Source organism: Vicia villosa, linkage group LG3 (genome assembly GCF_029867415.1).
Source record: "Vicia villosa cultivar HV-30 ecotype Madison, WI linkage group LG3, Vvil1.0, whole genome shotgun sequence".
Classification (NCBI taxonomy): domain Eukaryota; kingdom Viridiplantae; phylum Streptophyta; class Magnoliopsida; order Fabales; family Fabaceae; genus Vicia; species Vicia villosa.
The window spans coordinates 83,022,964-83,095,052 of record NC_081182.1 but is presented as its reverse complement, the minus strand read 5'-3'; the positions used below and the strand labels follow the sequence as shown (position 1 = coordinate 83,095,052).

Genomic DNA, 72,089 nt, shown 5'->3' with positions numbered 1-72,089 from the left:
AGAAAATTCAATGAAACTGCAACATTTGTGCCAATCATAATTTCACCGACTCCGGGGGTTTCTCCTCGAAGCTCTGAATGGAATGGATATCAGGTAAATCATTAGACTTGAGGCTAATAATAACTATGTAGACAATCACCTATTCTTTTATATCATCGGTACATGATGACAAATCACTATGCCAATTTTCTATCATACAACGGGCCTGCTTGGATGGGCTTATCTACTGCTACACGTTTTGTGACACTGTTTGGGAGATTATGACATTTTTCACAAATTTTTTTGAACTTATTTTTTGTAAATTCTTCAAGATAGCTAATGAAAACAACTTATAACATATATAAAAACAATTTAAGTTTATTTTATCTTTTGTTATAAAAATAGATTATGCGAGCTTATTCATAAGCGCTTATTTTGATAAGCATTTGTGCTATAAGCTGCAAATAAGCTGTTTATCCAAACAGGCCTAATGTCTATGTTTTTTGTTCCTCTGTCATATGATGAAACACTTGCACCGAGTACTTTTACAGTTTTACTGCATGCTCAGAAGTAAAATTGAGAAGTAACAATGCTTTGTTAGTAATTTAAATGATAACATTTTATATACGTTGTTAAATGCTCCGAAACTAATATAAACTAAAGGTATTCACTAGCAATATCCAAGTGATGGTTTGATGTGTAAGATTCAATGTTATAAATTTCATGCTCATTTCCTAAGCCTCTTATTATTTGTTGTTTTGTTGCATTTCTTGATTGCAGTATAAATCAAGAAAGCTAGTGTATTTTTTTTCCTATTCCTTTTTGTCAATTAGTTATTATGCCTATCAAATTTTTAGCCTTTTCCCAGCAGTTTGACCAATTTGTGGTTTGTAAAGGCACCTATATATTTATCAGAGAGGAGTACGCTTCCACCTTCACCATATGCCGTGAAGAACCCAGCTATTGAAACAAATGCTCATATGCACCGTCATAAGCAGACGTCTGCTGAAGAGTTTCCTGAAAGACCTGGTGAACCCGAGTGTAGTTTCTTCTTAAAAACTGGGGACTGCAAATTTAAGTTCCATTGCAAATTTCACCATCCAAAGAATCGGATTACAAGATCACCTCCTTGCAGCTTAAGTGACAAGGGTCTGCCTTTGAGACCTGTAAGTTATTTTATTCCACTGTCTTATTACACCATAATGTTCTATCAATGATTTTCCAGTTTCTTTTATCTAACATTTAATGTATCATGAAATTCAGGGCCAGAATACATGCACGCATTACAGCCGATATGGAATTTGCAAATTTGGACCAGCTTGTAAGTTTGACCACCCGATAAACATGCCGCCCCCAACTATGCCTGGACTCTATCAACAATCCTCTTACACAAACTCTGCAAGTGTTGAGGAGGCAGGAAATGGAGATACTAGTGATGCAACAAATCAATAGCATGTTTAAAACACTTTTTATCAAGGATCTTCTGGCTTTGAGCATGCATACCATCCATATTTTGTGATTTCTTTTTACCATGATAGATTTATTTAATGTCACTAGTTATTATGCCTAATGCGGCTCAAGCTTTTTGCACAATGGCAATAGGACATATATATTCCAAATAGAAGTTTTGTTATCTTTTGTTTTTGGTTTATTTTTCTATCTCTTGGATTAGTATTTGTTAGAATTTAGAATATTTCTCCATGATTGTCTTGGAATTTTGATTAGATTTTCTGTTATGATAATTGTAATCATCACAATTGTGATTGGTTTATTCATTCACTTTGTAATGACCTGTGCTAGCAAAGGTTACTTAGTCAAATTGTGGGCAAGAGTGATGGTGCTCATGTTGTCACAAAGTATAGTAGGAGTGACAAAATTGATCTACAACTCAATGAGGAGAGATTGAATCCATAGGATTTCTATGATAGCAAGAGCAATATTTTTGTACTCAACTCCTATACTGGAGATAACATGTTGCTTCTTTGTCTATCATTCGATCAAATTGGGTCTTAGGAAGACACAAGCACCACCAATTATGTATCTTGACTTGGCAACGGGTCTAAGATATGATGGTACCTTTGAGATATCGTAGGATTCTCATGAGCAGTCCAATGTGATCCAAGAGGACGTGACATGAGTTCGCACACTTAGTTCACATGCAATTGGGAAAATAGCAAAGCTTGTGAGTTGTGAGCTTTAACATGTTCAACCGATTGGTTCTAGAGCAAGTATCTTTTAGAGTCGAGTTTTAATAAAAAATGGCATAAAAAAGAAAGGTGTGCAAAGACAAAGATGGAAGAGTCAGCAATGAAACTGGCTTTGGTGTTACTGTGTGCTAAGCTTCAGAGTTTTACGACGATATCACAAGCTTGTTATGTGGCTCATATGTTACCATGTTAGAATATTGCTCATGATTATCTTAAATCTCAATAAGATTTTATGTATGATAGTTGAGTAATCATTACAAACATGAATGGTTTATTTATATACCTTTTAAAATAATCTAGCTGTCCTTGACAGTTAGTTACAGAGGTTTGCTAGTATGAGGAAAGGCTGCAACAAGCTCTAAGAGTTTAACTTGAGCTAGTAGAAGTAGAACTACTCCTTTAATAGTATTGGTGAAATATTTGTGTATATGGATTTTCTTGTTTATGTATTATAGTTGTCAATGAAATGTTCGACTTCATTCATAACAAAACAACTAAACTAATGATGAAATTTGTATTACTCAAAAGATCCATTCGAATTATTTGTGTCTTAAAATTCACAAATTTTGAATAACATTAGCATCAGACGAGTAACTCCCACATCTTATTTTCAATAAGAGCATCATATATTAGTCTTTTATGGTCATTTTCAATTTCGATAATTTAATGCATAAATAGGATTTGTAGGTAAAGGGAGATATGGAATTATGAGATGAGGTGTGAAGATTAAAGAATTTGTGCATTTTGACTAGAGTTATCAATTGTGGCAGCTTTCGCCGCTATCCTGGGCGGTATGGCCAGGGCGGCCACCCACCTCGCAAGAAGAAGGGTGCGCTTCCTAGATTCAAATTGCGGATGCTTTCGCGGGTTGCGGGTCGCACGCCGCTACCCGCGTGGAGCGGTGTGGGCGATTTCTTCTGCCATAACGATCTCACATTATCATCTTCAAAACTCAACCGACGCTCCTCACCCGGCCATCTTCGACGGCTCCCGGCCCAAATAGATTTTAATTCGTTTTTTATTTTTTGAGCTTTCTAAGTGCGTTTTGAGTTTTGAACAGAGCCGTAGAGAAGAAGATGAAGAATCGAAAGAGAAGAAGATGAGAGCCGACGGAGAAGAAGATGAAGAATAAAAAGAGAAGAAGATGAAACGGTGAAGAATAGAAAGAGAAGTAAATGCATATTATATTTAATCAATAAATGTCTTGTACACCGGTTAAAAAGAGTGTTGAAAAGTCAAAAGTGACTTTGCCCAAGAAATATCATAATATTAACAGTTGTATACTATAGATAATAATAATACGACTTTTTAGAAGAATAAATAGTATCAATAATAAAATTAAAAATATTTTTTTATATGCATAATTTTTCATATTTTTATTTATAAATATTACTTATTCATATAATTTTATATATATATATATATATATATATATATATATATATATATATATATATATATATATATATATATATATATATATATATATATATATAGGGGACGACTCAAGTGAGAACACTTGGTTATTATGAGAAATGAGAACAATGAATCACGACCATTAAATTTTGATTTTGTTGATTTTAATGGACTTGATTGGTTTCTGTTTCTGATCCTTAATATTAATTTTAAATCAACATAGAAAGAGAAACCAATCCAGTCCATTAAAATCAACAAAATCAAAATTTAATGGTCGTGATTCATTGTTCTCATTTCTCATAATAACCAAGTGTTCTCACTTGAGTCGTCCCCTATATATATATATATATATATATATATATATATATATATATATATATATATATATATATATATATATATATATATATATATATATATATATATATATATATATATATATATATATATGTGCCATATCATATGAGAATGTGAGAATGAATCTGAACCATTGGATTTTAAAATAAATGGTGGAGATTATGTGTGAATCTTTTTTTTCTCTCCTCCAATATTAAAATAAATGAAATAAAATAATTAAAAAAATATACATAGCATATTTTTCTCCTAAAAAATAGGCTATTTAGTATGACCGTTAGATCAATTCTTTTAACAGTTGAGATTTTGGTGTCAAATTCAACTTTGACACCTTGGTGTCATTTGTATAATTATTTATAATTTTTCAACTATATGCTATTCCGCTATTCCCAATTTTTTAGGTCGACCGCTCCGCTTTGTTATTTGGAATTAATAACTCTGGTTTTGACTATGCCATGTTATGTTCGGGTAGTCACTTAAGGAGAGTGTGATGAATGTTGGTGAAGACAAAGGTGTGGGGGATAAGGTAGTGTTGGAGGTTTTGTTTTGAGATTGGTTTGAGGGAGAAGAAGTGTATGGATGATGAGTTTGGTGTTGGGAGTTGATTGTAAGGAGTGCAGAGGGTGTGTTGCGTGAGAATATGTCGATTGTGGTTGGAGTTTATTAGGTGTTAAGTTGAAGGTTACTAAGAGTTGAATTATTTAGTGGAGGGATGACATAAGAATAATTATTTTTTTACTTGATAATTTGTAGTACTTGTATCCCATATGACAGGGCGGATAACCAAAGAATATATATGGTGTTGATCAAATTTGTAACTTATTTCAAAAGGTAGAAATAAGAAAATTTCTTTGGCCACCTCCCTATGGGGGTCACCCCCAGCGAAAATTCCAAAATACCCCTGATTCGGAAGTTCATTTCCGAAAGCGTCTTTTTTTGAAAAAATTGACTTATTTCGGAAGTTCATTTCCGAAAACATTATTTCGGAAGTTCACTTCCGAAATACTGCGATTTCTGCAGATTTATCAAAACACTCCCCCTCCCCCAATCATTTACCCTAAATCAAAACAAGGCGAAAATTTGTGCAAACAGAATTCCAAAGCTGCATCAAGGCTCCAATCACACTGCTAAACAACATTCAAAAGCCCTCAATCCTAACACTTTGTAAGTTTTGAAATTTTTAGATCTAGTTTTGTGATGCATGTTATTTAGGGTTTTAATTGCATAAATGATATATGGTTAGGTTGTTAGTAGTATTTAGGTTGTTTAGAAGCATTTTGATTTGGTTTGAAGTTTGGTTTAGGGGTCTGTCATGGAAGTTGCAGAAAACTCCATCGCAGGGGTGTTTCGGAAGTTCATTTCCGAAAACACCTCCATCCTAGTTTTCGGAAATGAACTTCCGAAATGTATCAGAAGTTCAAATTTTTTTGTTTTTTATTTTGTCTATGCATATTAATCGTTTTCAATTGTTTACAGGAACATGTCAAGCAACCAACCAGCACGCAGGACTGCGTCTTCTAAAAAGGGCGCTAAGGGAAGAAAGGGTTCTTCAAAGAAGGAGGTGAAAGAGGTGAAGGAGGTGAAGGAGGTGAAGGAGAAGAAGAAGCTTTTGACTGGTTCTGCTTCTCGTCCCCTGGGGGTCCATGGCTCGGACGTGCAGGCTCAGCCTTCAGGCGTGATCAACGCTGATGGTTCTGATACTGAGTGGGATGAGGATTGGTATAATTATCTTCATTCGGAGGAGTTCGCTCGTCGGGAAGAATAACATGTTTTTATTTTGTTAGATGTGTATTTTGTAACCCTCGTCGGGCAGAATAACATGTTTTTGTTTTGTTTGACGTGTTTTGTTTTGTTTTGTTCTGATTTCGGATTGTATCGCACAGTGTTTTTGTATTGGATTTATCATGTTAGTTTTTGGAAGTGGTAACCGGGGTCGGAACATATGACGGAGGAGGTGGATGTTCGGAGGAAGAAGAACCGGAGGTACGTCCACCGCGAGACAAAGGAGCCAATCAATGTAAGCTATAGTTTATCATTATCATCTGGGGACGTCATTTCTAAAAAATCAAGATTAAAAATAATAAGATTTTTTTCCCAATTTTTTGTAATGACGTCCCCTGATGATAATGATAAACTATAGCTTACATTGATTGGCTCCTTTGTCTCGCGGTGGACGTACCTCCGGTTCTTCTTCCTCCGGACATCCACCTCCTCCGTCATATGTTCCGGCCCCGGTTACACCTCCTCCGTCATTTGTTACTTACAGTAGTACGTATTTTTATTAAAAGAATAAAAAAACCTTTTGAAATTTGGAAGCCTTTTTTTCTCCCCACCACTCTCTCATCCCCACCTACCCGTGTTCAACAATATGTAACTTTAATTTTATGTAATATTATCGTTGTAATCTTCACCCGATTAAATAAAGCGAATTGTTGTTGTTTTTCATTTTATTCTGTCCAGACATATTTTCGGAAGTTCATTTCCGAATTCTCCAAGGGGGGTGCGTTCGGAGATGAACTTCCGAAACACCACATTTTCTGAAAAGTAACTTTATTTCGGAGATGCATCTCCGAAATCAATATTTTATATTAAAAAAAAACACGTTTTCGGAGATACATTTCCGAAAACACCTTTTTTAAGAAAAAAAGTACAGTTTCGGAAATGAACTTCCGAAACAAGGGGTAGTGTGGTAAATTCACCAGGGGTGGGCAAGAAGGTTAGGAGGTGGGTGAAGAAAAAACCAGAAATAATTATAGGATAGAAAATACACTCAAAGACTCGAAGATAGGGATAGGAATGATCTTTCTAATAGAGCAGTGCAGTGGGTAAATGAAGGAAAAAACTTTTTATTTGAAGGATGGTATGTAATAAATGACCATATGTAGGGCGTGGTGTTAAAAGGATGGTGGAACATAGGCATGGACAAGAAGAGTGTGTATGATGTTATTGATAACTAGTCAGAGACCCGTGCTGCCGCACGGGTAATTCTTTAATGATGTTGTGTACATCCCACACAAAATAACATACGGAATATTAACTTCATGAAAATAACGAATCTTGCTAACACATGAAGGAGTGTTAGAGTCACAAGACTTTTTTTGCATTCAAAGAATAAATCAATTACAAAAAATGTTACAAAGACTTATAAAAGGAATATAGAGCTGCAACATGGATCTCCAAAATGAAGTGAATGTTTCTACCTGAAATAGCAAAAGAACAACAAAAAAGTTATATGTTGGATGTAAAGAACACCAATGAAGTATAAAGTGTTGTCCATGGTATGATAAGATTGAATTTGTAAAAGTCACCTTTCAAATGTTATGGAACACTTCCTTGAATACAATATTTGATTGGTAAATTCATTAATATCTTAGAACATTCAATTGGTAAATTCATTAATATCTTAAAATATTCGATAAAGATGTAACAAATCATCAACATGATAAATTCAATGTCTAGTAAATATAAATATTTACAAATATCACTAATAACTATAAATATTTATAATATTTTGTTGATTAAAATAAAAAATGTATTGTGGTGATAGTGTCCCGTGAATATAGTATATTTATACTAATTATAAATATTTATAATATTTTATTGATTAAAAAAAAAAGGTATCGTGGTGATAGTGTCCCATGAATATATATATATATATATATATATATATATATATATATATATATATATATATATATATATATATATATATTTTTATAATATTTTATTGATTAAAATAACAAAGATATTGAGGTGATAGTATCCCGTGAAAATTAATAGTAAGTTGAGAAATTGGAGATTCAATAGTTAGTAAAAAAACTAAGTTTCCAATTTGTATTCATATATAAATAATGGTTAGGATATAAGCCTAAATGACATAGACTTTGAAATAATTAGAAATACAAAGTTATAGAAATAAAAGATATAATAGCCAACGAATTTACACTTTTTAACTGCAGACCGATATATATCATGATTTTGAAGTGGTTAGCTGTATGGAGATAGTAACAACATGAACTTTTGAAGTTTGCTGCTTGAAAAGGTTTGAAGAGGCTTGGAAATTAAATTCAACAGTAATATGATTAATATAAAGTTGATCAAGATAAACATATTTTTTTAAAACTAAAAAAAATAAAGTTTTTTAGAATTCGATTTTTAAAAACTTATTTATTCTTACATTAATGAATAGGTGTAGAAATTTATGTGTGTGGGTATTAAGGATTTAATGTATTAACATTCGTCATAAATATTCATTAATAACTTTAAAAACACATAATTTTTGTTTTAAAATAAATTAACTAATAATTAAAATGTATTTATTTATATTTATTCATACATTTGTCTTTTATGAAAAGGACATTTAATTTGCTCGACTAATAAAAATGGGTCTCTTGTAGAGTATTCTTTTATAAGAATTATGTGGTCCAATGAAATTCTTTTATGTTCAAATAATAAGCTATAGAAAACTTCACTAAAAATATAAAATGGCCGAGTAAATAAAAATGTGAAAAAAAAAACTAAAATATAAACTAAAGAAAACTTTAACAAAAATATATGATCCAATGACTGTAAATAATCTTGATTTTATTATATACTTAATTGAGCTATAGTCTATCCATGTGTATCTGCAAATTCTTTAAGTATATCATTGTCCATCACTAAATTAACTCATCTGCTAGCACCCTTTTGTTAGGGATGAGAATGCGTTACGATAATACTTTTTTACTTGCAGAAGGCTCTAAGTTTCTCTTGTTGCCATCCAAGGTTGAGTTCCACCTATAATTAGGATATTAATAATAAATGATTAGTATAGTGATTCACAATTAAACCACTAATGTGTAGAGCAAGTCCAAAAAACTATAATATGCATCCATATGATAATAGTGACAGCATTAGGTTATAAACAATGTGTAGTTAGCACTTGTTGTAGGAGTTCCATAGATGTGTTTAGACTTAATTTCTTAGGAACAATGAAGATGCTAACCTGTTGCATAAGTATTCTTTGTTAACATTATGTAAGATCCGTGCTCACTCGCAAGACAAGCAACACTTTAACAGATTCAGTTCCAATTCTTGTCCATGGTATGGCACTGTTTTTGGTTTATGCTTGTTATGTTTCTCATAGTATAGAATATTGATTGATACTCAATATAGTTAATTTACAGTTCCTAAATGCAAGTTAAAATATTTTAAAGTTTAACATATACATACTATAAGCATGGTGTGACAATTACCATGCTTCCAAAGCGCGGGAGCATCAAAATTTGAGTAGAAGTCTATGTATTACTCCCTCCGTCTCATAATAAGTGTCTTATTTGCACTTTTTCTATGTCTCAAAATAAATGTCTCTTTAGAATACCAATGCAACATTTATTATTTTTTTCCACTACTATACCCCTATACATTAACTTTCACGTTTTTCAACAACTCCACTACCTATAATAAATAAGGGTACTTTAGTAAATGATATTAATTTTATCATTAAAATCAACACATCTAATCATTTTCTGAAGAACCGCGTAAAGCTCAAATAAGACACTTATTATGAGACGGAGGGAGTATATAAATTCTATAGTAGTAAATTGCAACTTTATAAATTTGTTTAAAGAATATTTCCTAACTGACAGTAAAAGTTATTTGCTCCTAAGAAGTATGATGAACATAAAAGATTATACTTTGGAAAGGTGAAATCGATTTGGTTTGAAAGAGCCTACATATGCGGACATGTCCTGCTAGTATAACATTATATCATCTACTTACTACTTACCAGTCCCTGCTGCTGAAGTGTCTGCGCTAATGTTTAAAGTTACACAAATTATAGGCAATATCTGACATTATATTAAATTGACCATAAAAAAAGTAAATGCACAATATCAAAGGTACTTGAACAATGCAGTATAAAGTGTGTACTGGATTGACTTACCGTGTCATAATCATCCAAGCATTTAAGGTTAAAGTGACAATCTACTCTAGCTATTCCCAAAATGATGGCCTTTGTACCATAACCTGTTGATCTGTCGTAGGAAAGGAAATATTTGAAGCAAAAATTCAGTTCCCAATGAAAGCTAATTTCATGTATTAATCGATGAAGCTATGGTTTGTCCAATAAATAAAGAAAAAAACACTTTAAGTTGGTCAAAGGAGGATGTAAGCAATGTATACAAAGCTGTATGAAACTAAACCATTGTATGAAAAGCTGTATGATGTAAAACCATTGATTTTGTATAAGCATAGTGTAACAGGAAACTCTATAAAAAAAATACCTAAAAAACAAACAAACATTAAATAAGAATGCTGAAAAAATAAATTTCCCAACAACAATGAATCAATATAACATGGAAATCAGTTTGGCATAATTTGTAGACTATTCCCTTAGAAGATGAATATCTGAAGTTATCGGGCTAAAAAAGCAAATTGTCAAGAACGATTACGGCAAGCCGAATAAGCAATGGCTGCAAGTGTAACAGAACTTTTGAAAACAAAGTTTTTGTATTAAATTCAAGGTGCTAAGTTTATGTATTAAAGAGTACTAATGCTAAGTTTTTTTAAGCTTGGAACCTTGAAGCCACACATATTTAAATTAGTGATGTGTTGTTGAGCCAAAATGTGTTGAAAAACCAAGTGAAAAACTATTTTTATTCAAGCATTATTGTGTATGGTAAACTGATATATAGGTGCCCTGTCAATCACTAAATTTATGTCCTAAAGTTGTAGGGAAAACTGTGTTCTATATTTGGTAAGTTGTGTTCTTAATACAATGCTTTATTAACAATGTACAACATTGCCTTTTTCATTTCAACCATTGATCTTATGTCCTAAGAAAATATTCAGTAGTTATAAAATGCAGTAACTATTAGGAAGGAACATTTCAAAATCAGATTAAAACATAATTAAAGATTAGTTTAGCAGTTAAAGTACAGTGTTATATGGCATAAAATGCTCATAATCACACTGGCCAACAAAAAAAGGACTTAATAGTTAGATTATATCCTTACAAAGGGTTAAAAGCTAGATTAAGCATCAAAAAGAGACAAGCTGCTGAATACGACCCACCAAATTAGTCCTTCTTTATATGCTTAGTCTTCTTTCCAGGCTTGGCCTTAGTGGCTGATTGTTTAGGAGTGAGCTCTTCAGCCTGGATCAGATCATTAACTGAGGTTGACGTAGCAACCCTCTTGGTAGGAGTACTGTTGGAGCTTGTAGAAGGACTCCTAGGCTGGTCAGCAGCAGAGTCAGGTTGAGCACACATTGATTGTTCAGAAGTTTGTGTGAGCTACATATGCCATATACAAAGGAGTATCCGATTAGTAACAGAATTGGACAAAAGGAGTTAACATATAATTTTGTTACAATATATAAGAGTCAAATGGCAAGAACTAACTTGGTTTGGATTAAAAGTTGGAGCAGTGGCGGACCTTTCCATAACAGCAGCATTTTTTTGTATTCTGAAAAAATGGAAGAGCACAGGTCATTGTTTATGAACTATAAATGTAAAGGGTAACAAAAATATGAATTAAACAGATGTTTTCACCCATATGAATTATCAAAAGATATGTACAAATGAAATTAACACAAAGGCAAACATATTACTTAAAAAAAATAACACTTGAATATGATCACATGGAAAAATTCATTACAAAATGAAATGGAATACTTGCTGCAATGAAAGAATTATCAAAAGAAATGTACAGAAGAAATTAACACAAAGGCAAACTTATTACTTAAAAAAAATAACACTTAAATAGTGATGTCTCACCATATAACATATCATGCTTGAAGCTTCCTTTGAGAAAGTTCTCAATAGGGTGAAAACTGTATTTGTGAGTTGGTATTTCCGGTATACCCACATTTGTCATGGTAGTCCCTCCATTGAAGACAAGTTTGAGTGGGTTATCACGTACTTTGAAAGGCCCATCGTTCTCAACCGGCTCTCCATTATAAAGATAAAAATTCTCATGCTCCTTGAATTGTTCTACCCAATCTTTGAAGTCTCGGTTCCGAGTGGTGACATGAATTTTATCACCCTGTGAAATGCATTAACAAACAATGTTCAGGGGCACATTAAAATGTTAGAATGTTAGGAAAAATGTTACCTTTCCATCCTGAATCACCATTTCAAGGTGTTGTTGGCCATTTTTCTCATTAACAATCCACAAATCAACAACCCTGATAAGCATTTTCGAGACTTGGTTGCCCTTTTGCATATCCTTTATCAGAATGGGAGCCCTTGACATTGTTCCCGGGGTACATGGCAAGTGTAACATATAAGAGAAAAAATAAACAGTTTCTGCTCTCAACGAAGATTAAAGGCTGGTGTTTGGAAACCAAATATTCAAGATCAGTCATCAAAAAAAAGCTTTGGCGTAATCGATGTTTCAACTATAAGAGTAAAAACTAAAACTTGTTGACAAAACGTTTTCGCAATGAACAGATTTGTGAACCGGTAAGGTTGAAAAAACGAAAAGTGGTTTATCATTTTGAAAACTGGGGGACACTTGCGCAAACCAGTCAGAAAGTAAACACAAACAAATGTAGGGAACCGGAAAGATAAAAAGACGCACGCGTCCGTCGGAGCCGGAAAAGAGAAAGGTGGAAGATGCAAACCTGAGGGAGTTAAAATAAAGATGTTAGTTTGCGCAACGGCGGTTGAAAGCAAAGAACAATGCCGTCTTCTTTTTCCGACTTGTTGTTTCTATGAAGTCCGAGAATGAGTACAACAATGGGTCTAAAAACGCTTTTCTGTCTTGTTGAAGGGAAAAGTAACTTTGCAAGTACAAAATTGTATAAACCGGCCAATGAGAACACAACAATTGGAATGAGTGAGTTTTTATTTTGTTAATTACATTAATAACCTTTAGTGAGAGCAAAGATTTTATTTTGAAAGGGAAAATTGGTCAGTTTGGTCAATACTTTAGTATTGGGTAGATAGTAGATATGAATTTTTCTTTAGGCTTTTCCATTTTGTGAAAAAGTGCAGTGACAAGCAAACATTCCATTAAGTTCACAAAATTTATGAAAAAGGCGTTATCATATTATTTATAATTACACGTTAAAAACAATTAATTTCACGTTTAAATTGTATGCACTTGAGATTTATTTTATATTGGAAAAGTCCACAAATAATTCATGAAATCATCAGAAAATAACACACAATAACAATGTCCTCCTAAACTAAAGATAAATGATGTCCACGAATCACAATCTATAATATCAAAAGGTAGTATAAGATAAAGAACAGGAAAAAAAGAGGTTTTATTTGTTTCACAAGTGGACATGAATGAAAAAAAATTATCTCCAAAATTATTACATATATGAAAAGTGTTTTGATATAGTGAGCTTAAGATGAGAGCTCTAGGGTTTCCTAAATGAGTGTGCCATAATTCATTAAATAATGTGTCATAGTTAGATGGTGGCAAGGCTATAATATAATATTTTATGATAATTTGATAGAGATCACCAAAAGTGTTGCATCTCATTAAAGGCATCTTTCTCTCTGCACAGAAAAATCAAAGGGATCAAATTCAACTGAGACATCATTATCAATGGTAATTTTTCTAATAGAGATAAGACTTTTTTTAATCAATTTAGGGGCATGTAACATATTGTTTAAATTTATAGAGTAATGTGAGTCAGGTTATGATGCAATGCCCATAACCAATAACGGGAATATTATGACTACTTCCAACAATAATATTGTTTCTTATATTTGAATAAATATTGAGATTACCTTTGATTACCGACATATGGGATGTAATCATGGTGTCCATGTACCATTGAACATCAGGAATAAAGATAGATAAGTTATGTATAACAACTTCAATGTTTGATATTACCCTTGGTGACCATCCTAGCATGGTGCAGTGCTTGCATAGTAGTGGGGTGAGTCGGATTCAGACCAATAACTCTATGTTGCTTGCTCACTTGATCTGTTGTCGAATACAAACATATCATAGGCATCCAATAGTCCTAAAATGAGTTGAAGAACCAAACGCTCGTTGGAAACACGAGCTTCGATATTAGAGAGTTGACCGTAGAGGGATTTAAGGTGTTGATAATAGGTTGATGTTGAAGCAGTAACGCGGAAAGCAAAAGATTTTAGAGTATTCTGGGATTTATTGTGTCCACAGAGAACGGTGAAGGGAAAGAACGCCATTCAACATTTTCTGCGTTTTTGAGCTTGGGTTAAAATGAATTAAAAGTAAAACATATAAATAAGAAAATAAATACATTCTTCTAAGAGAATAAATCTCGGAATTGAATTTCATCTACCTGTCAAATACTTAAACCTACTGATCAATTGTACTAAACCTGAATTTCTCATCAATATCATCACGTGTCACTCACAACAGAGGTTATGTCTAACATTGAGTTGAGATTACAACCGCATTATTTACTTATTGATGTCTCACACAACTAAACAACACAGAGCATTAAGATTTTACACTCACAGTGAATATTAAGCCTAAATCTATGTCGAGAGTTTAGAACCTAACATATATTGATCTAAGAACAAGACCAGAGAAGTATATGTCTATAACAACTCAAATCCCAACAATAAATAAAAAACAAGGATAAACACCGATAAAGAGTTGTAAACGAGATTTAATACGATGCCATGATTAGTACATGTACATACAAGACAAATAAACTACATACAATCCTCAACAAATGAAAAATACAAAGATAAGAGAGAAGAGAAACAAGCACAAATGTCGATTTCTCCAACAAAAGTGCACATCGCACTCTTAATCATCAAGATGCATCATCCATTGTTGATTTCCTAAGCCTAATCTAACCCAAGAATGTTTGTGATGGAATTGGGAGAAAAAATCCACAAAACCATACCCTAAAAATGTGTTGAAATGAGAAATATAAAGGCAAAATTTACGCAAGCGTGCTAAGCCAACTCACCGGGCTAAGCCCGCTGCCACTTTATTGAAAATATCTTGAGCTGAAAAAGGGATCAGACTAAGCCAACTGAGCATGCTAAGCGGGATCTGGGCTAAGCCAGCTGAGCGGGTTTAGCGGGCTTGCGAACTCAGCTCTGGTTCTGCCAATGAAAAGTGGTAGCACGCTGCAACTTGGGCTTAGCGGTCTCAGACATGATTTTCTTCCAAAATTGCATTTTTGAAGTAGTGTCTCCGACACTTTATTACTCGAGGCTCCAACATGCACCAATACCTATAAATGAATGAAAAATGGTCAAACGGCACATAAATGAATTGAAAACTCAAATAATACGTAATATGTACAAATATAATAAAACGTATGCATTCACACACAAGTTGAAGAAAAAATCGATTAGTGTCGTAAAACTATATACAAAAATAACTACAATTTAACATTTATCAGTTGACGCATCAAGGAATTGCTCCATATGACTATGTGAAAACTCTTATTCTTAGTAAAGAGACATAAATTTTTGTTGTCATGGAATATATCAAATAATTTGTTTCCATGCAAATATTATGGTGGAGTCATGTTTCATGATGATTTTAAGTAGATCATTGGAGACGGTATCATATATCCATTACAATACTATGACATCAACACACAACCAAAGATGGGTATCAATTTTTTTAATGAAGGGATCGTTGATATAGTAGTGGTTGAAGGAGATATGATATGATCAAGCACTTGATAGACGCGTCCATGAATTTTGAAATGTTAAGACCACATCTTGGATTGTCCATTTTCAATGCTCAATGTGATCTAGATGAAATTGGTGACGTTGGAAACAATTAGGGCCAGATGAGTAGGGGTAGGGGGAGTAGGTGTGAGGGATTGAGGAGGAGGAAGAGGAGTAGATGAATTGTGACCAATGGTGTGTGGGGAGGAGTTTTCATTGTCGGCGGTGGTGTCGAAAGCCATGAGAAGAAAGAGAAAGGCTACAGTTTGAATTTAGGTTAGAAAAGAAAGATAAGTATCAAATATTACTGATACCATGTAAAAAATTATAGATTATGCCTTTTTTTTATTGATATGATCGGTAGTATTTAAACATCAAACATATCTCCTAATAATTCTCACACAAATAATAAGCAATCACTTATCATAAACTTTAATATTCTTTTTGGACATGTCTAAATAGTTTAAATAATATTTATTTCACATAGTCTAATAACTAAGAACATGCTTCACACGAGACATGACAATTGAGATAGTATGAGGCACTCAGTAGCAATGCCACATTTGAGTGAGGGTGCATCGCCTAAAATTTTAAACATGTGGATAATACCGTTGAGTTATAATTTTAAGATTTGTGCTATATTGACACCACATTTCCACACCATAACTTCCATTCCTCTAACTTTCTCTAACTTTCTCTCTATCTCTCTCATGAATCACTTTCTCTCACATCGTTTTCCCTCCAAAATCAATACTATTAAAACATTTATTTCATCCATAATTTGCCTAAAGTTACTCTAACTTTCCCTTGCAAAAGTTAGAGAATCCTTGTCCCCAATTTACACAATATGAATACATTTGATTTAGCTTTGCACATATTCCAAAGTAGGAAAGAAAGTTATTTAAAAAAAATAAAGAGCATATATTTATGGTATATAATACAATGTGTCAAAGAAGCATTTTTCTAATTTTAACAATCATATTAAATGAAAAAAATATTATTTGGATCCTTTGGATTTTATTGAAATCATCTCTCGATTGATATTGCACCTTCAAAAAATGTACACACGAACTCATAGTAAAATGAAGGGCAAATTACACTCACCACCCTTGAGTTATGTTGAAATGTCAATCACACCCCCTCTATTTTAAAACTCAACACTGACTTCCCCTGCTTAATTTTTACCATACACTAACCTCCCTTTATTTTAATTTTAATGATCTAATATGATAAATCTCTCTTAACACCATTTACCTCTGTTAAAACAGAAGAGGTTCCATTCCACTTTCCTTTACTTTCTTCAAGGTTTCACTAAACAATACAAACACCCCCACTAATTTTGAATAAACACTCCCCTCAAATTATGATTGTTAACACCTTTAGCATATAAAAAAAATAATTCTGCACATGATTTTTGATGTTCTTAAAATTATGCTCTTCCTTTCTACATTTTCCTCATCAATCATTTGAATTAGATTTTCGTTTTATCCTTGTATTTGATTTCATTGAACTATTTTACATTTCCTCTAATATTTTTGTTGGGATTCTATATCTATAACATTTGAAAAATGAAATCTTTGTACATTAATTTTGAGCAAGGTAATACTGCCTTCTGAGTAGGCATTAATACATGTGTTATCAAGTTTTTAGCAGCATTGCTATGACATTGTGGGTTTGTTGTCAAGGCAGCAACTTGGCTTAAAATGCTCCCTAATATCCGAATAGATGTCAATTTCATACTACAAATCTATTACAGAAACAAAAGTAGAAATAAAATGAAAGCAGAAGAAAACTTAGTAGCTAGAAGAAAGTAAAGGAAAGTGGAAGGGAGCCTCTTATGTTTTTACAGAGGTAAACGGTGTTAAGAGAGATTTATCATATTAAATCATTAAAATTGAAGTAAAGGGAGGTTAGTGTTTGGTAAAAATTAAGCAGGGGAGGTCAGTGTTAAGTTTTAAAATAGAGGGGGTGTGATTGACATTTCAACATAACTCAAGGGTGGTGAGTGTAATTTGCTCTAAAATGAAAGAAAAATAAATGGTATATTTTTTTACTTTTATTTTATTTTATTTTTATCTTGCACCTCCTATCTGTGGTCCTAACTCCATCACTGAAGGAAGGCTCCCATAGTCTAATCTTTCCTAAAACTACAACCATATTTATTTTCAAACACACTTACTTGTCAAAATTTACTATGACTATATAGAAAAAATAATAGATGTGGAGTTTGGTGGAAATTGTGGTATCTGTGATATTTGAAATTTGTTTGGATTAGGAGAGGAGTCTGTGTTATTGATTTCTACGCTGTTAAACGGCGAAGTGTTTCTTAAAATTAGTGTGTATTTCTAGTTGTTCTATGATAGTTGGATGATGATTCATGATATGTATCATCCAATTGCATCTAAGTACAATATTATATTGGTTACCTTTCCAAGAATCGAAACATCACCTTTATCCTCTTATTTTCCACTAATGTTATCTCCATATGTGTATGTGTCTTCAAGTAAGACAATTTAACATGCCACTAGGGGTGGGAATAGGCTGGGCCGAGTTAGGCTTTGCCAAGCCTGCTATAATATTCAAAGCCTAAGTCTGGCCTGTAGCCTATCATAGGCTTATTTTTTGGCATGGGTCTGGCCTTTTTGAAAGCCTGATTGGCCTATTAGCCTACTTAAAAGCCTATTTCATTTGAACATTTGTAAATAAGTCATTAACTCGTCTTTATATAGACTAACAAATTAAAAGATCGGTGAGATTAAATGTTTGTTTGCATTAGTTTATTTGAGTTTACCTAGCTAGTAGCATAAATTTTGTGATATTATTTGTTTGAGAGAATTTATCGAAACAACTTATGACATTGTTCATAAGATTCTTTTCATCTTATTTTCATAATTTCTTCAAGATAACTAAAATTTATTTTTATATTTTTAATTCAAAGTAAAAAATATAATATAATAATAATAAAATTATTCATATTTATTTAAATAGGTCGGCCTCTTAGGCTTAAAAGGCTTTTTATGCGGCCTGTGGCCTAGCCTTTTTAGCTAAATAGGCTTATAAAAAAGCCTAGGCCTTTTCTATTTATCTAAAAAGCCTGGCCTGACCTAGGCCTATGTAGGCTGGGCCGTAGGCCCCTGTTAGTCGGTCTGGCTTATTCCCACCCCTACATGCCACCCTCGTAAGGGGTATGCTTTTACTATTATACTATTGTATAAAGTCACTAATTTTCAAAAAAATGTGTTTCTACCAGAAATTTTGAAAAAATACCGGATTTTAAGAAATTTTCATGAGTTTTTACCAGAAATTTCAAAAATATACCGAAAACTTTGAAAAAATTATCGGATTTTTCGAGATTTCCGATATTTTTTTTGCAAAAAAATAAAATAAAATTTGTACTACCGGGTTATTTACCAGAAATTTGAAATTCCCGATAGTACAATTTTTTTTTTGAAATTTCATGCTTCACCCCCACTAACTTATTCAAGGGTAATTTTGGAATAAACAAATGTAGGGGGTTGACATGTATAATAAAAGGGGTGGCATGTTAAATGCTCTTCAAGTAAGGCATAAACTTATTACATTTGATTTTGTCAACAACATTCAAATCCATTGAAGTTGAAGTTTGATTGCATATTGCCTATAATCATCAAACATTGGAGAGAAAATTACAGTGAAGATGCAAAAAAAGGGATGCAACATATGTGGGTTACATAATACAATAGAACACAAAGCCACAATGCACCCGTAAAAGAGACAACATGTAGATATAAAAGAATCAATAATTAGACTTGATAAAAATTGACACTTTTATATGTCGAAATTGCACAAACACATTTGTATGATGGGATTGCATCGACGAATTTCTGTGTTAAATTTATAATATGTTGTTATATGACAAGATGTTATTAAGTTTCGGAAAACTTGATGCGATGTTAAGATTATGTTAACTTTACGATATATAACGTCTTAATAGTAAACAAGAAACTATTAATAACTTAAGAAATGCCTAACAAAGGCTATAAGAAAATTAGTGTCACTTCCACTATATCAGTTAATTTGCAAAGTTCAAGAGCATTCAAACACTTGAATAAATTTTTTTAAATTTTTCAAAAATTCGGAGATGATAAACTTGTGTATATCAGTTATATTACTAAGAAACAACTCTACACCATGCTTTACCCGATTGATCCACTGTCTTCCAGTGAGATTTTTTTATTTGGCAAACCATGTAATGAATCCTGTTTATCTTCCATCAACTTCTGTTACACATTCCAATATCAGCTTTCAAAATTCTCTAGTCACCATCGCACCGTTGTTGCTGTCTTTACTCTTCCCAGTGCCTTTCCGGTGAACAAACCCTACCAGAAGAATCGCCTCCTCAAATCCGATTGTTCCCCAAGTTTTCACCGTAAAAAATATTCGCACGTACCCACACACTTACCTCTGTCTCCGCGTGTGGGCCTCACGAGCCTCCACCTAAACTGCATGTGGCAGTACGTTAGGCAGAAGATCCTGATGTTTTTTGCACCGCCGCACTCGCCACGACACACCTGTCAATATCCGATCTCAGATTTCATTTTTCACTCACGAAAAAATGTGATCCTGTTCAAACAGTCTCTTTTTCACCCTGTTCGCATGATACTTTCTCTCTTCTGATACTCGTGGCTACTCCTTAAAACTTTATGGAAAACTACAATGATTACCTCAAGTTGTATCAAAATTATCAGAACTCAGATTCTACTGCTTCGATTGCACACACTAGTAATTAATCTTTTTTCCTCTCTCAATATTCTTCTCTTAGACCTTATATCCTTGATTTTGGTCTGTATAATCATGTTACCGGTAATAAATATCTTTTTTCTTCCCTATTTACCTTTGGTTTCTTACCTACTATAACTTATGCTAATGGTTCTCAAATTCGATTAGAAGGGATTGGTATTGTTCAAATTCTACCTTCTCTCTATTACTTCTGTTCTCTATGTACCTAATTGTTCATTTAATTTTCTTTCAGCCAGTCGTTTAACTTGTTCTCTTGATTGTATTGTCACCTTCACTAATATTAATGTTACCATACATGATCGGAGTTTGGGACAGAAGATTGGCGTCAGATGTGATTCTCTAGGCCTTTATTATCTCTCAGTGTCATCTCAGACATGCTCATCCAAAAATTCTCCACTTACTATCCATGCTCAATTAGGTCATCCCAATCTTCCCAAACTACAGAAGTTTGTGCCAAATTTATTGAAGATGTCTAATTTACATTACAAATCGCGTTAGTTAGGGAAACACACTCGTTGTCAATTTCCCAATTGAGCCAATAAATGAGCTTTATCCCATTTTGCTTTAGTTCACTCCGATGTTTGGGGTCAATCACGTATTATCTTTACTCTTGGTTCTAGGTATTTTGTCGCCTTTATTGATGATTTATCACGCTCGACATGATTACTTTTAACGAAAAAATATCTGAATTATTTTCAATTTTTGAACGGTTTTATAAAGATATAATAATTCAGTTTGGTGTGTCTATTTGTACCTTAAGGAGCGATAATGCTCCTGAATACTTATCCCAATAATTTCAAACTTTTATGTCCAACAATGGTATATCCACCAAACATCTTTCCCTTGTACACCTCAACAACATATGGTAACCGAATGCAAAAATAGGCATCTCGTAGAACCAACTCAGATCCTACTTCCCCATGGTAATGTTCCACTCCGGTTCTAAGGGATGTTATGCTAACGACATGTTACCATATAAAACACATGTCGTCATCTGTCCATGACGAAAATATACCTCACTCAATTAGTTTTCCCCTTCACCCAATTCTTGCACGTGTCTTCGGGTCTACATGTTTTGTTCACAATCTCTCTCCTAGACTTAATAAATTATCAGCTCGATCACTACATTGTGTATTTCTTGGTTATCATCGATCCCAAAAAGGTTGTCATTGTTATTCACCTACTCTACAATGATACATCGTATTGATTGATGTTACTATCTTCGAATTTGTTCCATATTTTGAGTTCAACCACCTAACTCTAGAACCCCTTCAAGAAAATACTCTCACGCCTCGTCCAAAAGTTACTAATGTCCTATCTACCATTGTTCCCCATCAGCCTATAGATTTTGACCCACTAGATATTTCTACGGTTGATGATAATTTTGGTAGGTTACGACGGTTTGAACCGCCTCAATTAACTAGTCGCGACGGTTGTGGTTCTGTCGAGAAAGTGTGTGTCGCCAGGCTGTACTGCGACGGTTTCTAAAACCGCCACTACAGCCGTCGTTCTAAATCGCGACGGTTAGATAACTGCCATAAATTGCAAGTTACGACAATTTCAAACCGTCGTGAATTTCAGTTTGAGTTTTATTTTTAATTCTAGTCGCGACGGTTTTAAAACAAATTAGGGAGGTTTAAAACCCCGCTAAACTAATTAATTTTTAAAAAAATAAATATCTTATTGATTGTACACACAAGCTCAAAAATAGATAATAAATTATATATATGAACTTATTTAACTGAAACATGCTCCAAAATTCAATAAACAAATGATCAAACATAACTTAACATACATTAAAATTCATAATTAACTTGAAACATAACTTAACATACATCAAAATTCAAAATTCAGTACCAATCATTAGTTGGTCCAGTGGTGATTGGCGCTGGACTTGGTAGGGAGAACCACGGGTCGATCCCCCGCAACTGCGATCGGGAGGGGGATGGAACCACTTGATGCCAGAACTCGCCCCCGAACCGGACTAAACCAGTGGTATAAAGCCAAAAAAAAATTCAAAATTCAGAATGATTTTGGCCTATCCTTTCAACGCCCGAAGACATGCATCTGCAAATTGAATAGCAACCTGCAATTAAAAAGCCTGAAGTCGTGAAAATTATAGACAGACAACAAAACAAAAATGAAACTTTAGAAAAAAGAAGATTACACTATGATTGGAACTGATATTGAAACTGAAAGAAATCCAATGTAACTGATATTGATCCTCTTTTTCAACTCATGTCTTTAGTATTAGGGGTCTATCAGTAATCAGGATCATAATACCAACTTTAGTATTTTAAACAATGAATTTTTTTCATAAACCAACAATATTATAGCTACTTGAGTCCAAAAGAAACTGTTTTGCTTTGCACAGAGTATGAATGAATGAGAAAGCACAAGACTATTTTGTGTGTGCAGGAAGTGTATCTAGTGAGAAAGGAGTCTCAAATGGAATGATTTAATCTGCAACATAACTTATGTAGTACACAAAAATGAACTAAACAACATATATTCAAAAATATACATAACTATCATTAAAGATAATCACCTATGTATGTGATTCCACTTGTTTTCTTCAACGATTGCGGCCACATTGCATGTGGTTGTGCTCGCATTATTTTAATTCAAAGTATGTTTCCTCGAAGAACCTTCATTCTTTCCCAATATATAATACAATTTTCTCTTCCACAAAAGGTGGGGTTTTAAGAATAACACTAAAAAATGCAGCTACCAAAACTAAAGCAAAAGCAGCCCTGCAGCAGCCAAAAATAAAATAGAAGCCCAATAGTAGACCAAAAATAAAACAGAAGCAGCCATACATCATATTGAAAATAGGTTGGGACTCTAAATGGTTAACAAAATTATAATTAGTCATTTTGTTTCTAAGCTTCCATATTGATTTTGCATATGAAAAAAAGTCAACATAGATAAGTCACTAACACACCAATCAATTAAATAACCAAATAAGAACCATAGCACACCAAAATCGAGCCGAAAAATGCATCCTAAACCCATCTAGAAATCACGGTATCGCAGCAGAAGAGAATTCCAAATGTTGCATGAAAAAGAGAAATAATTGTACATTTACGTCTAAGCAATATACCAAAGTAATTTCTATCAAAATGATCCATACAAAGTTGATGATTTTGAAACTAACTATGACTTCTAGTGTCCTACATAATTGGACTATCTAAATTCCTACATTATTTGAAACTAACATGACAATTCATTTCTAAAGGATGGAGTACCAAAAAGAAAACACATGCATACAAAAGCATTTCTTGTCATATTTGCTAAATTTTCTCCAACAGTAGCATTTCTGAGGCATACATTTGTTTTTCTCAAAAGCATATAATATAATATGTATCATTTAGTTAGTCAATATTTCTTGTTATCCTCAATTGTTGCATTTATTTTGTTGTTGGTGAAACCATTGTTTTTGTCATTGGGTGAACATAAAGTACCTGGTGTTGGTTTGAATTGACAATAAATTTTAGTATCACAGTGTAAAATTTAATAAGAATTTAAAACAAAAACACTATAAAAACATTTTCTCTCATGGACCAAACCAAAGTTAGGTGGAAGACTTAAAGGGAAAACTCATTCACACACCCTCCATTTCATGGACAAAATGACAAAAACTTCAATAGTTATCTTAATTGAGTTTGAGTTTATTAAATTTGATTAATATCACATCATCTTAGAAATAATTATCATCAATTTCGTGCTTAAAATAATCTAATTAGAAGAAACTTGTTCAATAATAAGGGCGGATTCTATTCTATGTGGCCATAACACAAGTTTGTTAGTGAAACATAATAAAAGTGCATAAAAATAAAAGTTACTGAATAAAAAAAAAATCATAAATAAGTAGTTTCTATGTGGCATGAAGACAATAACCTAACTAATCCACCATATTCCTATGCTGAACACAAGCTAAAAAAGAGAAGCATTAAAAGTTTACCTTGTAGATAGGTTCAAAATCTCCCTCACCTAACTTAACATTAAAATTCTTGGTGGTAGAAATAAGGGTTCATATAAAAATATCTTCTTCTTCCGTAAAGCCATTCTTTGTATCTCAACTTCATTATTTTGTTCTAATTAAATACGAACACATAAGAAATTAATAACAGAACATATTTTTATCAAACAATTCAATTCATCAACCATAAAAACACTGTTGTGGATTAGGTACTTGGAGAGGAACCGAATTTGAAGTGTTTGAGAAAAATTGAAGAAATGTATGGGATTTTTCATATGGAGGTGATGGCTGCATTTAATTCTTCAACATAAATTGTTCAAAAAAACAAACCTTTAAAGGAGCAACTTAGAGAAGAATTGATTCCACCGAGAGCTGGATACCGACTGAAGAACACCACCGGAGCTTCCTTCTCTTCACTATAAACAAAAATACAAAATGATGATATCACTTAAAACTTTCAAAATTTCAAAGCCATGGAGAATAAGCTTTCAAAATTTTAGTACTTTGCCAACCATGTGTTAAGGCGATATCATTTAAAACTGACACAACTTTTCAGTAATCGGAATGATAATCATAAATCTTACCATCACCAAATCAAAGGAATTAATTTTAACCTCTACTACATTGTTTTGAATAAAAGGAAAGAAAATTACAAAACTCTCCATGTATGAGTGATGGCACTTAAGTAAACAATTGATGATATTGAGGTAGGGATGGCAATGTGGCCCATCCCTAGTGGGTACCCACAAAAATACCTACATCGGATAGGGTAAAAACCCGCAAAAAAGGGTACGGGCACGGGCACCTCACATCCAAATCACACTAACAGTGATACAATTTATAATAACTTTGCTAACCAAATTATATATATCAGTTAAATCAACAAGTTCAGCTGTGTTAGACTCGGTGAATAAGGAAAGACAACAGAACCATTACATCTCGAAGTCGAAGCAACTTTAGATATTGACACAATCATTAGCAATTTAGATATATTCATCAGCATTTAACTCAAAGGCACTTCAAAACTTGCTGCAGTGAGAAAATCACACAACAATCAAAGCACCGAATCCAAGTTTACTGCAGTGCCAAAACTAATAACAGATGAAAACCAAAATTTTCACTTTCCCTAATTTATAGAAGAAAGAACTGTAGAACACTAAATCAGGTTCCATATGAGAACTAAGGTCTACAAAATAGATAAAAAAAGCTAAGGTCACTAAACCTGAATCAAAATCAAAGTTATTAAAATGATACATGCTTGATAACAGTACCTAATGAAATTAGAAAATTATAGCCTTTTCAAAAAGAAATTTTGAGCAAAAATTATCATAGACAAACATATTCAAAATACAAATAGATTGAAATAGAAAACCATCCTTACATGAGAAAGAGACAAAGACATCATTTAATCATATGTGATTACAGCAGAAATATTGTATGGAAACAAATGGTCATTGGGTATGGGACAAAGAGAGTGAATGTATGGCTAGTGTGTCTACATCCTCAAATTTCTCTTGTTTCTTTGTACTACACATCTAAACCTCACTGTGTTTGATGATATTTCCCTTTATCTCGTCAATTTTTATCAATATAAACAAATCCTCAAGAAATTAGGGTTTTGTATCTAGCAGAAAGACAAACCTGTAAGAGAGAGAGTCGTGGTGGCGGCTAAGAGAGGGAAGCGTGCAGCTAGGAGAGATTCACGGTTGACAGTGAGGTTAGGGAAGCTTGCAACTGAGAGAGAGATTCACGGTTGAGAAAACATGAAACGGCATAAAGAAAATCACTGGGCGGTTGAGAAGCTCGTAGCAGACAGCGTATCGTTTCCCTCTTTCTCCAAGGAGTGTTTTAGGGATATTTGGTTATATGGGGGAGGGATGACTGTTGTAGAACCGTCTAGACATAAATTTGTCCAAGGCTTACACGCGAATTAAATATATATGGGGGATGACCGTTGGAGAACTGCCTCAGAATTCTTTTTAGGGTTGTTTGGTCTACAACCGTCTTAAATGTTTAAGAATATTATTAAAAATCAAAGGGCGGTTGTCCAAAATCGTCGTGGCAACCGTCGTAACTTTCAATGGAGGACAGTTTTTATGGAACTGTCGCAACCTATTTGTCGCAAAACACTTTTTTTCTTGTAGTGTATGTTAACATCGTCTTTCCCATTTGCATTATACTTGCTTTCTTCTTTGTCTTTTGTTTCTTTTCCTAAAACTTCAGGTGAAGTGTTATCTCATCCTAAGTGGAGGCAAGCAATGATTGATGAGATGTGTACTCTTCGAAGCAATGGTACTTGGGAACTAATTCCTCTTCCGCATGGGAAATCTTTGATAAGTTCTCGCTAGCTTTATAAAGTGAAGGTTGGCCTAGATGGTAAAAATGATCAATTTAAAGCTTGTTTGCTTGCCAAAGGATACACTCAGATTTTTCTGTTGGATTATAGTGATACTTTTTCTCCTATATCCAAGATGTCATCAGTTAGACTTCTTCTCGCTATTGCAGCCATTTGACAATGGCCTATTCATCAACTTGACATCAAAAATGCCTTTTTACACGGTGATCTTAAAGAGAAAGTATATATGGAGAAATCATTTAGATTTTTCGCTCAAAGGGAGCCATCGACTATGATTTATAGGCTACACATGTCTCTTTATGGTCTTAAGCAATCTCCGAGAGCTTGACTTGTCAGATTCAGCAGTGTAATACAACAGTTTGGTATGGTCCGTAGTGAAGCTGACCTTTATGTGTTTTATCATTACTAAGCCTAAGCTTAGTTGAAATATTTCTTGAATCAATTTCAGACAAAAGACCTTAGTAAACTCTATTATTTTTTTGGATATTGAGGTAGTTCACTCTTAAGATGGTTTGATGATTTCTAAAATATGCTATGGATATTTTGAAAGAAACATGTTTGTTGAATGCTTAATCATTTGATACTCCTATGGATCCAACAGTTAAATTCCTACTTTATTAGGAGATAACTTCTATCTGACTCAAAAAGTATATGAGACTGGTTGGAATGTTGAATTATCTCACAATCACTTGTCTGAACATTTCTTTTGCAATTAGTCTGGCAAGTCAGTTCTCAAATTCTAATTGCCAAGAACAGTGTTGTTTTTCAAATTCTGGAATACATCAAATATGCTCTAGGAAAATGTCTCATCTATAAAAGACATACTCAAATAGTTGGATACCCCGATATTAATAGGGCGGGGTCATCCATTAATAGTATTAAAGGTCTAAGGTTTAGAGATGATACATACATTTTAAGAATTCTGTAAAGTGTAATACTAGTATTCACTTATTTAAGAATTTGTAAAATAAAAATCATTAAGATCGTTCCTAACAATTGTTCTTTCTTGCATGGGATTTCAATTTTTGATCAATTGTCTAAGCAACACTTACATTGTATCCTTTAAACAAGATCTCACGTTCAAATATTATGGATGGAAAAAAATGTATTTAGAAGATAGTCCGTAATCAACCAAATCATCGAACACATAATCATAAAACCAAATTCTCGCACTAAAGATTAACATAATAACAGATTTTATATTAATTTTCATTGTAAAAAAGATGTCTATCTATGACAAATAGTAATACATTCATTAAAAAATAATAAAAGAAACGATCATTCTAAAAGGTTAGAATGTTTCATCAAAGTCATATTCATGAAAATTAACTGTCCCAAGAAAATAGTTTAAAAAAGAAAAATATTAGGCCCTTTACATGCAACGTACAAGAGTATCCCAAAGAATTTGGCTCATCATAAAAAATGAGTTTCAAGATGAGATTTATGTCCAATATAGATACACATTAAAAATTTGTATTAAATATAAGTTCAAGTTTGTATTGAATTGAGATGATAAATACAAAATACAAGATGAAGGAACTGAATCGCTGATCCATTCAAAAAAAACATCTTCCTTTCTCTTTTACATAAAATGTACATGCAAGTCAACACTATACTACAAAAAAATATACATCTCAAATATACAAGAGGGGGTGTTAAGACTCGACGTTAGCTTTGTTTCCAGAAAGGATGAGGGAGATTTCAAGACCACGGCTGAAAGCTTGATTAAATAGAAGGCGGGACTGGAAAGTGGAAATGAACGGAAACCATGATAAAAACGCTATTGGTGAAAAAATAATCATACCCATTCCAGCATCATACATTCTAGCAAACTCGCGCACAGAATCCCACAAGCCAAGACTTTTCATTAGACCCTTCCATGTAATTGCCAACTACAAAAGAGAGAAAATTATATAAAATGTTAGGAGTGGTTATTGATTTCAAGTGCCAGCATTGACACTTGGCATAAAAAAGGAAACTTGCTTCCTGATGATTATTTGATGTGTGCTAACAGTTGTCCAACATGAGCTCCAGAATGATTCAAATCAAGAAAAGTTATACAAAAATAAACCAAATCTAAAACTTACAGATAATATTCCCCATCCAGTAGGGATAAAGGCAAGGATACTCGCGAAAAGATCAGGTATTGAAAGTGGAGTAAAAGCAACAACAAGACACACAGCTGCAACAAGGCCTATAGATACAACTCCCTGTAAGAATCTCAATACAAGCTGAAAATCGGCCGATTTTTTTGGGCTGTAAGTAAAGATCTGCAAAGCAAGGAAATATCATAAACATAAGTAAAGATCGGCTCTGCATGAAAAAAGAGAACACATAAATATAAAATTATCAGGAACGATTCAAACCTTAAATATCAAGACAAATCCAACCAATACAGCCCATGAGAATCCATATATCTACAAAATAGAAAATAGTCAGAACCTATAAATAAGAACTGAGTATTTGCTTTACGTTAATGAAATATTAAAAGAAGCCCTAAACCATCTAACATGAGTATGGCGTACAATTTACAACACAAGCAGTGATTTTTGTATAAAGTATTTTGTTAGGGCTCTATGTACATGATATCAAATATATAGAAGAAGAAGAAGAAGAAGAAGAAGAAGAAGAAGAAGAAGAAGAAGAAGAAGAAGAAGAAGAAGAAGAAGAAGAAGAAATGTTTACCGCAAGTGATGTATCCTTTCCAGTAAGGTGTAACTTATACACAACACCATATTGAAACAAGAAGAACCTTGCACTCAAAATTGTCTCCAAGATGCGACCCCTCAGAGTTTGGATATGCATCTATAGAAAGAGAAATTGTCGTCAGAAATTAATACAGAAAGCATCAATATGAAGACTATAAAGTTGTTGATTGGGCTATTAGTATTTAGTTTTTGTTATTTGTTTAATGTTAAATTGTGACTAAAACCATCACAAAAAGCATGCACCATGGCACCATTTCTTGGATATGTTTGGTAAACCTCTATGTAACATATATAAAAAAACATGAGCTCAAAGTATACCTTGGGTGCACACCTATAGTTATCAAAAGCCAAAACTGTGATCCATGTTGTTGAAGTTATGAGGCTTTAGATTGAATACTATTGATTGAAGTTATGAGGCTTTAGATTGAATACTATTGATTGAAGTTATGGGACTGTACCTAAGTATTTCCCTAGTTTAAATAAGCTCTTTCAATTTGATATTAATTATTGTTATTATCGAAAAATATTCTTTACATTGTTTCAAAAGTAAATAGAGAACAATCACTAATTTACTTATAAAGACTATGTTATACCCACCAGATAGGGTTAACGGGCTGATTACAATAATTACAACTATTTACTACCCTAATTAAAGGATTTTGTTCAATCTTGGCTATGGGATCATCATATTCTAGTTTAGAATATAAATAGCTTTTAGGGAGCTACGCTATATTGTTTCTAAAAACCTTCAATGTATTTATGCAACAACTGAACACCAATGCATTTATGCAAAAACTGAATTGTAAAAGAAGCATTTTACACACAACTCAGGTTGAAAAAGTGATTTCTTTACTTTATAAAAGTAGAGCAATGTTTTATTTTGACCCGATAACTATACAAACAATCAAGTCAAGTGAAACAAATTAATGTTACCTGTTCTTCCAGCCACCACGACTCCCAACTATTTTCTCCCTTCACTCCTACTCCTCCTTTGTAAAGGAGCCAACTTGTCCAATCATCAAAATCTTCCACAGTCCTGTGTACCAGCCAATCAGATTAGTAAACTACACCTTTGTTCACATAAAATAAGATTTAAGAAATCCCTCATCTCTCTGAACAAGGAAAAATGATCTATTTAGAAATATAAAAGCATCCAAATTAAAATCAGTAACTTCCATTATGGTCCTCTAAATATGCAAAGTTGACACCTCTTAATTCCTTCAATAATTAATGCATCAAAATAGTATTTCATTGTCAACTTTTGACATCTAATTGGTAATTCAGTCTTCTGTCAACAAATTAAGTATAAATCCACGATAACAAACAACTGTATCTACCGTATTTACATTATTTAAAGCACCAAGTAATTAAAACTTCATTCAACTTACTTTTGCCACTCGAAACCAGAAGGGTTGAAGATGTAAGGAGCGAAAAGCCAAGAAATGACAAGGAACCAACTGCTTAGAGTTAGCAAAACATATGTAACAGCACCTCCCTCTGCAAATCCATATGCAATGTAAACTATAAGTAGCAGCGCTACTTCAAGCCTGTTGCATTGCACGGGTATAATAACATCAATCTAACTAAATTTCCATAACAATTAACCAAAACAAAACAAAAATTATTAGTTAACAATAAGTTTACTCACGCTTTGACAAAGTGGCTTCTAGAATAAAGTCTGTAATTTTCAGCAAACTTTATGTGGCGGACAACAAACCCTCTACCAGTTGCTCGGTACTAAGGTGAAAGGTCAAACACATTCAACTTATGAATAATGAGTGTTTCAATGATGATGATAATAATAATATTATAATTATTAATAATAATAATAATAATACAATAATAATAATAATAATAAAAAATTATAATAATAATATTAATAATAACAATGATAATAAGACATACTTTAGCGCCTCCATGGAGAACAGTACGCCCAAAATAATGAGTTTTAGTTCCCAAAGAGAAAGTGAAGAAGACAGAACACAACTGAAGTTGCATTGTGATGAAACTAAAAATAGCCTGCAAACATTTTCGAGATATAGTCAATATTTAAGGCCAGCAAGAACAGAATATAAAGTCTGAAAACTGAATATAATTGATATATGTAATACGAGTGCAATATAGTATTAGGAGAAGACGAAGGACAGATGAAGTAAGAAATTGAATATAATCGTGAAACAAGACAATTTAAACTTAGGATATGAGAGCAGCGTAGCTTAGATATATTCATCGAAATTATCTATCTAAATAAACATATAGATCTAGAGTTAAATTTTTTTTTTGTATGAATAAGAAATGGGTTTTGTCATAATGGAAAAAGTAATCCCATCTAGCACAAGATCCTTTGTAGCACAGTGTTGCTGTATTTGCATTTTACTTCATGAAACTTAGTTCTAATTTGCAATTGATCTTATTATTTGCAATTTTTAGATGTTTAAATTGTTATTGATATGGAAAAAGCAATAAAGTGGCATATTAAACATGCCCACGACCCAGCTTAGACAATCAGATCCTTAAGTCCCCCTAAAACAATATTTTTAATGCATTAAAAACTAGCTGCTGCATGTGTAAATTTCTTCTTCCTGGTTGTGTTTTGGTCTTCCAGCATCTTCCCTTTTTATTATGTTTACTTTTGTCTCATCAATCGCTCCTCGTTTTCATTATTTATTCTTCTGCGTGTTCTCTTCTTTCCCACAAAATAGCACTTTTCTTCTCTAACCATCTTTGTCATGTTTTATTTTTTTATGTTGTGCTTACTGACTGTATTATCGTTTTGATGTTTGGCTCTGGTATTCTAGCCATCCAAACAGATTTACTAATAGTGAAGTCGTGTCAAGATTGTATCTGATATTCTTTTTGAAGAAACAATAAATAAATAATAATAATAATAATGGCTACTTATACGATACGTATTCGGACATATCATATCCGCATCTGTATTTGTTGAGAAAAATCTAAAGTCTCATATTGGTTACACATAGAGCCTCAAAATATTTATATAGAGTGACACCCCTCACCTTACAAATCGGTTTTGTAAGGTTGAATTAGGCCAAACACTAACTTTAATATGGTATTTGAGCCTATCGATCGAATCATGGATCACCCACCGTTTATATCCACGAATCAAGCCCAATACTGTCCAAAACTGATGGACGTGAGGGGGTGAGAAAATCTCAAGTCCCACATTGATTAGACGAGTCTAAAAAATGTTTATATAGAGCAACACCTCTCTCACCTTACAAGCCGGTTTTGTAGGGATGATGAGTTAGGTCAAACTCTTATTCTAATAGTATCAAATATGCACCAATGGCCACTTAAGTGTTTTTTAAGTATGAACTTCCTCAATAACAATGTTTTACAATACCTTAATATTTAATTTTCTTAATTATATATTAACACTGATAAAACGAAACCAATTAAAGTGAGAAAACAATGAAGAAAGATATTCTGACAACATAGACTAACCTTCAGTAATCCTAATTCAAGTATAAAACCCATTATCATTGGTACTGCAGTAAAAACACCAATTTGCACCAAAAACTGAGCATTCAAAGCTGCATCGAGTGCCGTGTTACCCATCAGCTTTGCCTTTTCTGAGACAGCTTCATCAAGACCAGAAAATGCCTGAGAGCAAGAACATCATCAAGAAACAATATCAACTTCAATAAAGTCCCAAAGAGTGGGGATTAAGAAATATTTGAATTTTTCAGCAAAAACATTTTCCTTCAGAAATCATGCCTGCAGCACAACTCAGGGATATAACATAACATGTAAACCCAAATTCAAAATCTATTCACTAAACTATTAGGTTTCATGGGACTGAAAATGTGACTAATTGAGAAACTTAACAGTTAAACATAGCAGATAATTGAACAAAAATTAACAGTTTACCAGGTATGCTCTTCCATACAGAAATACATATACTGTGAGGACTGTCATCTGTATAATAAGAAATCAGATAAAGTCAATGGACAAACAAATACAGACAACATCACCATATTTTCCAATAAATATTGAGAGCTTAAGAATTATACCATGGTACAAACATAATAACCAACAGTTGTGAAGTAGAAAGAAAGCATTCTGAAGAAATCAAACAGCTGCCCAAGCCTGTAAATATCCCTGCTAAGCACTTGCTCTCCATTACCACCTGCTACTTTCCCTTCAAAGAGGGCAATCTGGTTTAAACCAACATCCCTTCCTTTTCCAACCTAAAGAAGGTAAGAGCAATTAGCAAATGGAAAAGTTACATGGAGCTGAAACCAGAAAGTATCTGCAGTGTACTTGTATATTCAACCTGGATGTATTCATGGTGTGTGACATTTCCAAGCCGCAGCGTAGAGTTGAAGCCTGCAGTGTATTTATTTCTCAATCTCACCAGATAAATCATATAGAACAAAAGCATAACGATGGAGATATTAAAAAGAGATCATTAAAAATTTGCATAATCATGGTCCTAAACATATGGCAAGAATAGACAATTCCCAATCCTAGTGAATTTTATAGTATTACAATTAACTTTTAAATGCACATGGTTTATAAAATGCATCTCGTGAAAATAGTATAATGACCAGTCATTGTCTACCTTTCACCACATTACTGTCGAAATGCTTAACTAAGAACCTTTGACAACTGCACTATCTGCTGCCAGCTAAGCACTGATGATAGTTGATACTTAATTACACTATTTATTCATCTGCACACTACTCACCATAAAAGCAAATATGCATTACAGAAACGATTCTTTACTCACCAGCATATATATCTTCACTTATATTAATAACACGTGAAGCTTTACTAATCCCTCCTCGGGTTATATGAAATATTCTGTCAAATACATCTGGATGGCCATAGTGCATGCGGACTCTGCAAGGTTTTTTCCCAACAAAAAAATGTAAGTATGACAATCTAAATTAATAAAAGCTATAATTAGCATTTTTTAGAAGAGTATAAACTTCAAAACGGAGACTCTTAACGACTCCATTTAAAATCATCGGCCTAAAGTTAAATCTTTGTAATCTAAAATTGAGACATAAGCGCAGAAACATCAACAGCGGTTTGAAAGTCATTATAAAGCTTATTTTTGGTTTCTCATAAGTTCTCCAAAGTAGCCAATCTTGAATAGCGACACGGAGTGGCTGACCCCAAAAGTGGGATAGTGGAAAAGTGTAGGGCAGGATGACCGCTATTTGATCATACTTTTGACAAATTACATGAATAACTATAAACATATATTTAATGCAAAATTAAACAACCAACTCAAAAGTCAAAACTCATAAAAGATTCAAAAATCAAAGCACAAGGCTGCACAGAACAAAAACAGAGAAGAAAAAGAAAATCAGAGGAACGATGGATACAAAGAAACGATGAAGAAAATGCAAATAAATAAAAGAAACTAAGAAGAAAAATAACAACCCGAAGAAAAAAAACGATGGTTTGTATGCTGGAACTGCAGAAGAAAGAAACAAAGTGCAGAAACGATGGATGGAGGAAGGTTGGGGTTGAAGAGGAACTCAAATTTAATGTAAAAACCCAGAATTACAATTGCAACATTGGGAAAACCCTCCACTGAAGATAATTGTATTCAAGGCATGTCAGTCACTAATGTGGCCATGCGGGTATCCCTTCCAGTCAGAATTCAAATTTTGATTCTCCACATAGCGGAAGTCTAACCCCATCCGCTAGACCCCATATCCTTGGAGTTGTCGGTATCATGATGCTACCTTCACAGTATTTAATCCATGGTTATCAAAATCGCAATCTAAATCTTAAAATCTTACGATTTTACAATCTCACTCACCCCCACTGATCTATATCTTATGTAGAATCATATTTTTTAGTCAAATTGTGGGGAAAAAAAATGGTAAAACCAATGATTATGTGCGATTGAACAATTCCGGCCACAATCGGCCATTTTCCGACCACTACCATTATAAGCCCAGAAGGATGACAAGATACAAAGGCACAACAATTTTGGTTCGGTAGAGTCCATTTTCCCAGGATTACATTTGCCTAAGAAAATATCAAATAGAAATACTTCAAATATGTACTATTATTTTCTGTTTAAATGGTATCTTATGATTTTTATAATGATCTTACGTTTTGCAATCTTGCTACCCCCTCTCGATCTTACAAAAATAATTGAGTAGGATCTTCCGATCTTAGTTGCGATCTTACATTTTACGATCTTACCATCCCCTCCCGATCTTATGCAAGATCCCGATTTTGACGACCTTGATTTAATCATTATGTTGGCATTGAATAGTAAAACATAAATTGTACTTCTGGATAAAATAAACAAATATTGGAAGTATCTGAGGCTTGCCGATATAGAACGCTGCCAGAGACGGATCTAAACACTAATGATATTCATGGTAGATGAAATCATCAATAGCCAATAGTCTAAACAGAAATCAAACACAACATCGAGTCAGTGATTGTCCACAAGCTAAAGGAAAGAAAATTTAGGAGTATCATTCTTAGAGAATGAAAAACAACCACCACTACTATCATCGCTTTGTCCCACCAAGTGGAATCAGCCACAAAGATCAAATAACACATCAAACCATAAATATGTTATGAAATGTACACCTGCGGTAATAAACAAAACTTACTTGAGAGGATTTGCTAAAACACGCTGAGCTAAGGTTACAAAGCTAGTTTCTTGATTCGACATGAACCAAGCCAAGGATGAGACACTGCAGAAGTATCAGCATGCAATATGTGAGCAAATGAGGAGTTAAAGCCCAATAGTGTAACTTCATTTAATGAATTCCTTAAGAGTGGATGTTATACCTTCCCGTAAAAACATGTTCCCTCACTCCGAGAATGGTTGGAGGGCGACGGCCGTGATTCGCGTGAAACTCCTCAAGAAGATTTCTCATTTTCATCGCCTCCTCAAGATAATTGTCCTAGAAAACAAAATGTATCCAATAACTATGTCTGGAAAACTGATCCAATCACTTTATCATTTACAACATATATTTTATGGAATACGAGATATTTCTCCACTAAATATTGATAGTCCCAAACAGCTAGTGTGAAAACTGAATATGTATTTCAAGTTAATGAATGTAATTTACAAGCACTAATATGTTTCTATAGGCTATTCTAACCTAAAAGGCATGACTAATGGACTAATAGGCCGAATAAAGACTACTACTAAATAATATAATCATTTACAACACCTAACTTCGACTAGTGAACCAAATATTAATCCAAGAACAAACAAGAAGTAAATGTTTGAGAAACCGCATTAACTACAGATATGGCCAAGTAGTCCTTGAGAGGGTTGTAAAAATCTCATTTCATGATCTTGCTTTTTGGATTGAATTAGGCCTTGCCCAAACTCTAAGAAGATAACAAAGACTACCCTAGATCTGTTGGCCGCTCGTATTTGTCCATGTTTCATTTCAGCTTCAAACGCACAACATGGGGAGTGTGTTTTGAGAAGTAACATTGATGAGAGATATGACCAAAGTAGTCTTTATAAGGCCAAAAGAATTCTCATCTCTTCCAATAACTTTTTGGATTGAGGTAGGACTCACTGAAATTCTAAGAGTGTACAGTGAGAGACAATAGTTTGCATAGAAAAGCAAAAATATAGAATTTGAGTGAAGTACAACAGGATAAAATTTGCAAAACAGTGTGACTATGACATATAATATGATATGTAAAAAAGTACAAATATCATGCATAATTGTTTAAGAAACAGAAAGAAAAAATTATCAGGAAACAATGTCCTGACCTGATTCATATCAATAGTTTGAAGTGCATCACCACGAGTGAATACTATTGCATGGTTTTGGTTCTCAGGCTTTCCTTCACCGAGCTTTGGATCCCCAGGAAGTTTGATTGAATATATTTCCTTTATGCAAGAAGAGCATAAAGAACCCGTCAAGGAAAAGAACACAATATTTAAGGGAAAAAACTGTATTTGATCAACCATATTTTAATAACAACTTAGTAATTCACGACGCAAATTAAGTCCCAAAATAACACCATATTTCTATTTCAATAATGAATGACAAAGTAACCAATCCAAGAACAAAAAACAACATTGAAACTGAAAATAAAAACTGAAAATAAAAAGGAAAGAATGAGTTTGGGAAACTGAAAATAAAAATTATCCATCAAAGCCCTGAGTATATGGTAAGCAAACAATTAACAGCATAAATCTCTTTCAATAAAAAAAAAAGTTTATTCACAAATATAACACCAATGGCATATCAACTAAACAAAGTAATTAGAGGTAAGACAAAAGCCCTAGAATTAATCATGCCCATTGCACCAAAGGGAGGTTACAAACAACAAACAATACTTTCTCGATGATAACTAATTTCACTGTTTCCTTGTTCAAATGTATAGAAACAGAAAACATGATGAAAATAAGGTTGCAATTTTGTAAATCAAAGTCAAAACAAAACTGAAAATGATTTCTCAATTCGCAGATGCCTTTGCTAAAGCCTGTTGCATATGATTAAAATGCTCCAGCCTGAGGGGGTGCTGAAAATGATTACGGAGCAATGTATTATTTGTATAGGATATGGATTTATTTTGTATATTTCCTAGAGCCTATATAAATTCGACCATGTTTTATAGTTTAGACACAGTTTCATCATATGTCTTTCTGGTTTTCTCTCTTTCATCACAGACAAAAACAATAAACAAAAACATAGACGATTTCATCACATTTTAGGCATAAAAACAGTCACCAGTAGTATTATTATGCTAATCTTATAAATGGGAAGATTTGTAGTATATCACCCAAGCCAAATGTGGAATTGCACAAATCCAAACATTTCAAAGCACAAACCTTGACACAAACATATAACATCAAAAACATAAGCAGAAACACCACTAGCAAGTTAATGGTAAATAGTAACGAGTAAAAATGGCATTAGTCAAAGCTTTTTTCCACCTGATCCTTTCCGTTTATATCGGCTTTGACAAGCTTTGAGTAAAACACTCGTGGGGTGTTTTCATCAGTTGTACTTTCATCAACATGAATGAAAGCAACTCGGAGACCCTCATTCCTGATAACATAGACAGATTTGATGTAAGTTGAAGTATTTAAAAAAAAATAACAGAAATTATTCTTTCTATACGCATATATAACTGAAATAAAAACTAATTGAGAAAAATCAGCAACAGCAGTGTCACTTAAAATATCTACCAATGTCGCATTTTGTAATTCAAAAGGCATGAATGAGATGGTATTCATCAACATCCTCCCCTACTATAACAACATTTGCATCACAAAAAACTTCAACAAATTAATAACCTCAATGCTTCCGGTGAACGCCACAGGAAAGATACTAATAGAAAATGATTTCTTTGAAAAAATTAAAGGCTATTGAATGCGCTCCACTATGAAAAGTTACTGAATCTTCTGAGGTACTAGAATTATAATAATTCTCTGTTAGCCCTTTCCCAATAGAAGTGTAATTGACTATCCAACGGTTTTTGACAACTCTAACTATTATAGCACTTGCAAAAATATCAACAAAAAAGATAGAGAAAAACATGCAATACACTAACAAATACACACAAAAAGATAGATACTCTCAAATTTCAAATATGCAATGGATATTTGACATTAGAGGCATCTAAGGCAATCTTCATTCTATAAAATATTCAGGAAAGCAGTAATGCCTGACTACCATACATACTAGGCTACTATCACACAGATGCCCATATAAAATAGATAATCATACTGCCAGTTTTGATACTAAGAGTGTTTGGTAAAATGCGACCACACGATTTTGATACCTCTGCAACAACAAAGCAATATCAGCAGCTTCTGGTGCCTTTCGCTGCTTCTGTTGACCATAAATTTGGCACGATACAACATAAGTAAACTTCAAATCTGCTTGTGCCCGTGATTCTCGTGATGATTCAAAGCCTTGACTTGTAATGAAATTGTTCTGAGAATAATTGTCCACTATGGATACAGCAGATGTCAGCAAATATACATGTCAAGCTTAATTAGAACAATAAAAAACAGAAAATGACAGTGGAACAAGAAATGTTTTTATTTAACTACCTCCCAGTGATCTTCTCTCTAGATAACTCTGCAGCACCAAAGCTCTCCTGTAATACATCATGCCACGTACTGAAAATCCAAAGAGGAAGGGATTTAAGAAACATCAGCTCAGTGTTCAGGTAAGACACCAAAATTACGGGGAATACATTTTTTACGCATCAACCATATCAAATGGAAACATAAACTCAGACAAATAAGATTTGCCAAGAATTTATAACCTGTTCTTGCCAGAGTCTGCCCTCGATAAGATGCCCAAAAACGAAGTTCCAAAGTGTCACTAAAACTTTCTTGAAGTTCTGCGTCCTCAGTAGATGAAACTCGACCAATTCTTTCAAGAAAGTTGTCCCATTCATCTGCAATATAAAACAATCATATTTGAATCCCAGAATAGCAAGGTTCATCATAACAAAAAAGCATTTCGTGTTTTACTCCTATCCACAAACAACATAAATTAGAATGATAAATTTACTTGCCCTCTTACTTTTATATTATTTTTCTTTTGCTCTAAAATTGGATAAGATTGGGGAAGGGGAACACAATAGGGTAATAATGAAGTCTCAAGACAAAACGATTAATGGATAAAAATTGCAAATGTGAAAAGTAAATACAGCTCTAACAAGGGTTCAGTCAGTCAACATTTGAGAAACATAATATTGCATTAGAATTCTTTCGAGAAAAAGTCAGGTAAGCTTTCAATTTTGAATCATGAATATACTTGGATACATTAAGTACGGAAAACTCTAGGAACTATAAACGTTGACATTTTTATTCTTCACACAAGGGAATCAAAGAGAATAGAAACATTACCTGGAAATATCTTTTGAAGATAGAATAGAATAGATATTCCATCTTCATTCTCCTTTTGTAATTCAGATGTACTATAAAGCACAGTTTCACTATAGTATGGAGTGAAAACGCTATAATAAACAAAACACAACAAATGTTAATGTTGAGAGAATAACACAATAAAGTATATGCATAAGCACTCATATACCTGAATGGCAATGTTTCACTAACAGGTTTTGCTGAAGGCATATCCATAAATAATGAATTTGTGAAAAACTCTAGTCTTCTCCTAGCTTCTAGATTTTTTGGAACATTAGCAGCAGAGTCCTTTACAGTAAGCAGAAGATGCAACCGCTTCACAAGCTCTTTCTACAACAAACCTCAAAAATTACTTGATATGTATGAACAGTGAAAACAATGACAGCTTATATGAAAATACAAGGCACTTACTATTTCAGGATCATTAGGCCACTGAATCCTAGAAAAAAGGCGGCCCTCATCCCTAGCCCTTGCTAAAATGTTCCATGTATCAAGATTCTCTCTGGAAATAAAAAAAAAATTAGTGAAAAATATTAAGAAAAAAAAAGTAATCTATAAAAAAGTTAAGTAATCTTACTTATGCAACCATGTACCTTAAATCAGAGGACACCAGGTCATGAGTAACAACATCATACAGCTCATATACAGCTTTTGCAGCACCTTTTGCAAGTGCAGGATCATTTCGAGTCTGACAAATAAGGAGTGGGGTACGGTTAATATATCATTTTTACCAAATATTTGTGATTTTTACATTATTAAGTTATTTACGTTAATAGTTGAGTATTCCTAATACTTGATTATAAGATAGAACAAACTACCCAAAAAAAATAAGATAAGGATTAAATATACTCAACCAAAGAATTACCAGAAGTCCAGTCAATGCTGTCAGTCTAGACATAACAAGCGGAAGCTTCTTGAGAGTCAAGGTTATAACAAGTGAATCCGCTGATATACTGTTATTGATCTCACGAAAAATTCTTTCCACCCTGTCAAGGAGAATATTTACAATCTTTCATCAAGAATGTATCTGACACTCAACAAAAACTAATGTACTAACCAGTGAAATGAGAAAAAAAAAAAACATAAATTTAACATTCAAAAGAAATTTCAAAACAGATGGTTAAGAATCGTATATTGGGTGAGATAAGACCTAAAATATAAACTAAGATACTCCTAGACAAGTTCAAGATATTATGAGATATTTTTTTATTTTCTAACAACTCTCAATAGCTTTTGAAACTGCAACATGTATAGCCCTTGACACTTCTTATCTTTGTAGATGGATTTAATATTTATGTCTTCTCTATCCAAGAATATGTAACAGATAAGTATATGCAGTAAGATATAGCAGGAGTTCATACCAAAGCCTTCCTTCGTTATCAACTAAGGAATATAATATTTTTTCAATACTGCGATAGCACTCCTGAACTGCATATGCCATATATTCATCCCTAGAGATCCTGCTCCACAGATCTGCCTGTGTATCTTTGCAGTCCACAGCCAAATCTACCGCCAACAGGATCTGAAAAAGAAAGATATTAAGCCAGAAAGCATATGGAATCTATGAAAACTATAGAAGTCATCCATTCAAAATTATTCATATTGCATAGTAGTTTCACCTTACTGCTTAGCAGAAACAAAGGCCATTGAACTAGTCTCAGAGTTCCTGCATTGCTCGGAATAGAAAGTAGGTCCATTTCCCTGTAACAGTAAAAAAATAAACAAATAGGCAACAAATCAAAAGCTATGAGCGGCAACACAGGACTTTAAAACCCAAAAAGACAACAAATCATGTTTTTCACATTTCTTTAGTGCGAAGAAATATTAATAAACAGAAAAAGAAATGTATAGTAATAGGAGGATAAATTATCCTTCAATATTTAGTAAATGAAGGGGGGGGGGGGGGGGGGGGGGGGGGGGGGGAACTCGAGGTCAAAATACGCAAAATAATCCACCCAATTACTTTGCATAAGTTTTGGTTACCCACAGTAAGCGTCTTTGAGTAGAAGAAAAGGAATAGATTGAATATGCAAAGCCTTCCAGTTCAAGTACACAAGATTTTTGAAACATAGTCAAGCAGCAAGTTTACTTCGACTAACCTATTGCTAATATAATCTTCCTCGCGTAGGCTTTTGATTATCTCATTCCAAAATGGAGCAAACATGGCAGCATATGCTTTGTTCATATCCTGAGAATCCTGTACAAAACAAACCACATTCATTTACCCATACTGCATTCTCTATATTCCTCGCAAAAGAATGGTGCATGAATAAGATCACAATAATTGCAAACGGCATATTTCCACTTGGGCAGGTAGAAAAAACACATCAAAATGTCCTATTATCAATCGCGTAACTTTGATGTGTACACAAGCAAAGAGTCAATTTCCCCCACATGTTGCTTGTCCTAAGACTCTCTGTTGCAATGTTGTCAATGTAGCGTAAGACTTCCCATGTGAGTCCACCCCAGAATATAACCCTCCCTTGAAGTACCAGTAACAACAACAAACCCAACAATCATAATGATGATAATGATGATCACCTGAGTTGATGGTCCATTGATGGGAATCCTGAAAAAGCACAAATGAAAACAAATTTAGCATGAAAAAAACTCGAGATAAAAACGAAAAATGCATTTCAAATAAATCAAACAATAAAACAATTTGTCATTTAAGGTCACAAGCACACCAAAACTTTGTATAACTAAAAAATTACATAAGAAATTTAAGAAAAGTATATTGAAGGATACAAGCAAAGATATTGCTATATGCCACTGGGATTTCTGGGAGATAATCTACCATTGGAAAATTTGATTCATATTGTGACACTTTATCATTCTTGTTTTGTGAGAATAGAATTGTATTTTATTATATTTGTTTATGCTTCTGTGTGTGTTTAATCTTGCCTGGCAAGCCTTTGTTGATAGTCTCTCTGCAGCCAGATTGGCATCAGCTAGTTAGAGGGATCTGCTAGCTGGCACTGGCAGTTACACTAGGTATAAGACAAATTCAACTTAAGTGTGGGTTTTGGAAGTGAGTAAACTATGTAAACAGAACTCTTCAGTATACACGAGAATTGAGATTCCAATTCTCTCTATACATTTAGCCTTTCTAATATGATATTCCCTCTTTCGCAAATTATAAGTCAATTTGCCCAAAATATTTGTCCCAAATTATAAGTCACTTTACAATCCCACTACATCATTAATGACTTTTTGTCTAATATACCCACTACTATTTATTTCTTTTTCTTCTTTCAATATTTTTAATTTCGCTTTCCAATATAATTATCAAAGGCGTTTTTATAAAGTCGTACATCATTTCACTTTTCCATAAAGTAATAATTATATTTCTTAATTCGTGTGAAATGACCAAAACGTCTTGTAATTTGGGACGGAGGGAGTATCATTGAACTCAGGTTATCATCCTCCTTTGTAACCACCCCTGTTAAACATGACAGTGTTGAACTCACGTCCTCTACCACAAGATTCGGCAGCTTCGTCTGATATAATTACTTTCCAATTGAAATGTCTGATATGCTCAATGAAGAGAACTTCCTCATTTGGCGTCAACAGATCCAACCAGTGATCAACACACAATTTTCAAGATTACATCTACTTTCGAGAAATTCCACAGCAATTTGTGCCTGACTCAGTTTCTGGTTTTTTCATCAAAAATTTGGCATATCACACATGGCTGAAGCAAGATCAGTGGTTGCTTTCATGACTTCAATCCACGATCTCTGCATCTATCATGATACATATTCTTGGACGCACTCATGCATCTGAGCTTTGCATGTGCACTCACAATCATTTTCAAAAACTCAAGTGTATGAAACTGTGATCAGAGTTTCGTGCAAGTGTTTTTGAAAATTCATCAATTGAGGAGCTTCTCCTTCACATTGAGGCGATTATGATTGGTTAGTTTCTGTTGTAGATCAAGTTCTGTCTGAACAGCATATAGATGTCATCCTTGAAGGACCACAAGACTATTGCTGCAGTTTCTGAAATTTAAAGCAAGTTTGAATTGATTCAGCTTGAAGAAGTTAAGGCACTGTTGCTTGCTCATGAAATGCGTCTAACCAAGTTTCGGAAGAAACTTCAAGCTGGCGCCGGATCTACCAACCTTACTCTGTCCACCTGATTCTGTCACAGATCAAGAGGACACTAAATCTACTGATGCTCATCTTGCCTCTGACACAGAATTGATATTATAATCAACAACACTCTGAGAATAAATTCTGCATAGGTTGCTAGAAGAACTGGAAGAAATACAGACTGTTAATCAAATAAAATAGCTGTTGGTAGCTAACTCAACCTTTAGGAATTAGAGAGCTTAGTCCCTCTCAACCAACCAATTGACAGATAACCCAAGGCACTCCGTTGTACACTCCTTCAATTATAGATACATAAAATACAATAACTGCTAATTGCTGTTCCATTTTGTAACTACAACATAACTTCTGTTTCAGGCCCTCTTGGTGTAACGGTCTTTTTCCTAGCATAAGTTTTCATAGTGGGAGGCCTTCCTATTACTTACATGCTTCTTGTGGCTGCGGCAGGTTTGGTAATATTGAGTGTCAAGTACGCTTCATGTTTGGACTGGACACATTGCCTTAATCTGGTATCTACAGTTTCAATCATCACTACCTACTTAGTGATTCTTAAGGCTACCAGGAATCACTGCTAGATTCTCCAAATCTGAGTGGATTTCCTCATTTTGGTTTTGTCAACATACAGAGAAGTCCTCAACATCTCTCATCACCACCTCATTATCCTCAACCTAATGCCCAAGCTCACCAACTCTGCACCTTCATCCATGTATGTATTTTCAGGCAATTCAAAACCATGGTTGAATTGCAATTTGGTTTCAAAATTAAGTCCCTTCAAACTGAACGGGAAGTGAGGATTTAGACCATTCACCAATTTTCTTATTTATATTTAAAATGTAACTACACAAAACTTCTAACGTACACGAATTTATTCAAGGTTTTATAAGTCCCCTAAAAGAATACAATATAATCTCATCAAGAAATAAAAGTTTTGAAATCACCCCACATACCATACCATCAAAAAGAAACAACGCAAACATATCGCCACCACAAAGGAGGAGACTTGACTTCGTCATTGAATAATTTTATGTCCAAACAAAAAACACACATGAAACACCACCAAAGAACCTTGCCTTATCAAATAGCTCAAAAATAGCATGACGGCTCTCTACACAAATTTAGTACTTTCTCTATTTCTAACTATTTGTTGTTAAAGGTTTTCTACACATATTAAGCTAATAATTCCTAATAAATGGGTAAAAATAAAACTTTTTATCAGCATTGGGAATTAATCAGTGTTGTAAATGCATAGAACAGTATAATGACTAGAAGACGAAGTAATAAGAAATAATTTGGGGGGGATAAGAAAATAAATAAGTAAATAAATGGAGTATTTACCAAACATAGTAAATTAGCAAAAAAACCAAAAATGTTTGGCTAGAAATACCTAGCCATCGGACAGCATTTAACTAAATTTCATTTTCATTTTCCACCTACTTGAATGATGTCCCACCAAGTCAATTACCATAAAAATTAAGAATCTACAGAAAAGTAAAATAAGTAAGACTTGCCAAATATATATGTTAAATCCTAAACAAAATACCTTTTTGCTTGCGGAGAGACCAGATTTTTTACAAATGCCCCCGGGAAACTCTCAAAACGTTTATGCACCATTTCAATTGAACGTATCTGTTGGAAGTTATAAACAAAAACAATTCATACAAGAAATGAGACAAGCATGGAAAAACTGATCAGCCACAAAAACATGGATTTATTTAATAAAATAAACGCAGGCCAGCTCCCTTAAGTCTATCATAACTAATGTATGATTTTGGTCCAAGGAAAAAATTGAGCCCACATTTTTCAATTATTATGCTCAGGTCCCTTTGCTACTGTCTACTTATTAATAAAAACTGTCAAATTCCCATTTTTAAAGCAAAATACAAACAAATTGAATTGATTAAATCATTTTAAGTTTTAAGCCTTCTTTCAAAACTCACCAAATAAAATATCAAATTTCACCAAAAATTCTGAAGCACAAAGATTCATTCATCATTTCAATGAAGAACGGCACAAGAACCCAAAATTTGATTACTCAAACCATTTTTATCTTGCTTAATAATAATGTCCCCTCTCTTACCACCATCTCCTCTTTGCCGTACTCAATAAGCTATTTTCCCATTCTTTAAGCCCCTCATAACTTAGGACTTTGCAAACTTAAAAATGTTTCCTTTTAATTAACATCTGAAATAAATGAAGAAAACATAGAACAAAGACCAAAAGGTTACCACATTCGAACCAAAATACCTCGCCTAACCGAGCCCGTGCACCAATTACACCACCTACGATCGCTGACATAACAGTGTACCAAATATGAAGATCCATGAGATAAATCTGTAGAATGTACAAGCATTGGAAAAGAATGTCAAGTATCACTGAAAACAAGAAAATAACCATAGTTGCTAGCAGTGTGGTAAGTGTACTGTATTTTAGAATAGTGAAGTGTTTGTTTTAAATAGATGTACAATTACAGTGAGGTATTAAATATATGTAAAATTATATCACATGCATTTAACATGACCATGAATGATGTTTAACTCAGCAAGACAGCAACTGTTTCATTGTCCATAACTTCATATTATATTAAAATGCAAATTTACATATTATATCATGGGCATTACACAGATAGTACTTCGACTTCTGTTGGATTTGTTACAGCTACAGAAGGATCCATGTCTTATCCTCCAAGTTATTGATTTTTTAAATTTAAACATGTACAATGCATGTATCTACGCACTATAATGATTAAGTTGGTGGGTGTTGCTCCTTGCCCACAACGTCACGACCAAGTTGGTGCTAAGGAGAGATGAATTTAGTTTCCTTTTTTTTTAGAACAATAGCGGTCTGTCCAAATTTCGCTGAATATCATATAGAAGCTATTTATACTATATAGTGGCTATTTGACAACATTTTGTACTAAGTAGCACATAGAACAATAGTGATCTTTCCAAATTCCGCCACGCTATAGCACTGCAGTGCAGCTATAACAACATTAGAGTGGTTAAGTTACACATCGATCATGAATATATAAAATGCTTAATATATAAAAGAGGCGACACATATACCTAATGCCTCAAGATTCTAGGTGAAAATGGGGTGTCCAAGCTCAGTTGTATAGCTAGCTGTTCTTAGTCCGATGTGATGATCTATACCAGGGCTGTAGGCTCCACTGGAAATCCCAACAGAGATACCAAGTTGTAATGTGACTATGTGAGGTTTGCTCAAACTTTATAAACACTACACAGACCATATCTCTATATCTCTCTCCTCTCCTTTCTCTTCGCTTTTTCTTTTAAGACCTCGCGTTTTCTCCTCTTCGTGTATGTTCTCCTCTTCGCTTCTCACCTCCTCCGCCTAAAACTGCTTCAGGTTTGTATTCTTCTTCTGTTCTTCTTCTATTCTTCTTCTCTACTTCTCTTCTGTTTTGCCTTTACCAGTTCGGTTTATTCCCTAGTTCTCTGTCTTCAATACTTCTTCTCTTCTACGCGTCTGTTTTGCCTTAACCAGTATAGTGTTTTGATAGTTTGATTTTATGAATCTTTTATGGGTTTTGTTGTATTATTGAGTTATTTGTTTGATTTATATTTGTAGTTATTATTTATATAATTTGTTTAAAAAATAATTAAATAGCAGTCATCCCCCCATTTTTGGACTCGGTCGCTCCGCTCTGCTATAAGGAATTGATAACTTTGCTTTCAACTGCAAACTGCAGACAAATGCTGATTAACACTTGCTAGTTTTTACTAGCTATGTTTAGATAACCGCGCACCAAACCCCAAAATGTTGTAGTTATTGCAAGATAGTTGCTATTGTGAATACTAAAAAACAATATACACATTAAACATAAATTCCAACAAAATATCTAAATGCTCTAGTAAAAAAGACACAAAATTAAAGGGACAGTCATACATAATAATTATAATTAACTTTGTCATTTCCCCGTCTACAGAAAATCAAACAGAACAGAGCAACAAGAATAAGATCAGAACCTATAATACAGAGTAAGAAGAACTTAAGCAGAGCACCGAACTGAACGATTGTTTGTGAGCGAGAAACCGAAAGTACAAACAGAGCTGAACTTAATGTAGGAAAAACAAAACCATTGTTGGTGACTAAGAACAGAACATAGAAGAGAAGAGAAGCAGTAATGAAGACCGAAACAAAGCAAGAAAATAAGAACACCACCCTGCTTCGCAAAAGAACACGCACAATGAAGAAGCAAACAAAGCAAAAAAAACACAGGCAGATGAAAGACAGAAGAAACCAGTGAGTAGATGAAAAGAAATGTGGGAATTGAAATAATGATATATTAGGTCCCTTGAAGGGTTCGAATTGACATTTACACCCTAAAAAAAGATAATGTAATAGAAAAAAGAGGCATTCAGGAAATTTTGCCCTGAAACTTAAATAGCTGGTAGTTCAGGCTGCAACCTGTCAGCAATTTTCTCATAATTCACGGCTGCCATAAGGCGGCTTGCAGGAAGATGGCGTCGTAGTTTGCACCTAATCCTAACATTGTGAGGCTTTTCCCCTATAGCGGCACTATTGACTTAAATGCCTTAAATGCATGTTTAAACAACAGTTTTCTAAGATTAATAAGAAAAAAGAGGAATTCTAGAATACTCACAGCCACAACAGGAGCCCACAGGCTAACTATAGTCAAGGCATTGTTATTATCTGCAAAACCCAAATTCAAATATCAGCAATAAACACAACTTAATATTGAGAGAGAGACGGACAGAACATCAAGGATTTAAAAGAAAAAATAATAGTCTGAAACATAAAAATGTCAAATTCATAAGAACAACATAATTTATTTAGAGAGAAAAAAACCATTACACTTTACTCAATAGATAAATATATACTCTAGAGAAATTCCAAAATGACTATTCCTTGGAAAGTTAAGGTTTGTACTAGATAAATGGTTAGAAAGATATTAGCGAATTATTGGAATTGAAAAGTATCTCACAGGTGGTTAATGGGCTGCTTATTTTCAGTAAATAATTAAGTTGAATTGCATTGTTTCCCACATTTCCTTTGATAAAATGTAAATAGGGTAACGATGTGTCGTATAGTATCTAGTAATTATGGCGATTAAGATAACAGTGCTCCTTTTCAACATACAAAATATAATTCCACCATCTAGTTTAAATAAATGGAAGTCCATTCCATTTTCATCATATCCTTTACTGTTTGACATAATATTGGGAAAAATGGTAGAAACCTGGGGCTTAAGAATTTAACCATAAAAATATTAAATAAATTTTTACTTAAAAAAATGTCTCATTTGCACTTTTTTCTATCTTAAAATAAATAATTGTCTCTTTAGAATATCAATGGAGTATTTATTTTAGTTTTCCACTACTATACAACAACAACTACAACAATTAAGTTTTATCTCACTAAGTAGGGTCGACTATATAAATCAACTTCCGTCTAAATGTTTCCCTACTATACCCTTATTTATTGACTTTCACTTCATTTAACCACTCCACTAACTACAATTAATAAAAGTATTTTAGTCAATGATATTAATCTTATTAAAATCAGCATGGTTAATCATTTTCTTAAGAACCGGGCACAATCCAAATAAGATGCTTTTTATGAGACAGAAGGGTAACCCTATATGCTTACTCTTTGAGATAAAATCATGCCAAGAGTACGTCAAAGATGGAAGATCCGCAATAATATTGGTAGGTTTAACAAGAGGTTTTATCTGCAGTATCAGAAGTCAGGAATTAGGAACAAAATAAAAAGAGAACTGTAATTTCAAAATCTTTACATACAGTATCTATTATACATTTGTACTACAGATGGACAACTTTACGCAGAGAGAAAGAGATAAAAAGCAACTACTTGCCTGGAGAAAGTATGCAAAAGTAAATTTGCAAGCAAGTACGATCAACCAATAGACCACATATCTGCAGAAAAGAACAACAAAAATGCGAAAATAAGAAGTGAAAAATCCATGTCACAAAGTAGCACGGCTGACAACAAGGCAGGTAAAACCAATACAGAGTTAACCCTGGCCAGATCATAGACATTGCAAATTGTGACAATTGAACCATGCACCCGTGATATGCCTCACGGACGGTAATTTGCAAGTTGAAATAAACATTGCCAGTAATTTATTCTTTATTCTTGCAGATAAACAAAGTGAAACTGTAATGACAATTCAAAAGTTTCTCCTTTTGGAAATATTGTATAAAGCCTTGTTGCACTTTTGAACTTTAATAACTTCATTCAATAGGTCACTAATCTAGTCAGTCATTGAACTCCAGTTTTTTTATAAAAAGGCTATTATCACGCAAAATCATCATTAGTCCTAACATCTGTTATTACTGTTAACATGGGGGGCCTCAATAACAATGAATTAATCCTAACATCTCCATATTAAATCTACCATCAGTTCGCACTTACTTGATTTTGGAAACTCTATAATATAATTTTGAAACTTTTTTAACTAAAAAGATTAAGTAAATGAAATAAATAAGACAGCCTGAGACAGTTTTAAGTTTGTGGGTTTTCTTTTTTACCATAATAAAAAATCAATAATGTTAATTTCAAATTAAAAAACATGAATCAATGGTTTAAACAATATAAGAATAAAATAAAATATTAGGATCTGTCTCCCAAATCCCAATAGTGAGTTAGCTCTGAATAAGCATAAAGGCTTATTATCACACAAATACAAAAGTTCGGAGAAAACTAAACCATATTAAACTTTAATGTGACTAAGTGCAAAATACCTTATTCTCAAGGTAGCTCTATAAATGGATTGAAGTTCAATCCAGAAAAAAAATTAAGTAAATAGGTGTCTCATCCTATATGCAAATGAAAGACTTGATTTTTCTGCACACAACCCACCTGCAGTAGTCACTCATTTTCTCATAAAGACCCCGTCCAACATAATACCGTTCCTGAATTATTTCATTGAAAAAGAAACTGAGTCATAACATACCAAAATAATATGAAAATGGCCTTGTCAAGTATACTCGGTAAAAATAACTCACTTGATATATCCACTTGAAAAACTGAAAGAATGATTGATCAGACATCTCAGAAAGTGAATGACAGGCTGGAATTTTGAGCAGCAATGCAAAGAATAGTCGTATAGCTGCATAAACGCCCAGTACAAGCAGGTATATCCGGAAATAGAATGAATTGTCAGAGTTATTACTATGCCTCTCCTGCAAAACCTTCCTGCAATTGAAGCATAAATGCTGTAAAAACTCAGAGAGTTGAGATGCAGTCCTAATTACAAGTCTTGTCAAAATTGGCAGATTCGCCAACCTAGGAACTGAGGCAGGGTATGAAAAAGCCTCAATGACACAAAATAATTTTGATCCTTGGCCACATCAGGATGATGTGGCTCCTGTGGTCAGCGGTCACATTGTGCACTTTGGCCAACTTATTTAAAATGCTCAGTGCCAACCGGTATTGATGTATGTGCATTTTCAACCCATTATACCTCTTTAACTTAATAAAGAGACAAAAGAAGAAACACCGAGAATACAATCTGAATTTGACTGCCAAGCATAATTTGCAGTCTAGAAGCTAAAGGTTAAATTTTATGCCATATTAATATTATGGCCTTAAGTTAATATTTATTTTCCCATTATCATGTATCTCAGTTGGGCTGTTATATATTTATTGTACTATGAAACTACGTTATTACTAGGATTGCAAATTTGATTTACTTGACATTTTCAAAGAACTGTTTTGGCATAATTTGTATTTAATCAATATATTAGTTGTGATTGATTATTATGTCAAATTAGGAATCAATAAGTTATTGATAAAACATCAGCATCACCGTATTGATGTGAATGCATTCCTTTACCACGTCAATTTGATGAGGGCCACCTCAACCCACATTTAACTCATGACAACACTACTAATTACCAAACAAAATAGCTAAGGGAAAATCAGAAACTCACAGGTAAACATATGTTACAAATGCAGAAGTCAAGCCACCCCAAAAAAACCTTATTACTAGCCTTGAAACAGCCATGCCCCTTGCAGTTTTGTATGACCCAAATGTGAGCAACACATCCAAGCAACCTATTCACCATAAATTTAGTATTTTGAGAATTACTTACAATTCAATAGAGCAAAAACAGCAGAAAACATAATCATCTTACTCTTAATGAAATTCATGATTGCAAATGATGGCCCGATGCTAAGTACTGTTTTAAAAGTATTCAGGTTGATATGTCCATGATTGAAAGCAATAATTGTCAAAGCCTGTGAGGAGCAGGAGTACACATATTTTAAGCTAGAATTCATTACTAATCATAGTTCAAACTTCAGAGCAAATTGATGGTTGGAAAAAGGAACCTGAAACATTAATGCCAAAAAGATCCAGAGACGGTGGAAACTTCGATATAAGTGAAGAAACGTTCTATGTTCAACAAAACTGCTTTTACCAGTCTGCCAACCATGTGTTCAACATACAAGTAAGAAACAATAATCAAATAATAATTGTGATTAAGAATTAAAAAACAGTCACCATAACCTCAACCCATATACTACCATCAATCAAACTACTCAGACTCAAAATACAATATTACCATCAATCCATCAAAGCCAATTTTGAGAAGAATGTATATTCTCCAAAACAAAATGGATCAACAAGCCAAACATCAAATTAAAATAAAATAGTTGGTGATGATGAGGGTTGTGTTGGGAAGTAGTCAATAGCCAATGTAACATTTTAGGAAATCTCTATGACATTGATCAAAAACATAATAATAACGTAAATGATAGGTCAATGCCCAGAAGCAACGCGTCTATAGCTCGAGTACAGAGTCAAAACAGCAAGGGCTGCTGCAACACCGCTAGGATGCATTAAAAAATAAGCAAGGGTTTAATATTTTTGTGAGCGAGTCTGGGTAAAAAAGTTAATTCATATGAGAGGGATTTGTTTTGGAACATGGAAGGCACTCTTAGTCTTCCAGATAAAATCTATGAAAATAATAGACATTGTGGTTAGGAGGAAGATCAATTTTATATACCTAAATTTACTCCCGTCCTAAATTTTTCGTCGATTTTTTATCTTACTTTAGCTAATATGTGCATTAAGAAAATAAATGAATGCTTAACCACATAATAAAAAAAATTTAAAAATATGTCTTACTTTAGCTAATATGTGCTTTAAGAAAATAAGTGAACGTCTTAACACATAATAAGAGAGGGGTGACATGTTCTCAGATGAATTTCTTTTTTTTTAGCAAATTTCTTTCTTTTTAGCAAATCAGATAGAAAATTTTGGTTGGATGGTAAAGTTATACCTAGAGAGAGTTTGACTACCCAACGTAGAGTATTGATTATGGATGCAATAGTCAAGAGAATAGCAATGATAAAAAGTCACGAGGGTTCCACGAATTAAGTGGTAGCATTTGAATGGTGAAAAACAAAAATAGTTTCCAACACAAGATCTTTGAAGGAGGTTTTGAACAGCCACAAGAAAGTACAATGATATGTGGGAGTGGGATAAGAAAGCACAATAGATTAAAAAAGTATCAAAAGAGACGCTAAAAAATCAAGAGGTTGTAAAGAATCATGGTGCAGAGAGTTAGAGTCAAAAAGAAATGTTTTAAAGATTGATCTAGGTATAAAAATGCTTAAACTTGGGAAAATTATAAGAAAGCTAAAAAAAGACCACAAAGAGGTGATGAGTGAAGCAAGAACTCAAACTTTTGATGGATTATACCAATTCTTAAGAGCTAATAAGAAAGAAAGATATATATAGAATTTTGCTAAGCAACGAGAAAAAAAGACGACACTTTGATTAAGTTAAATGTGCTACAGATGAGACGAATTTTGGTTAAAAAACAGAATATAAAGGATAGGTGGAAGAAGGATTTTCACAATTTATTTAATGAAGAATATGAGAACTTAACGGACTCTATCAGATTAGACATTCTAGAAGAGTATCAAACTTATAACTACTATCGTAGACTTCAAAATACAAGGTAAAAGAAGCGATGAAAGGATGAGTAATAGCAAGGTAGTTGGCCTAGACAACAAACATACCTATTGAAGTGTGGAAAAGTCTTTGAGATAGAGGCATTGAGTTGTTCACCAAACTCTTTAACATAAGCATGAGATCAAAGCAATTGTCGGACGAATGGAGAAGAACTTTAACTCAAATCTATATATGAATAAGGAAGGTGTACAAAATTGTGCAAATTATAAAGGGTTAAAGTTATGAGTCATACCATGAAGTTATGGGAAAGAGTAATTGAACGGAAACTAAGAAAAGTGACTCAAGTTATTGAAAATCAATTTCATTTTATGTCTGGGAGGTTGACCATAGAAGCAATCTATTTACTATGACGTGTGATGCAACTGTATCGGGTGGATCAACAAGACTGACACTTAGATTTCATTGATTTGGAGAAGGCAAGGGATAGATTGCGAAGAGAGGTTTTGGAAAGCCCTAGAGAAGAAAAGGGATAGAATTAGGCAATTAGCTATATTTGAGTTATCCAAGATATGTATGAAGACCTCTCGTTTAGTGTGCGGATTATGGGTGGAGATTCACATGATTTTCCCATAACTATATGATTACATCAAGGTTCAACCCTAAACTCTTACCTTTTTACGATAGTTTTGGATGTATTTACATAACACATTAAATAGTTAGCACTGAGATGTACGTTTTTTGCAAATGATATTAACCTTCTTACCTTTTTACGATAGTTTTGGATGTATTTACATAACACATTAAATAGTTAGCACTGAGATGTACGTTTTTTGCAAATGATATTAACCTACTTAGAGAATCGAGGGAAGAATTAATTGAGGTTGGAGACTTGGAAACTAACATTAGAATTTAGAAGCATATGATTTCCTCCTGAGCACAAAAATAAGACGGAGCATATAGAATGTAAGTTTAGAAAAAGGAGAAGAATTTTTAACTTTAAGGTGAAAGTTGGAGATCATAGCATACCAAAAATTAGAGGTCTGTGGTACAAAACAAGTTTTAGTAAAAATGGGGACAAAACAGTGATCCTATTTGTGGGTGTGGATCCTCTCTAGTAACTCACATTTTCAGTATTAAAATGAAATACAATGATATTATTTTAAAAATAACATTTTGTTTCATTAGTTGTTCTCTCTTCAACTGCAATAGTCCAGTAAATGAAAAGGAATGCATTCCCTGTTTGATCTACATAGCTAATCCCACCTGAATAAGAAAAAACTATGACCTTTTTTAGAAAATGGGAGTTGGTATACTTTAATAGATGTGAAAAATTCAGGGAGGGTATGATCATATGGTATGATACAAACAGAAAGGGAAATTAAATTACCCATTGATTAACAAAACAAAAGTCAATCACAAATCAAGCAAATGAATTTTAAACAACCTACAGCAAAATTATTGACTATAACTTACTATTCGAACATAATACTTGAAAAGAAAAAATGTCAAAACAACTTAAAATATCATAGAATATGAAAGAAAGAAAACAACAAAACTGACCCTTTTCGATTTTTTCGGTTTAAGAAAGAACGGTGAATCACTCCTCATTGGCCAGCCTATTTCAAAACAAGCAGGCGACCTACACATGAATGAAAATTAGAATTGAAAATTCCCTACTAGTAAAAAAAGTTTCATGTCATGAAAGCTGCTAACCAAAAGTATTCATTGAAGTCGTCATAATTTCTCCATGCTGAATGTGCAGCTTTTCCATTTTTGTAATGAGCCTCCTGCATTTTTTTAGGAGTGAGGGCAGCACATGAGTATGTGTACAATAAAAGAAAACCAAAGATAATTATAATAATACAAAAGAACTATTGAGATATTGTTAATAGCATCCGTAAGGATATTGACTGATTTTGTCTTGCCTATATTGATTCAGCTTTCCTTTCTTAGATAATCACTTTCCTAATTCTTGAGATTGATTAGGAGTCTCATGTGTGTGTCTATGTTCTCATTCATAATGTAGACAAGATTTCAGTCTCAAGATGGTATTAGAGTTTAGTCAAGAGTCATTGGATCACTCACTATCGGACCACTCGGGTCACGCTCCAAATGTCTATGACCACATGCTGTAGCTCCTGTTCCTAGTGGAACGGAATTCCTAACTATCCATGGGAGCTTGTTCCACTTCTTTCGGGAAATTTTGTTGTTGGTTACAAATAGGTTTTTAAAGCTGACGTGGATCCTAATGTATAGGTAGATCAATTGAAAGCTCATCCTGTAGCAAAGTATATACTTGATTGAGTCCATGGTCAGGGTTATAGTGATATGTATTCACCAACATGGTGACTTGGAGGATACTTATATGGAGCAACCTTTTGGATTTGTTGCGTGGGGGAAGTAATCTAGTGTACAAATTTCATAAATGTTTGTATGGCCTGAAACAATCACCTCGGACATGGTTCAGAAGATTTAGCAAAGTTATGCAGCAATTTGAAATGATACGATGGAGGAAGATGGCTTCATTTTTACTAATTGTGACATTAAATAAGTATACCTACTTGGTGGTTTATGTTGACGACATTGAGATGAATATAAGGGTATCAATTTCAGGCATTAAAACAAGACATATTTCAGAATTTTCGACTATGGACTTGGGATTGAGGTAGCCCAATCAAAGGCAGGTAATATTATCTCTCAAAGGACGTATGCTTTTGATATTTTGGAAGAGAAAGACCTAACAGAGTGCAAAGCAATCAACACTCCTATGGATCTTAACATAAAGCTTCTTCCTAATCAAGGGAGTTCTAGCCTAATCCGACCAAATACACAAGACTTGTTAGAAAACGGAATTATCTCATGATGACTGAACCTAACACATCTTTTCCATTCAGTGTAGTAAATCAGCTCCTCAACTCTCTTGTAATAGCCATTGGAATGCAGATGTTTTGAATTCATATGTTGATTCAAAGGATCACCTAGAAAAGGGATTTCTACTGGGTATTCAAGTGTTGATTGGACAGGAGATGCAAGTGATCGACAGGCTAGTCAAGTTATTGTGTATTGTATTATCTATTAACCATGTCGCGGCTTATAATTTTGGAATTTGTCTGTTTTCCGGACTTAAAAATCATAAAGTTGTCTATCCCATGTCAAATACATGCTTTCTTGTACCAGAATATGCTTTCTAGGTTGTATCTCTGTTGTGTCAAAACCAAAAAAAAAAAAAAAAAAGATTCTAGCAAGGGTTTTCCCTTCTCATAGTTGTTACAATGCCACCAATTGAGTTAGTTAACCAACTTTACCACTATTATTAATGATATAATTAAATTGAAGTCATTATCATATTCACCAAAACTCAAGTTAAATTTAGTATATAGATTATGGATTGCTGTGACTTACAATACAATGCACTAGTAGCAGCACCTATTTATACTACTAATCAGGAGGACAGGGTAAAGTACTATAAATTTATAGTATAACTACTAAAAACACAATTGCATCAATCAACTAAAACTATGATTAGACTCTTAAACCTAAGATTTTCACAGCCCCTAGATCCAGTAATCAAAGTCTGTAATAATCCATAACTTAGCTAGGCACTCCTTTAGGGTGTGGCATTTTATCCATCAACAGAAGCATGTTCAAAAGGTGAATGATAATGTGACTGCCTTCAGCAACAAATCAATTCGCACTCATTCCAACAAACAAATGTGAACAAATTTATAAGAATACTCAGCATAACAAAACAACTTACATCAGCTAGTGTTTCATATATAGGACAAATGATTTTCTCAAGGAACTTCGCAGAGCCATCATCAGTTACGCAGCTGGCTGCAGCTTCAGCTTCTCCACGATCCAAAATAGCATCCAGTTCTTTTGCCATCTAAATAACCCAATAAGAGGAGACATTTTAGCATTCTTTAAAAGTGACTTGAAACCTATAAAGCAGGACTCTGACACTAGGTCACGGCATGGGCATTCCGACACCGGGTCACGACATGGGCATTCCGACACCGATAATGTAAAAAGCATAGGACACTGATACTGCTACATATGTGATAGTATTTGAGCATCATTTATCTATCTATAGTTAAAAGAGTTACAAATATTTTAGTTAAAATTAATGTCTTTAATTCTTCATTGATAGCATTGCTTCAATGCATGTGTAACGCTTTTAGCTTTGTATGAGTTTTTTCCAAAAAATATATAAGGTGCATTGAAACAAAAAAAAAAAAGAACAATTCTTCTAATACACTTGTCTGAGTTGTCCGACACCAATTCAAATCGAAGCAAAGGAAAAAACCATTTTTTGATGATATTTATCCGACTTTTTCGATATTTGTCCGACTTTTTCGACATGTGTCGTACCTCGTACGAGTTTCATACAAGTGTCGTACACCGCGGCACACCTACTCCTAGAGGTGTCTGTGTTTTATACTTGAAATAACTAACTCTCTGCAGGGTGGATCCAAGCGGTAGCTAGGGCCACTCTCCCTCAATATTTTAATGAAAAAAAAATATAAATAGTGACTTAATGTTTACAAGACTTCTATCCATAATACTATAATTGGATCCATCCCAGACTATAGGCTACAGACACGCCAAATATTTAACATTATGAAAAAGGGGCACAAAAACACAGTACTTTCCTTTGTTCTTTCAACTGAAAAAGTAGGAAATGTTTTACTAAAAAAATAGATAAAAAACATTCAATAACAATTTCCTTGTCTGACCTATCTAATTCAAACTATACAAACAGTTACAAGATACAATCAAAATGTATTTAAAAAGTAAAAACAATCATATCATAACAGATTAAATATTAAGACGCAAGTTAATCTTCAAAACAGGCAGGTTTTATACCTTCCTTTTTGTGAGTACTGGTACCCTAAGCAATTGAAAGCTAATATTTTTCCATATCCAATACACGTGTAAAATATAAAAACAGATGGTAATTTTATTTTTTTGTTCCAATTGAACGACACAAGTGACTAAATATCAGCAAATAATCACCGAGGCTATTTTAAACCTATCAAAACAGAGGGCATGGGAGTAATCTCTGTATATTGAAGGCAAAATATCCATTTTATGAAAGGAAAAATATTTGTATCTCTGGAGTCTGGAACATTTTGATCTATAGCATTTTTGAAAGAAAAACTGGGTAATCCAAACACACAATGCCTCTCTCCCCACCACCCCACCATAAAATAAAACTTAGAAACACAACAAAGTATGGAATCCCTGTAAAATGGTACGGCATGTACAGTGAATAATTAGGTAAAAAAGTTAATCTCAATTATTTGAGGAAACAGCTCTAACAAAGGTAGAGATAACCCAAAAGTAAAAGAGCACAATAAAATACTTACATGGTGGAATATATAGCAAATGCACTCGGGAAGAAACCGGACATTTGCAGCTTCACCCCAAATAAGAAAATACAGAGAAACCAAAATAAGCTTCCTATCACGGTTAATTGCCTCTAAACTGCAGGGAACAAAAAATCTATCAAGCAAACTCAGAGATAACTAGTTCAAAGCAAGAGACAGTTCAAGTAATGACCTATTCCATGCAAGACGAATTCGCAAGTATCGACACCACTTGATATAGTTATCTAGCACCTTCAAGAAGACTTCATTGATTGTTTTCTCGTCTATTTTCTGTATGTTCCAACAGACATATGAGAGAAGCAATATGAGAAAAGCAAAAAATTATTTTTCTTTCAACAAACATAAAATAATGGATGACGAGTTCATGTAAAGTTCAACAAGTTTGAAAGACCCCAAACATTCCCATACATATACATCAAGGCACCATACTGCAAACGGACACACACAATATGTTCATTGCTAGACATCAACTATAGTGTACTTTATCACGCATGGAGAATGTCAGCTTGATTAGGCCTTGTGTGAGAAATGGGGAAGAAAGAAGTGTGATACGAAATATGTGGGTCAACATTGTAACACTAACAAGTAACAACTTGGTCACAAGCAGGGAAGGACACAGAGGGCAATTCGGTTAGGAATATGATTAAAAGAGAAGATACAAAGTAAAAGGATGCAATATTAATCCAGTTCTGGAAATTTTGAGAGACAGTCATTGTCCAATTTTCCTTTCCTTTAACACTTCACTTCCTGTCTTTTGTAGGTTAAATTCCCATTTTCTGCTGGAAAAACGGAGGTTCCTATCATTCTTCCATACGAAATATAGTATTTAAGTTACTGTATTCATGTATTGATCGCATATATAATTAGATTAGCTGTGTTAAAAAACCTCTTTCACTCTCATCACTTACAAAAATGAGCCTTAAACTAAGAGCTCAAGCTCAAAGGGTAAACAAACCTCTTGCAGATAAAGAAAACCATAACCTACCAAATGGGCGACAAATTACCACGCCTTTTAGTAATTTCCAAATTCAGAGTAAAATTAAAATGCTTTTATGCATCAAAAAACAAAAAAGTTAAATGTATGAAGCACTCTCTGATTCTATCAACAAATATAAGCTTCTCTTCAAAAAAAAAAAAACAGCTACAAGCAAGCATAATGTTAGTCTTACAGTCTAGCTCATTTAAGGAAAGTCAAATCCATACACAAACAATCAAAGGAGTAAATGAATACAAAGATGCATAAAAATTGCAAATTTATTGAGATGTACAACAGTGAAGACGAAAATTGTGTCCATAGAAAAGCCAATTTCTAGATCACTACTCAAACAAAAAATGGTATTAACTCTAAAATAACTTCACAAATAAGTTTTATAACCCTCACAGAAAACTTGAAAGTATGATATCAATGTATATTCAAAATAATTGTAAAGTCTGTTAGACAGAAAATCGAGCAAAATTGTATACTTACAAACTTTAAAAATAAATTGTAGATCGTGAAACTACACTAAATTACAACAACAACTAAGTCTTATCCCAGTAAGTGGGGTCAGCTAACATAAAAAAGACTCACTGGATCAGATTCAGCAGGTATGCCCAGTCGCGACTGCGCATTTGCTACCATCAAAACAACATTTTCACGCTGGTTCCTTACATTATCTTTCTGCATAAAAGAAAATTAATTATCAATGCAAATATTAAAGAAGGTTAGAGCCAAACTATCTACTTCCATAAGAGACTCATACTTCAAGGATAATCTTATTTATTAATTTCATCATAACTATAAAACGTTAACTTCCATGATAAAATCTAGTCATACCAGGCTTTGCTAAGCAAGCTTTAAATATAACAGAACCCTAGGCAGTAAGATAGGTCTTTTGTGTGAAAAAACAAACAAAAAACCCTTAGAACCTTCCTTGATGTGATTGATTACAAGACAAAAGATAGAAGTCGGATTAGGGGAATTAGGACAACAGTCGTGCACATATTTAGGCCTAGAAAAAAGGGGAGACAATCTCCATCAAAATGGTAACAAGGAAATTACAGTAAGAACTACAAGGGATACTTAAAAAACAGGTGGACCTAAAATCTACTCCTAGCATAGAAAAACAAAACATAAACGGGAGATTCTGTCCATTCCTAAAAATCAGAAAATTGTGAAAACTAGAAATATAATTCTTAGAATAGATTCTCTTTATTAGTGGAGGAGAATTTGACATTATTGCAATAGGTGGAAGTTGTTGTAACGTGATACGAAATACCCTTGCATTGTTTCTTGTTAGTAGTAAATGGTGACATACTGTTAATATTAGGAACCACTATTCAATATTGGTACTAAAAATCAGAGATGAACCCAGTGGGAACCTATGAAAATAGGATTAATTACTGCAGGATTAGCCTTGATATAGCAACAAAAAAATTGTACAGCCATATTACAAACCTGGAAACCAAACACGAATTCCAAAAGATCAAACATGTCTGCATCCCGTTTTCCAGATACTTTATATCCAGCAGGAAGTCTAGGGAATTGTTCAGTATATCTGATTGAAGAAATTGCCCCTCTAACCTGAGATTAAGAATCCAACCTCATAAGTCATCGAAACTATCATGCAGAGCACATAAATCCATGATGACATCACAGAAATTGTGCAGACAAACATAAAGGGCTGTTTCAATGTTTGTAACTTCACCTTTTAAGTGATTATCAAAAACAAAAACATGTCAAAGACAGGTCACTAAAAAGAGAGAGTGGGTGGAGATACCACGGGTATTCTGAAGGATTCAACTTACTTCTGGGAAAATTCTGATAGGATTGATTAATGATGGCGCGTCTAGAGGAACAATATTGTAAGGCGTCAACTCTGCGGATAACGTCGCGCTTGACTTTTTTAGTTTTCTCAACTAAGAAAACAGACAAAATGAAAAGTTATTTGTACAGTCAGTCAGTTAGAGTAAGTATTATTAGAAGTTTAACAAGTTCATATAATAAAACTTTTGAGTCAATTGACAACAGCGTATAGTCAGAAGAAAAAAATTTCCCATTGTCAACTACTAACCCGAAAAAACTGAAAGTGGCTAACAATTTCAAATCAGAGCATAATTCATAATAATAAAATTAATTGTTAAAACTTTCAACACTGTCTGGAACAATTGAAAATCAGACTGCAGACTATGCATAATCAGCAAAATTAATTTGCTTCATAATAAACATCTTCAAACTATTTTAAAGAGTACCTCCTCCATTATGAGGCCACCAACTCCATTGGGATCTGCATCCTTGCTAAGGGCCTCCAAGACCTCCACTAAGGCACGGAGAGTGGAGATTATCTTTTTCATTTCTGACGATCTAAGTTCCAACCTAGAAGAACAAATCATTAAACTAAAATTATACCATAGTAAAGCATAATCTAGATAAAATATTCTAACGGCTTTAATCAAAATAAAATGGAAAATGTAAATGAGACAGTCTTTCTTCATTTTTAAGACAGCAAACAATGATTTCACTACCATGAACATCGTGATAGCATATTAGCATATGTAACGCATGAAAATAAAATGGACAATTCATCTTCTAGTTTCAGTGCTCTATTAGCTTACTAATTTGCACATTAACATATTTTTATGTTTTGCACCTTCAACACTGTGATTTCTTAGTCACGAGAAACTTACACTACGTTGTTATTACCCATGCAAAAAAATGAAAGGCTAAAAGCTGACCTCAAACCAACTTTGTCGGCCGAGAAAGCAAAAGAGTATTTCAAGAGCTTGCTAAAAGGGCACTATAAAGAAAAGGCTTTTATATTTATGTTTAATTTGTGGTAAATTTGGATTAAAATGCAAAGACCAAATATTGAATTTTCAAGGACATACAAAAGTATATCCTATGAAATAAGTTGATAATTTTAACCATAGAGAAAAATAATTCAGAGCCACACTTGAAAATATGCATCAACATTTTAGTCAATGACAAAAGAATAAATAACCTTTCTTAAAATTTGGGTTTAGGCCTAACAAAAATACAAAAGCTAGCTTAAAAGGTGAGGTTTGCTTGAGACTAATAAATACTACTTTAGCCATATCACTAGTCTATAAGGATCTCGACACACCCCTTACATCCCAAACGAGAAGTCAAGAATTCAGAAGTATGGACAAATATTATGTTAGACGACCAGTAACAATACCTCGTCATGCCTAGGAAGCAACATATTTAGTGTGAATAATTACTGGTGGGCAAATTGGACATTTACTATAGGTTCTAATTTCTAATATCATCCTAGGTTTGAGTCTAACTCATCCCCAACAAAATGGCTTAAATTGTGAGGATTGTTTACGTTTTATAAGCTTTTTTTAGGCCATTTTTTTAGCAGGATCACAACAACCTTCTAATTCACTGAAGAAATAGACTACATCATAGAAAGTTTAATTAGGTACAAATTCATGAGTTGGACATACTCTCCTAGTGTAGAGCTAAAAGTTCCAGACTCTTGCAATCTTTGTTCTTCTCGTTGGATGTCATCCACTCTGTGTTGTTGTTTGTAGCGTTGATAAAACTCCCACAGGTTTTCAATGTCGCGATTGCGGTCAGTCCGAACCCCTCCCTCTTTAGCAAGTTTTTGCTATACAATATAATCAAATGAAAATCATTAGCAGGTGAGCTGTTAAGCGCCATTAAAACTCACGTGAAAATGAAAAGAAATAAATGACAAAAAAGGCTATTTTTCCAACGTATTCCCAAAAACTCACTACAATTACCTTAATAACAGACATTAAACCAGTCTTGAACTGAAGAACTCCTCTGCCATTACTGTTTGGATCGAGATTTTGAGCCATACTATATGCCTGCTCACACACTGAAGGTTGAAAGTAAAAGGTCATATTCATACCCAAAAAAAAAAACTATGAACCTATTCACAGTTGACACATACTCAATCTACTATATTACAAGCCTGCAATGAATTGTGATATCTTGAGATTTTACAAGACAAGGACATGTACATCAGATCAGCTTAAATACTTGAATTTTACAAAACTTGAGCAAAGACAGCATTATTGATGGTTGATTGTGGTTCCTTGCGGAAAGCCAAAAATCCACTGTGAAAAATGGCAGTGGCAGACACCGTTGCATGTCATGGCAAAAGCAAGAAGAGGTTGGCAGAAAAGAGAACGGCAAACATGAAAAACAGAAAGCAAATGCATGTTCGGGGAAAAGGAACAGTGGAGGATGGCCATCAGAGGAGCCCACCGGATCAGTTTGCTGGAGATGAGAGGTTCAGGCTGAAAAGTTTTTATGGAGAGTTTGTTTGATGTTGTAATTGATAATGAGGAGAGAAGAGCCAAAAGGTGAGCGTTATATAATTTACTCTTGTGGTCTACAGTGGGAGCAATCACCTTGTAGTCCTTGAGAGTAAATTCTAAAACTCTCACCTTTTGGCTTACAGCTGCCCTTACCATCAAAGCCATCACGAGAATGGCAGCTCCCATGACCTACCATGCAAAACCTACAACACCATGATGTAGATACCATTGCCCATTGAACCATGTCACATTTTATAACAGAACCAAATTCTAATCAAGTCATGTTGAAAGCACAAATGATAATGTAACAACTGCCCAAATAAATGAAGATGAATGTCACCGAGCGCTTAACAGGTTATATCAAAGCAATCGAGTGAAATAGCATATTCCTCCCTATGCCGAAAAACTGGAAAATAAGTAAATTCATAGTTAACCAACCTCCTTCCCTCCAAACAAAGTGTCTAGGGCATAAATTTAGTTAAGAGTAAAACCTCTATGCTCTCAAAAGGATATGTCTATAATCCACTTAGTTCCTTGAACTCCAAATTCCTAATAATTCAGTCTCTCCAATCCACTCAGTCTAACAATGTTAACAGAATGCAAGCATAGCATCATGCTCCTATCTAGATCTAAAGTTCAGAAACAACATCTAGTACTACATTTATCACATGAAGTCAAATTTCATAAACGAATTCTAATTTCAAAGCTTACAGATCCTGGCGACGTTAGGGTCCTCCGGTTGAATGTCATCGGCGGCTTGCAAAATCAAATCAACGTTAGTTGTTTGAGCGAGAGAAGGCGGAACAGCTCCGGCGATTCCACTCGGGTGTCTAGCATGGCCTTGGCCGGCATTTCTCAGCTGCTCCCTTTTCAGCGTCGCTCGAACGAGCTTCTCCCAGTTATCGCGAGGCCTAACCATGGCTTCGCAGCAAATCGAAGCCCTAGGCGCGCGTGGTTTTCACGGATACGGTTAGAAGGAAGGTTTAGATTGGAGAGGTTTTTGGTTTGTATAAGACTTAAGGAGTAAGGTTGGTTCTCTTGAGAAGAAACGCGGATCGATGGTAACGCTCAATGTAGTAGTAGCAGAGTAGTTGCCTTTTTTTCCCACTTTTTCTTTCACTTTTGGTCTTCGTTTTTTTATGACAAAATTGAGAAAAATGGAATTGAACGCTATTGCGGTTATCTCTTTCGGGATGTTGTTTTTATTAAAATATAATATTTTGTTTTTCACACGAATTATTAAATATAATTAATTTTTTTTAAAAATCATATATGATTTTTTAAATTTATTTTTTATAAATTATATGAAAGAAAAATTTACTTATTTATTTAAAATAAATTTAAATTGATTAATATTCGTTGAAAACTAAGCGGCGGAGTTCTAATAATTTCTATCAACTTCAGTGTTATCAAAAAGTTTTTTAAGAGATTTAGCATAAAATTATATATATATATATATATATATATATATATATATATATATATATATATATATATATATATAATTTTCATATTATACGAAGAAATTTAATAAATTTAAATGTGAAATTTTTTTAATAACTTTATTTTATTTGTTATGGATTAGACTAAATTTAAGGAGTATAGTCGATGATCAAACAAAAGTTTGTCTAATTGAAGTTTTATCATGATTTATTTACATTACAATTGTTCAGGAACCTAGTTGTTTAAACTAGAGTTTTGGATTCTAAAACCCTAATTTTAGGACTATGAAATCTAACTTGTGGTTTAGTCTGTGTACATTATCTATTTAGTCATATACATCACACCTATGATTCTTACTTATTTGATTGTTGAAGTGTTTGCAATTACATCGTCTCATTTGTATAACATTGATCAATCACCACTGTACGTCTTAACCTATCTATGATCTTTTATCATATCTCGATAAGGATTAGTGGCGTACAGTGTGTGGAAAACATACTTAAAGTGTTTCAGCATTCTCTTGTTTTCAGACATATGGCCTTTAAAAGACGACATGTGGTGAGCATCGTCGTAAGTAATCAACAATTTCACCAAATCAATGGCAATACAAGAACACCTTTTCTCTAAAGGTTGTTCCGAACTAACCACGAAATCAATAAATCCATCTTTCGACCATATAGATCTAGTGCATTTCATCCTTTGTTTGAGGATGGGAAACCAACAATATATCTAGACATTTGTTGATAACTATACAAAAATAATCACAACTTATTATTGGGCAAGGTGTATGTTTAACTTGGGTTGCAATCGCTTAATGCAATATTCCTTTGGTAGTAGTTGACAACCTTAGAGTCGAATCATCCTGTCAATAGGCAACCATCCTCTTCGTCACCTTCTAATAGTCAAATATCCTTAACCAAATCTCTGAAGAGACGTAGTCACGATGATATACACTACCTCTTCCCCTCATCCTTTCAGTATTGTTATTGGATTCTTCCTCAAGTAAGATTGTATCCATACATGTAGTAAGACTCGTTCCTTCAATGTCGGTTTTTTCTAACAAGTGGCTTTTTTATATCCCATGAGCAAATTCACTAGCGTGAGCTCTTTGTTGGTTGAAAGCAAACTAGATGATTATTTGTAATGTGTTACCATCACCTAAATAAGCATATATATTATAGGTATGGCAGAAGCTATTTTAGCTTCAATCTTGATTGTTTCTCTGCAAATGGGATATTGTCTTTCATATTCCACTTGGATATGCCAAACATTCAAACTTGCTAATTCATTTAAGCATAAATGAAACTTCTAAGTTGACATTAAGAATGCTCATTGCTTTCACTTCTAATTCAACATTGAAAATGCTTGTTTCTTTCACTTTTTGGCATATGGAATAGCTAATTATTCCTATAGCTCATATTACTTAAAAAATTGTTCATGAACCAATTTGTTCCAAAATATAATTAATAAACAGTCTTAAGTTTTCTCATATATATATATATATATATATATATATATATATATATATATATATATATATATATATATATATATATATATATATATATATATTAAAAATTTGTAACAGTGGAAGAAAAAAAAGGGATAGAAATAAATTGTGAATAGTAGAAAATAATACGTAGTGAAATCAAAAGAGTTGTAATAATAGGTACTGAAAAATATCTAAAATAAATTCTGAGAAAATTATGCGAGCACGATTACACTACGAACGACCCAAGTCTTTCCTGCAAATCTTTAAAATCTAGCTCTAAGTTGCAAAAACCCCTCAGTGTGAGAAATTAACTACTTTACAAATGGTATAGTTTTGCCTAAAATAAAATTCTAAAAACTTGGATGATTCAAAACTGAAACTTAGACATATTTACAGGGTAGAAGCTGATAAGAATGTCTCTGAAACGTGTTGGAGTCATTGGAGAAAAATATGGGAAGTGGGAGAAGCTCGTTCAACTGGTTCTGTTATTTTTTAGGTTCAGAAGCCCATGGCAAACCCCGTGGTCTCATGGCAAACGCCATGAATGTAAAATGGTGAGAACGTGGGTTTAACGTCCATGGCGAATGCCATGGCCCCTGAGTGTAGGAATTTTGCTTCATTTGCTTTATCTCGTGTTTCTACCAAGTCATGGCTAGTACCATGGCAAACGTCATGGAGGTCGCCACTGGTGCATTTTCTTCATATTTCTTCAACTTTTGTCGTTTTTGTCCCGTTTTTTCGTGTACAGACTCCTACTTGTTAAAAAACTGAAACCAACATAGAATACCAACATAACACAATAAAAACATATAAAATTGACACTTAAATGCATGTGAATCGAGTCGAAATATACTATGTATTTTCATGTTATCAAACTCCCCTACAGTTGAATCATTGTTTCTCCTCAAGCAAGTTAGCTAACATATAATCAATGAAATGCAAGAGCATGATTATAAAGACATAAGGAATAGCAAAGCATTGAAATTTCTCATACATGGCTGATGAAAATTATTTTGGCTAGGATCGACTCAATAGGTACTATTGCAACATTAAGGGTATTGTAACAACATAACCTACTCTTGTGGACAGAAGTCTTCCTCATATGCATAATGTTCCCAATCATGCCATTGAATAAAAGTTTTAACTCCCTATTTGTTTTAATACTCTTTTGTTCGGGACAGTCGCATTAAGGCCCTTTATCCCTCCTACAACATGGTAGGTGGTCTGTTAGTGATGATCAAAAATCTTTTTCAAATTTTTACAATTTTGTTTCTTTTTCAAATATACATTTTTTATTTCTTTTGGTTGGATTTTATTTTGTTGGCTGCATTTTGGTAAAACAATAAGTTCAATAAGTTGTTGGACAAAATGTCGTGACATATTGCTACGACATTGCAGCCCGTGTTGTTTATATTTCTAGAAGATATGTTCTTATTGTTCCATAAGATTTGTTTAGTTACTTGTGGATCAAGCAGCACATTGAAGATTGGATTCTTTGAAGATTTATTTCAAATCTGGAGAGATAACCGAATATTTGAGTTGCTTGATTGGATGTCCAAACCTTTTGCCTTGCAGTTGAAGATATGATTAGATTTGATATGATTTGATTTGATTTGTAGAAGGTTATAGCTAGATTGAATATTCAAGCCTAAGCATTGCGCTGGCTTATAAAAGGAATAGCCTAAACTTAATGATAAAGTGTGAAAAATAAGGAGAGGTTATTTTTGCAAGAGTCTTAGGGTTTTGGCAGTCCTTTTAGAGTATTGTTTTTGTGTATGTCACTTATGTATCTTTTGATGCATAAAGTTTGACTGATTGTTCATTGTAAATCACTTATGAGCTTTTAAGCAAATGGTGTATTGTGTGTAATTGGAAGTATGTCTTCTGTCAAGTGTTATAATTGTTGACAATCATACGGGTGTGATTAAGGGAAGTGAGAAGGGGTTATTATATCTAGGAAAGTTCTAGGTAGAAGTTGCATAAGATAGTGATTAGATGATAAGTTATAAACTAGGGTTGTTTAGCTTTGAACTAATATTATCATAGTAAATTTCCTTCCTGGCTTGGTAGCCCCCATAGTAGGTGAATTGCACCGAACTAGGTTAGCAATTGATTATGTATTTTACCTTATGCAATTTACTTCTGCATAATTTATTGTTTTGGTAAAGGTATTATGTCAGCAGATGATGTCTTAACATCTGTCTTGACATTGTATTATGGTGTTGGGACATCAGTCTTGACAACTATTTGAAAGTGACATAATTTTAACTGGCATCAGAGTTGTCACCCTGTTATATTTTTGGGTGAGCTCTATGGAAGATACCTTCTGGTACTATGGACAAGGAAGGATGATACAACAACAGACCACCTTTGTTAGATGGTGCAAACCATGGCTATTGGAAGGTTAGGATGGTAGCCTTTTTGAAATAAATGGACAACAAATTTTGGAAGGCTGTTTTAAAAGGATGGAATTATCCTGTTGTGAAGGACAAAGATGGGAATGAGTCTTTGAAACGAGAAGAAGATTGGTCCAAATAGGAAGATGAATTAGCTCTTATAAATTTCAAAGCCTTGAATGCTCTATTCAATGAAGTGGACAAGAATGTTTTCAAGTTAATTAATACATGTACTGTTGCAAACGATACTTGGGAAATCCTTAGGACAACTCATGAAGGCACATTTAAAGTGAAGATGTCAAGACTTCAACTTCTCGCCGCCAAATTTGGGAATCTAAATATGAAAGATAATGAGAGCATTCAGGAATTTAACATGAATGTTCATGAAATAAAAAATGCATTCAGTGCCTTGGGGGAAACGATGTTATAAGAAAAGCCTCTTAGGAAGATTCTTAGGTCTCTACCTACAAAAATTTACATGAAGGTAATAGGTATTGAAGAAGCTCAAGACATCAACAACATGAGAATGAAAAAAAACATATCTATGATCATTTATCATATGTCGATAAGGATTAGTGGCGTACAATGTGTGAAAAACATACTTAACGTGTTTCAGCATTCTCTTGTTTTAAGACATATGGCCTTTAAAATACAACATGTGGTGAGCATTATCGTAAGTAATCCACAACTTCATCAGATCAATGGCAATACAATAACACCTTTTCCCTAAAGGTTGTTCTGACCTAACCACGAAATTGATAAATCCATCTTTCGACCATATAGATCTAGTGCATTTCACCTTTTGTTTGAGGATGGGAAACCAATAATATATCTAGACATTTGTTGATAACTATACAAAAATAATCACAAGTTATTATTGGGCAAGGCATATGTTTAGCTTGAGTTGTGATCGCTTGATGCAAGATTCCTTTGGTAGTAGCTGACAACCTTAGAGTCGAATCATCATGTCAATAGGCAAGCATCCTCTTCATCACCTTCTAATAGTCAGATATCCTTAACCAGATCTCTGAAGAGACGTAGTCACGATGATATACATTGCCCCTTCCCTTCATCCTTTCAATATTATTCTTGGATTCTTCCTCAAGTAAGATCATATGCATACATGTAGTAAGACTTGTTCCTTCAATGTCGGTTATCTTCTAACTAGTGGCTTTCTTATATCGTATGAGCAAATTCACTAGCGTGAGCTCTTGGTCGGTTGAAAGCAAAACTAGATGATTATTCGTAATGTGTTACCATCACCCAAATAAGCGTATATTATATAGGTATGGCAGAAACTATTTTAGCTTCAATCTTGATTGTTTCTCCACGGGTGAGATATTGTCTTTCATATTCCACTTGGATATGCCAAACATTCAAACTTGCTAATTCATATAACCATAAATGAAACTTTTAAGTCGACATTAAGAATGCTCATTGGTTTCACTTCTAATTCAACATTGAAAATGCTTGTTTCTTTCACTTTTTGGCATCTGGAATAGTTAATTATTCCTATAGCTCATATTACTTAAAAAATTGTTCATGAACCAATTTGTTCCAAAATATAATTAATAAACAGTCTTAAGTTTTCTCATATATATTTAGGTGCGTTAAGTGTACTGAAAGTGGTATGTTGATCATTTATCCTCACTATTAACTATTATTTTGGCACATCAACAAGAGTCATTCCAATGGATATGAAAAGTGTTTCCAAAAGGATTATAACCTTCTCCTTAGCTACAAAATATGAGAATAT

At 33.6% G+C, this 72,089-nt stretch overlaps 2 protein-coding genes and 1 long non-coding RNA gene across 5 annotated transcripts in view; 1 reads left to right on the top strand and 2 right to left on the bottom strand.

Annotated features, from left to right (window-relative positions):
• The window catches only part of LOC131662081 (zinc finger CCCH domain-containing protein 67-like), a 3,621-nt gene extending 1,855 nt beyond the window's left edge, over window positions 1-1,766 (top strand). The window contains exons 4-6 of the mRNA XM_058931769.1: window positions 1-93; window positions 876-1,145; window positions 1,243-1,766. The exon at window positions 1-93 is cut by the window's left edge and continues 168 nt beyond it. Coding sequence (XP_058787752.1) covers window positions 1-93; window positions 876-1,145; window positions 1,243-1,431 — 552 coding nt within the window. The 3' untranslated portion in view covers window positions 1,432-1,766. The remainder of the gene's footprint in view (window positions 94-875; window positions 1,146-1,242) is intronic.
• Window positions 1,767-22,065: 20,299 nt separating this feature from the next.
• On the bottom strand, window positions 22,066-26,329 carry LOC131662080 (uncharacterized). Of its 3 annotated transcripts, XR_009301381.1 has the most exons (5): window positions 25,988-26,322; window positions 24,677-24,762; window positions 24,329-24,461; window positions 22,913-23,117; window positions 22,066-22,450 (listed from the first exon to the last, which is right to left on the bottom strand). It is a non-coding gene; the product is annotated as an uncharacterized LOC131662080 (long non-coding RNA). The 3 variants fall into 3 exon arrangements; XR_009301379.1 differs by having other exon boundaries at window positions 22,913-24,461; window positions 25,988-26,328; XR_009301380.1 differs by having other exon boundaries at window positions 22,913-24,762; window positions 25,988-26,329.
• Window positions 26,330-28,257: 1,928 nt separating this feature from the next.
• On the bottom strand, window positions 28,258-66,167 carry LOC131662079 (callose synthase 10-like). Its single transcript, XM_058931768.1, has 51 exons — window positions 65,714-66,167; window positions 64,460-64,557; window positions 64,160-64,323; window positions 62,942-63,065; window positions 62,498-62,608; window positions 62,148-62,273; window positions 61,281-61,370; window positions 59,883-59,980; window positions 59,690-59,807; window positions 58,078-58,206; window positions 56,034-56,107; window positions 55,881-55,959; window positions 52,730-52,822; window positions 52,534-52,636; window positions 52,330-52,453; window positions 51,403-51,592; window positions 51,257-51,309; window positions 50,250-50,310; window positions 50,024-50,105; window positions 49,017-49,066; window positions 46,637-46,723; window positions 45,933-46,018; window positions 42,822-42,849; window positions 42,380-42,477; window positions 41,900-41,981; window positions 41,642-41,802; window positions 41,146-41,266; window positions 40,874-40,968; window positions 40,692-40,782; window positions 40,450-40,610; window positions 40,263-40,372; window positions 39,674-39,808; window positions 39,456-39,524; window positions 39,182-39,353; window positions 38,331-38,445; window positions 37,158-37,277; window positions 36,206-36,321; window positions 36,025-36,108; window positions 34,164-34,276; window positions 33,708-33,760; window positions 33,445-33,621; window positions 33,302-33,349; window positions 32,876-33,034; window positions 31,316-31,429; window positions 31,059-31,147; window positions 30,799-30,957; window positions 30,344-30,446; window positions 29,388-29,507; window positions 29,069-29,119; window positions 28,790-28,972; window positions 28,258-28,594 (listed from the first exon to the last, which is right to left on the bottom strand). The coding sequence occupies exons 1-51, from the start codon at window positions 65,919-65,921 to the stop codon at window positions 28,358-28,360; spliced, it is 5,712 nt and encodes a 1,903-aa protein (XP_058787751.1). The 5' UTR covers window positions 65,922-66,167; the 3' UTR covers window positions 28,258-28,357.
• Window positions 66,168-72,089: the final 5,922 nt, after the last annotated feature.

Coding starts and splice junctions, on each gene's coding strand:
- LOC131662079 (XM_058931768.1), bottom strand. CDS start 65,921: ATGGTTAGGCCTCGCGATAACTGGGAGAAGCTCGTTCGAGCGACGCTG. Junction 39,525..39,673: donor GCAGACTCTGGCAAGAACAG/GTTATAAATTCT, acceptor TTGGATTTTCAG/TACGTGGCATGATGTATTAC. Junction 34,277..36,024: donor GTTTTAGCAAATCCTCTCAA/GTAAGTTTTGTT, acceptor AAAACCTTGCAG/AGTCCGCATGCACTATGGCC.